General features: G+C 39.9%; 3 protein-coding genes across 4 annotated transcripts; all 3 read left to right on the top strand.

The window, feature by feature from the left end:
* The first annotated feature begins 23,603 nt into the window (after window positions 1-23,603).
* adrb3a (adrenoceptor beta 3a) lies at window positions 23,604-34,351 on the top strand. The gene is made up of 2 exons (XM_006784012.2): window positions 23,604-25,484; window positions 33,289-34,351. The coding sequence occupies exons 1-2, from the start codon at window positions 24,190-24,192 to the stop codon at window positions 33,314-33,316; spliced, it is 1,323 nt and encodes a 440-aa protein (XP_006784075.1). The 5' UTR covers window positions 23,604-24,189; the 3' UTR covers window positions 33,317-34,351.
* Window positions 34,352-36,961: 2,610 nt separating this feature from the next.
* On the top strand, window positions 36,962-45,966 carry got1l1 (glutamic-oxaloacetic transaminase 1 like 1). Of its 2 annotated transcripts, XM_087849038.1 has the most exons (9): window positions 36,962-37,279; window positions 38,634-38,815; window positions 39,027-39,150; window positions 42,477-42,521; window positions 42,624-42,694; window positions 42,810-42,960; window positions 44,134-44,299; window positions 44,483-44,625; window positions 45,125-45,966. In XM_087849038.1, the coding sequence occupies exons 1-9, from the start codon at window positions 37,105-37,107 to the stop codon at window positions 45,262-45,264; spliced, it is 1,197 nt and encodes a 398-aa protein (XP_087705164.1). In that variant the 5' UTR covers window positions 36,962-37,104; the 3' UTR covers window positions 45,265-45,966. The 2 variants fall into 2 exon arrangements, with proteins under 2 accessions (XP_087705164.1, XP_087705163.1); XM_087849037.1 differs by having other exon boundaries at window positions 42,477-42,694.
* Window positions 45,967-58,348: 12,382 nt separating this feature from the next.
* On the top strand, window positions 58,349-62,848 carry prlhr2a (prolactin releasing hormone receptor 2a). Its single transcript, XM_087848691.1, has 3 exons — window positions 58,349-58,429; window positions 60,011-60,491; window positions 62,212-62,848. Exons 2-3 carry the CDS (start codon window positions 60,031-60,033, stop codon window positions 62,846-62,848), a joined length of 1,098 nt encoding a protein of 365 aa, XP_087704817.1. The 5' UTR covers window positions 58,349-58,429; window positions 60,011-60,030.
* The last annotated feature ends 2,250 nt before the right edge of the window (window positions 62,849-65,098 follow it).

Below are 65,098 nucleotides of genomic sequence, written 5' to 3'. Positions count from 1 at the left end.
AGTAGGCTAACCACGTTATTAAATTAATGCATGTAAGGTGAACTAGCAAACATCGTCGTAGTTACATGCGGCTGTCTTCTTGTTTGATGGCAGATACTCCCTTCACCCTTGCCAAAAAGGCTAAAATGACCAAAGAAAAAGTGGGAAACAGCTAAACATCAGAGGTTTTTAGACAAAGTTTGTGTTTTTTTCCCCTCATTGATTAAGCACTGCTTCCAGCCAAGAGTGATGCCATCAATCCCCTATAGCTGCAGAAAAGGCTAACATTGTTTTCGTTTTACAAAAAAACAGCTAAACATGAGAGGTTTTTGGACAAAGTTTGTGTTATTCATTCTTTAGGCACCAGTTCGAGCACCGTTTAAGCACCAGCACCGTTTCAAAAGTACCGGTTTGGTACTGGTATTGGATAAAACCTAAACGATACCCATCCCTAGGTGACAGTCAGCCTACCTCTCAAGGAGCAAATAGTCTTTGGCCTAAGCTTGGTCCTGTCCCCCTGGCATCAGGGATCCATCACAGTGGAGGAGGACAGGGGAATGCTGGAGTCAACCAACCAGGCAGCAACCCAGGAAGCTCTAACTCAAGAAGGAAGCATGATTTTACTGTCAGATAAATGAGGAATTCAATTAGAAGACATCTGTGAGGCATCAGAAAATAGTAAGGAAGAAAAAAAAACAGTAGAGAGAGACAGATGAAGAAAGACATGAAATAGTGGACATTTGCTATGTCAACTCTACCTTTATATACAGTATAAAACTGTCAACACACACAAACTACTCTGACTACAATATGGCTATAAACTAACAGTTAAACTGCTGATTCAACATTGTGACAGTCGAAAATAGACCAACACTAATCCAATCCACTCCAATCCAGACACTGTGCTGCATCAAAGACCAACTGTCTTGGTTTCCCATGGCTCGCTGTAGGTAACAGCATTAACTCTTTCCATGCTACAGGAAAAGTAGGCGTTCGAAAAAACGCATGAGAAATCACTGAAGCATATTTAATTGACTTTTTATTTGTGGCGTTAACTCCAACTGAACTCATCTTTTCCAGTGCAGTCCTATGAAAACATTAGTGCGCACAGACTTCATCATTCCTTCTATTAAGGCTAAGTGGGTCATGACAATAGACAGGATAATCAGATCACTTTATTTGATTTTAACCACTACATACTCTTGGCAGTATAGCACGTCTCTCTCTTGGTGGGAAGGGCCTCTGTTTAAAATCACACACAATCTCGAGATTAGTCAGTGAGCTTAACCTCCTGTGTGTCCACGTTTCTGGTTCCTCACTGGAAAACTGGCCATCATTTCAACATAGCATGGAAAAATAGTCTATGAACAAATATTTGTTTTCACTTTAGCGGCTTGCATCCTTCATTTTGCTGCCCCCGCAGACATGTCTCACTTGGCACACTGTTGGGGTGGTGGTGGTGCGTGTGCGTTGGGATGTGGGGGGAGGCCAATCATTACAAAATGGTTTATGCAGTTGGCTTTTTGAACATTAGACACGTACACACACTTAGAATTTGAGGCACACACACACAGAGCGCATGAAGTAATGGACAAAACTTCTGTGCATGGATGCGGATGGAATCATGGTCCACTGTTCAGCTTAATATTTGACCAGAAAGTGTCTGCTCAAGACTTAGAGTCAGGAAAAAAAAGAGCAAGAACAACAGTAAAACTGCCCACGTTAATTCGTTATTATCACACCGTGTAACACGTTACTGTAATCACATTACATAAAGCAATAATGTATTGCATTGATGTACTAAATTCAGTAGCACAATCACAGTTACAATTTTGTCATTACTTGTAAGGTTTAGTTATTTGCACAATGGGCAGATAGACGAGTTTTTGAAGTGCAGAGACTTTCAGTGCACTTGAGCAACAATCAGCTGATTTAAGTTTATGTGCAAAGAGGAGGAAAATGATATCCGGTCGTTAAGTGATGACATGACGAATCCTACTTCCGGGCCTAAAGTAGTCTGCGTTTAATATGGCTTTTGTGTTGTTAACATGTTTAATGTTATGTATTTTCTTCTATTTAATCTCAAAAAGCTCCTGAAACAGTCAGTGATCACTGTTGACCTCCCTCGGCTTTTATTACCGCTAATCATTTATTTAAGCTCAGTTTTTAAAATCTTAGAATGTAACTACAGCCCAGCCCATGCAGCAGTATATGAATGACTAACCTCGTATTGTGGATGGATTATCTCAGTTGTTCTCCTGGCTGAAGTTTGGTCCTTTTACAGCATCCTGCCATGCGATTACATTTGTTCCTGACCACCGAGAACACTCACGTTAACTTTTATCGAGTGGAAAAAAGTTAGCTTGTTTATATTATGCTAACATAGCTGTGTCGCTAGCGGTCACGTAGCACATCATTATATACCAACTAGCCAAACTTCAGTAACCCTACAAACGTCACTGCTGTTTAGTTTTCTGTCTTCATTTATGTTGGAAGTGATAACAGAGCTGTACGTTTTAATTTGTTTCCAAAACCCCGCAGTCAGGACATGCTATATTGTATTTAGATAGAAGCTAGCGAGCTAACTTCCTGCTAACTTCTAACTCCGTTAAATGTCATAAATTCCGTTTTCATGGATGCCTGGATGTTAAACTCAATTGTTACACCTGGTAGAGCAGAACGCTGATCATTTTATTAAAGATGAAATACTTCAGACAGTTTTTCAACTCTCAGTAATGCCATAGTGATCGTTTGATATATGGACCTGCAGCGGAGTTTAGGCCCAGACACAGCTAGTGACGTCAGACTTAACGACCGGATAACTTGTGAGGACTGGATATACAGATATTATTTTTATTTTTACTACACAAAAGAACAACAGTGCAATGGTAAAGCTCCAATACATAAACACAGGTTCTGTTAAGGTCTTGGATCTGATCTTTGAAAGATTCTTCAGAGATGATTCAAATATGATACCACTAACAGACATCATACATGGGGTGGCTGTGGCTTATGTGCTGGGTCACCTACTCACCAGAAGTTGGTGGTTCGATCCTCCTCTGCTTCAGGCTACAAGCCAAATATCCTTGGGCAAGATACTAACCCCTTGTTGCTTTCTTGTGATTCTCGTGAATCACAAGAAAGCAGGAACATCTTTATTTACAAAACTGGCACTCGATTTTCCTCTCTTGCTTGAAAGTGCTTCAGCAGTGTGGACCAGTGCTGCATCTCCTCCAAGCTTACAACAGTAGAGCGGGCCAGGCCACAGAAGGGGGAGTAATTGCATTCATAACACATTTATAGATCTGTGCATACTAACAAAGGAAAAGTCATAACTAAAATGTATGTCACGAACGCAAATGCTTATAAATGTGATTTTGCTGAACAGAATTTAATTTTCAAGTTGAAGTAAAGTTTATAAGAACACAGTTCTTCTAGAAAATCATGCTTTAATCTACCAGCATGCTTTAGAAAACAGAGTTACAGTCAGAGAAACACAACCACGAAGCCACTGAAGGCTGTGTTCTCTATCACAACACAAACCTCAAAATTCAAATTTCAACATCACTGTTTCAACATCTAACTTGAATATCATGAATATCAGACTTTGGCAACCTCGCACACTCATTGCTTTTAAGTCAGCTGGAAAACAGCCATAAGTTATAAGTCATCGTATCTTTAAAATGAATATATTTACCATATAAATAAAATGACTATGTGTGTATGTAAACCAACATAAACTGACTTGGTTCTATGTTTCTGTCTATGCTAATTTTATCTTTTTGGGCCAAAACTGCCCCACCTACAGTGGGGCAAAAAAGTATTTAGTCAGCCACCGATTGTGCAAGTTCCCCCACTTAAAATGATGACAGAGGTCAGTAATTTGCACCAGAGGTACACTTCAACTGTGAGAGACAGAATGTGAAAAAAAAATCCATGAATTCACATGGTAGGATTTGTAAAGAATTTATTCGTAAATCAGGGTGGAAAATAAGTATTTGGTCACCTCAAACAAGGAAAATCCCTGGCTCTCACAGACCTGTAACGTCTTCTGTAAGAAGCTTTTCTGTCCCCCACTCGTTACCTGTATGAATGGCACCTGTTTGACCTCATCATCTGTATAAAAGACACCTGTCCACAGCCTCAACCAGTCAGACTCCAAACTCCGCCATGGCCAAGACCAAAGAGCTTTCGAAGGACACCAGGAAAAGAATTGTAGACCTGCACCAGACTGGGAAGAGTGAATCTACAATAGGCAAGCAGCTTGGTGTGAAAAAATCAACTGTGGGAGCAATCATCAGAAAATGGAAGACATACAAGACCACTGATAATCTCCCTCGATCTGGGGCTCCACGCAAGATCTCATCCCGTGGGGTCAAAATGATCATGAGAACGGTGAGCAAAGATCCCAGAACCACACGGGGGGACCTGGTGAATGACCTGCAGAGAGCTGGGACCAAAGTAACAAAGGTCACCATCAGTAACACACTACAACGGCAGGGAATCAAATCCCGCAGTGCCAGACGTGTTCCGCTGCTGAAGCCAGTGCATGTCCAGGCGCGTCTGAAGTTTGCCAGAGAGCACATGGATGATACAGCAGAGGATTGGGAGAATGTCATGTGGTCAGATGAAACCAAAGTAGAACTTTTTGGTATAAACTCAACTCGTCGTGTTTGGAGGAAGAAGAATACGGAGTTGCATCCCAAGAACACCATACCTACTGTGAAGCATGGGGGTGGAAACATCATGCTATGGGGCTGTTTTTCTGCCAAGGGGACAGGACGACTGATCCGTGTTAAGGACAGAATGAATGGGGCCAAGTATCGTGAGATTTTGAGCCAAAACCTCCTTCCATCAGTGAGAACTTTGAAGATGAAACGAGGCTGGGTCTTCCAACATGACAATGATCCAAAACACACCGCCTGGGCAACAAAGGAGTGGCTCCGTAAGAAGCATTTGAAAGTCCTGGAGTGGCCTAGCCAGTCTCCAGACCTCAACCCCATAGAAAATCTGTGGCGGGAGTTGAAAGTCCGTGTTGCTCGGCGACAGCCCCAAAACATCACTGCTCTTGAGAAGATCTGCATGGAGGAATGGGCCAAAATACCAGCTACTGTGTGTGCAAACCTGGTAAAGACCTATAGTAAACGTTTGACCTCTGTTATTGCCAACAAAGGTTATGTTACAAAGTATTGAGTTGTATTTTTGTTATTGACCAAATACTTATTTTCCACCCTGATTTACGAATAAATTCTTTACAAATCCTACCATGTGAATTCATGGATTTTTTTTTCACATTCTGTCTCTCACAGTTGAAGTGTACCTCTGGTGCAAATTACTGACCTCTGTCATCATTTTAAGTGGGGGAACTTGCACAATCGGTGGCTGACTAAATACTTTTTTGCCCCACTGTATCATAAAAGCACAGCTCATGAGACGAGAAAGGGACATTTTGTAGCGGTATTTATTTTTATTTAAAGTGACTGTAGGATAAGTTATTTGGTGCCAACTGAATCAGGGATGCAATAAAGAGTGAATCTGTGATTTAAATCCATTAGGTAGGAGGAAAATATGCTCCAGTGAAAGCTGATGTTGATATCTGACAATTTGGAGGGATCATATTTCTCTCTCTGGCCCACCCAGTCTCATCAATTAATATCTGATCCGTTCCTAATGACCTACGTAGAAACACTGTGGGCAGAGTGGTAGTCCTTCCCACCTGATTGCATTCTCATTTATCTGTGGCTGACAAGCTGTAATTATAGGAGCAATAAAAGTCTCAGTATCATGTAATTCCATTAGAAATCTGTCTTGCTGCCGTAAGCTGTTATCAGCACCGTGTAATTTTGGTTTTCTTTCCCACTTCTCTACCCTTTGGCTGACCTCACTGACACTGCTTGAAACCCATCTTGACAAACTGGAAATAAGATAAGAAAATGAGCTGCACAAACACTTATACATCTTTGCAAGAGATTTATAAGAGAAGGTGGACAACAATATAGCCTGCCTGACATTCAATTCATGGTTTTATTGTGGTGTCTAATGCATCGTCTGCTGGTCCGTGTAGTTTAGAAAGCAAAGGTTGAGCATTTTATGCCTGTTTGTCTGTAAAAGGCAGCATTTGCTGCCTATTATTCTGGTTTGGCAGTAAGGCACTACCTCTAATGACTTCGGGATAACAAGGAATGTTTCTCAAACTATGTTGGTTTTTTTAACCCCACATAATGAGGATTAGTTTCCCCTGAGCAATGAGATGTCCTGTTTGCATTTTTGGGCTGGTACTAAGCTGCCCTTGCCGCAAAGGAAGAACCAAAAACAGGGGCTGGCTGTTCTATTTAAAAGTCAGAGGAACAGGTTTAAGCTTGTCGAGCGCCTACATATACCATTAGCTATTTGAGTAATGTTCCAAAGCAAAAGGAAGCTGGCTGAAGAGATGCTATCGCTGGGCACACAGTCATGTTTTCATGCCATTCATGTCCCTCAGCTGTCTCAATCTGAAGCCTTAAACCTCTCCTACCTATCTTCTACTTCATGCTTATCCCTCCTCCACCCACACATTCTGACATTCACATCTATCATTTTGCTCGCTCTCTGTCGCTCTGTCTCCCCGGTACAATTCAAGCGTAAACTGGCTGGTCGAGATTCTTGCAAATGTATGGGTAAGCTGGCACTGTTGTTGCACTAGAAAGCAATGTTGAGGTGTGCCTTTCAAAATCTTAATCTAACTGGCAGTGAGGAGGTGAGCATGTCAAGGGATTTGCGTGCAGCACAGGAATTTCAGAACAAAGGAAGGCAGATGCCGCCTTCCCCTGCTGCTCGCTTGTCAGTTCATCTCTAAAGTCCCTTGGGATCACCACCAGAGCAATCAGAGAATGAAGCTTAGGTAATATCACAGTCTGCGAGTTTATTTCGTGAAGCATAATTCAAAAAAAAGACTTATAATGCTCTAGCTCGTTGTACTTTTCAATGAGGGATCACTCAGTAGTAGATTACACAACCCAGTTCCCCTTCCTCTACATTTCCTTTTCTCAGCTTTATCTTCAATCAGCACATTAAGCCTTATTACAATATGCTTTACATGGCGCCAGGGGCTGAGCCCTCTGACAAAGTCTCAAAGGTGCACTTATGCTGGGAACCAATGAATATTCACTTCACTCATTACCTTAACATTTAAATGAAATATGCTGCAAAACCTGCAAAGTATTTTTCTTCCACTCTGTTCTGGCAGAGCTCATGTGAGTATCTTTAAATTTACAAAGCCAGTCACTGACGACGGTGACACAACGACACAACAGCCTCCTAAGAAAAAATGAAATGCCATAAGCATGATTGTTTTGCTCGCATCAGCAAACTATGAGATGCTATATGCCAGATAGATACACAGAAATGGCTGTTACACATTATTTAACTTACAGGAATTTTTGTTTTTGGCCTCTTGTTGGAAGCTGAGACGTTCTGTAAACACAACAGTGACAAATAATCTGCTTAATGGAGAAATATCCCGTATTTATCATGCAAGCACATTATTAAGTGAGCTTATGGTGATTGTAATTACAGCATTAATCTTTTCAAACAACTTGTTAGAATATGATTCAGCAGCATCTACTGTGCTTGTCAGACATGAGCTGAAGTGCTGAGTGCAGAAGCACTAATGATGCAAGCTAGAAAAAACAAATAATGAACTAAAAGACATTTCTCTGTTCTCTCTGGGTACATTACTACAACTTGTCCGGTTCACTGCCTCGTACAAAATGGGTTTGTTGTTTTCAGTGATATTTAAAAATAGCAAAGTGGACATAACCTGCTGTGGTCACCCTTTGAGTTACAGCATTAAAGCAGAAACAAGGGACCCTAATGCAAAGGGCAAGTCTCATCTAGGGCTTTTAAAACAGGTCAACCATTGATTATGTTTTTTTTTCTATTTTGTGTTTTATAGACGAACTTTGTGGTGGGAAAAGGCAAAATCTTATTTAAAAAAATTAAGAATTTTACAATAAACAGGAAAGCGCAGCGTTCCCACTTTCAGCTTCCTTTGTCTCCTGCACAAAATACTCTTGGACCTGATTGTGCATGCCAGTGGGTTCTCAGCGTTGCTGATAAATATCACGCTTTTGCAGTATTCTTATGTTGTTTGATGGGGTGGTGATAGGCATAGGGTAAGAGAGGTTAAGAGTTCAGTTAAGAGTTAAAGAAAAAAAATGCCTTAAAAGGAAATGTAGTTCTTTATAATTATATTTTAAAAAGTGAGGAAATAAACAAAAATGGCTCCAGGTGAAAGGCTAAACAAATTTATCGTATTGATTCATTTCTGTGAGAATACCAAAAGAAACAAATCCTGAATCTACATGTTATTACACTCTCCGTTTGCCACGAGTCAAATGACTGTAACTACTCTGTTGCCTGTGTATAATGTATAACTACTGTTTGCAAGGATATCCACACTTTAGGTGTCACTGTATTGTGACCAAAACAGAAATTTTCAATGCTGATAAAATTGGAGTCCAACAGTCCTGAAAAATTAGCCGTTACATGATATGAGATAAGAGCCCTGAGAGCCACAGTCATTCCGGCAGGGACTCACAAAAATATGCTCACCAGCTTGGGCACAGTTGCACTCTGGGGCATTTTGGAGAGCTCGTACTTCATCACAGCCAATTCCCTGTGTCGAGTGATACAGGACCAAAACGTAATAGGTTCATCCTTTGCCAATGTTTCACCACTCCAGGAAGTTTCATGCAATTGGACTTTTCGTGCTCTATAATGTCTGTGAAGGTTCTCAGTTCCTGCTTACAAATTGAATCCTCAAATTACAGTCTGAATAATAATGACAAATAGAGATAGACCAAAGGAGGAGGCCACTTACAAAATCTTCACCTCAACTCTTGCTGTGGTGTTGCAGTAAAATTAAAACAGAAGCTGAGAGATAAGTGTTCAAAGGTACAATGGAAATATGAGATTTACACTCTTAAAGTATCATCATACAGTGTAGTAATACACATGTGTGACATGTAATAAGATGCTGTGTAAGTGATGCTGTGCATGCAACCTCTGCCTGAATATTAATTAAAACAAAACAATGTTATAATTGTAGAATTATAAAAAAGAAAAAAGTCACATGTAAAAAACTGTGTGCACGAAAAATTGCAGGAATGTCAGCTTTGGTTTTATTCATGCTGTTGATGTGTGAACACCGAGTAAAACACTTCCATCTCCACGCTGAGTGGTGGTGACTGCCTGATGAATACACCGACTATGCCTTCACAGCGGCGAGGATGATGGCAGAAAAAGGAGAGTTTGTCAAAAGAAGGTTCTATTATTGTAGAGAAGCAACAGCAAAATAAAAATGATTAAATGATGTCCCAAAATATCCTCTTTTTGTACTTTTAGTAGTCAATGTCATGACAAATGTCATTTAGCTACAAAAAACGCAAACCAGTGAATGGCTCACAGACACGTAACGGGTATGGCAGTCCATTCTCCCTGCAGCACGGACTACACTACCCATGAGGCTACATTCTTTAGGGCGATGCCTGTAACACTCTGCCTATTGCCTTCATATTAAATCATTTTTAAAAAAATTTCTTCACAGCATTATGAGACGCGAGATCGAGACACAGGCATTTGAGGTCTTAATGCATTTTGTTTGGGTTTCCACCGGCGTGGAATTACCAAAAATAGAGAGGGCATAGCCAAACATATGAAACAGGAAAATACAGCTCAGCAATTCACTGAGTAACATAACGGAATACGTTACAAAATACATTTTGGGACATGTAATCTGTAATCTGTAGTGGAATACATTTTAAAAGTAACCTTCCCAACACTGAATGTGAATTACCAGAGTCCTACTGCAAACTAGTTAAAGTACTCCCAAACAGCTCCCAAGCAGGTTTCATTTAGGAGAAGAATAAAAAAATGTTTTCATGTGCTGGATTACATGAAGGACACTCAGCTGTCTTGTGCAGAAACAGTTATTACAGCGAGCGCTGAGGAGAACAGAGAGCAGCAGCAGTACAGGTTAACACATGTACATCCTACATCCACTCTGATAACAGCGTGTCCTGTGAATTCCTCCCCATACGTCACTCACCGCAAACAAGACATTACATATGTAGCAGGCCTTAAAAGAGGAAAAGGCATGTTAACTATGTAAGGTCTTTCTCTTGAAGGAGCAAAGAGAAACTCTGTAGGCCCTTCTTGTGTCTCAGAAAGACGCCAAGTCTTTACATTCTTAGACGATGCTACGATACGAAGCTAACAGTGAGCAGCTCTAGTAAGTGACCTCTAAGCAGTGTTGGTCAAGTTACTTGAAAAAAGTAATCAGTAATTAATTACTGATTACTTCCCCAAAAAAGTAATCCCGTTACTTTACTGATTACTTATTTTCAAAAGTAATTAATTACTTAGTTACTTAGTTACTTTTTAAAAACATGATTTACAACCTGAATAGGTGATAAAGCGATAGATCTTTCAGCCCAATTCTACTTTTTCTACATAATCCATCATACAAAATGTAATCAAATGGAAAAGTCTCTTTTTAAAACTTGTTTTGTTAGTTTTAATCTTTTAACTTTATGCATGAAGCAAAATTTTAATTATATGCACCATTCTCTGACTGGAAGAAATTTGTTTAACATTTAAACCTATTTTCTGCACATTCCAGCACGTAATATATATATATATATATATATATATTTATTTATTTATTTATTTTTGTGTTTACACTCACTCTTTCAGATGCAAGTAAAACACAGCAGAAAATAAATAAAGTCAAAGACTAGCGGTCCTTTTGCTCTATTTTCACCTGTAAAGCAGGAGTAGAGTAGGCGAGGTTTATCCTGGTGCAGGTGTGCCGCAGCGGTCAGTGGAAGGATACGGCAGTTTCTCTGTGAGTTTCTCATTACGTCATAGCTACTCGGTGCTTGCTCGGAAGTTTAGGGGTTTTTTTCGCTGTAAAAAGAAGTTTTCTTCCCACGCACAGCGGACACTAATGTTTTTGTCACTTTTTATGGAATCAAACTCAAAATAAGGTCAGTACTTCCACGCTTTAAACGCTGCACGCTCATACTCTCTCCCGCACTCGATATATGATCCATTGTTGATCTGCACACAGCTGTTGTCACAAACGTCGCACTCGCTTACATCACTGTCATGAGACATTCTCGCAAGAAAATCACGGTTTTAGTAACGCAGTAACGCAGCGTTCCTACGGGAAAGTAACGGTAATCTAATTACCGTTTTTGCAATAGTAATCCCTTACTTTACTCGTTACTTGAAAAAAGTAATCGGATTACAGTAACGCGTTACAAGTAACGCGTTACTGCCCATCTCTGCCTCTAAGTGACCGCACCTAAGGAAACACTTCACTGCATTGGACATGTATACCAGGCATTGGTATTACTGAATATTTTTTGGTATGCAAACACTTTTACTTTAATTTCTGTGCAGGTTTATGTTACCTAGCTATCAAAATAGTGACAACAATGTCTGACACTGCTTTTTGTAGGACCCACCAAGCAATTGCAGTGTGAATTTAAGCCCCAAACAGAGACTGGACTGTTTCCTACCACACAAAAAAAACATATTTGTTTATTCTTTTCTTACATTCATTCATTGTGAAACAGAAGGTGGAGAAATAAATCCAAAATGAGAATAAAATGATAAAAGCTCAAAAGTCTCTCCTTTTAACCAAAAGAGAAAGCATGAAGTGTTCCCCCCAAACTCCCATAATCATTTTCTCACAGCCCCTTACAAAACACACATGAGCTATTCATCTACTATTCAATATTTTTTTTTACTACTTTCCAGCTTTTATTCTGCATGATAGCTCAGCTGGATCTATATAAGCAACACAATGTACCGAACATTTCAAAATGTTTTACAGAGACAGAGCAGGAGTGGAGAACATTTGTAAGCTTTTTCCATCTGTGTGCAGCATTGGAGCTGAATTTAACCTCACCCTGTTTGGACTGGAGTCCAGCCTACTTATTCCCAAAGATCAAAGAGTTCTTTGGGGTTTATATTCTTTAAAGAGATTTCATATATGTTTTCGGCAGAAATTGTTGAGCCGTGCTTCGAAATTTATTCTGGACCAAGGAGCCAGTGAAGATGCTGGAAGACAGAACTAATTGAGTGTTCAGAAATAAAACACTGTTTTAAATTGTTTAAACAGACAAGAAGCATCAAGAAGCATCATCTTACAGGAACATTTTATTATTATGTTAATCATAACCAGGAGAAAGGTTGCACTTTAGTTTTTCCAGTAGTCAATGTGAAAATGATTCAAACCAGACTGACTGCAGAAAGTTTCCGTGGCAAAATGTAATAACAATAAACACAAACAACACAAAAACATTTCCTAACAGTATGCACATTCACAGTTTTAAAGCTAGAAAAAACGCTTAAACAATAAATACCTTCTTTCAAACAAAATGCCTGGTAGTTGATATTTTTTCTCTGAACAGAATTTGTACTGTTTGAAAATTACTCTAGATATTTCAAGCTAAAAAGAATAATTAATTTTTATGATCCTTCTACTACCTGCACTGTGAATGATGCAATTATAAGTGACTGTAATGTATTTTTATAGTTATTGCCTCAGACATCTGCATATAAACTTAAGGTAATAAGGTAAATAAATAAGGTAAAAGTAGAGAATGATTAAAGTAAATAAGTTCTTTGGTAATCTTAATTCACATATGATAACAGCCTACAGTGAGAACGTTTGGGGCATCCTTGCCTTGGTTTTTAATTCATAAAAAAAATCATATATGATAATAATTTCACAACAGAGGTTACATTTGCCAATAAAACCTTGTGCTAAGAGCAATTAGTTTTTATTTGAATTGATTGACATGTCTTGCATGTCTACAATATTTGGAACACAGGCGGCAGAAAATGTTCGTCAAAGTTTGCTGTGTTCTTCTTAGTTTCTCCACTTGGGTTAAAAAAAAAAGCCTTTGGCACAACTCTTATGACTTTATCAGTCTAGTAGCTATATTTGCAAAACAATCAGCATGGCACAGTGTTGTATGACTGCCAAAACCACTTCTGTTGGCTTGTTTTCTCAATCGCTATCTTGATTTTAAATATATATATATATATATATATATATATATATATTTTTTTTTTTTTTTTCTTATGTCAACGTAACTGATCACATTGTTGGTGTGTATGAAGACAAGGCTGGTAGTGTAGTTCAAACTGAACTTGGCACATTTACACTGGCATCAAGGCGAGTTGGCAGTAGTGTGCATACACTGCTCAGCTGAACCTGTCAAAGTCTTTGCACAGCATTGTTTGTTATACCCCAGTACGCTGTCACCTGTAAGCTGTTAAAAATGTGATGTGACGGCTTGCAGACTTCATATTTTTGGTTTACTCAGTTTTAATTATCCAACCTCCCAAGACCCAAACTCTTCCACGTCATGCATTTTTAATTTCTCTTTTATATTTGGTCACATTGGGGCCTGATGAAAGTAAAAACAAAGAATTACCAGATTTTGTTTTTAACCTTATTTTTGTTTTTAAGAAAAACGAGAGCCACATATGAGGATATTCGTTTAAAATTTTGATAGAACAGTAGCAGTATAATGTCCTTGTAAGTGGATATCAGGCCCATGTTGATCAAAACGGAGTATTTTGGTCTAAATAACCCAAAATGTGAGGTCCACATATGTGGATGCCAGGTTATCGAGCACATCTAGGACTCTATTTACAAAACACCCTTTGACTGGAAGGAATATGACTTGCTTGAGCTTAGTGTTTTGGTCCTGAAAATGAAAGTACACTTTCTAAAATAGAGTCTCGATAAACCTTCAGGAACTGGGGCTGAATGAGCCAACAACTCTCCTTTACTTGGACACTTTGCATTGTGAAATATCGTTTCACCTCCGCTCCCTTATCGCTGCTATTTGACTTTAGATTTATTGTTCCTATAGGCATAATGGAGTTAGATAAGACGTCGAGTTTCTCATTTGAACATTAGGAAGCTTGTCTCTAAAGCACTTGGCTTATAGCAAGTATGTTAGTGTATGTGTATGTATATGTTAGTGTTCGTAATTATCAAAAAAATGACAACATGATCATTTTTCATTATGAAGTTATGTGTAAGGTGTGGTGGCCATTTACGTATGTCTCTAAAAACATGTTGTGTTTAAGTGCTATTTTCATTCATTTGTTTAAACAGGAAAACGCACTTAGGACAAACTGTACTCACAATGACATGTAGACTGTATGTTAAAAAAAAAAAAACGGTAAATGGACTTCACTCTTCTTTTCAAAGTGCTTTCTTACTACAAGCCTCCTCCACACAAGTGCTTTGTTCTGTGCCTGGACACTTTGCCTAACATTGACGCTCCAGTGGATGCATCAAGGGCAACTCGCGGTTCAGCATCTCGCACGAGGATGATTTAATAAGAAGTACTGGATGATTAATTTGTAACGATAGCAGGGTAATTACGATAAAAGACATTTTTAAATGTGACCTTATAAAATAAAGTATTCATTAAAAGCATCACATATCTTCTGTTCAGTGGCAGTAAAACCGTTATTTAGTATGTGATAATAATTTATAATTTCTTGCATCTATACACAGTTTTGCATTTACACCCAGATAAACAGAGACGCAGAAAGACAGCAAATAATATAAAGACGAGCAATTTCCTGGATGTATTTAAATATAAATAAACAAGTAACTGCGATCAACAAATAAATGCTGACTGAGTGCACAAAGTAGGATATTACTAATTTGCCTTGAGTAAGTTCAACAGTAAAAGCTGGATTGTTCCTTCCTCCAGTGGCAGAAATTAATTCAGGTAGTAAAAACCTCAAAAAAACAACAACATTTTATTGAATTAAATCTGGAAAAGTCTTTCATAATGTCAGACTTGTTCTCGTTCTGCATAATTTACATCCAAATAAATTCATTTGTATTGTTGCACAGTGCATGACCTACATGTTTTCTGTAATCACGCGTCAGCTAGTGTCCACCTTTGAACCAAGCCTTTGTTTTGATGTCAAATACACACGGACAGTTTTCTGACAGCATCCTCCATGGCTGTGATGCTATCACGCTGACAAGTTCTGCAGGCAGGCAGAAAGACACCTATCAGCTGGCTCTGAACTGACCCTTTGTTGTGGAGTAGGTGTCTACAGGTTTGAGTCACACAATGACAGCAAATACCTGGCAGTGATGAATTCATGTTTTATTTCTGTGCAAACTGTAGCTTGTTTCAGTCAGACACGTTTCACAGTATGATGAGCTATCACAGTAAAACGCTGGATACATTTAAAGACCAAAATATTTGTGCAGGTTTGTCCTTAGTACCCGCTCTCTGCACACGCCGGACATTATCTTCTGCCATCTTTGTGTCGAGGTTTCTAAGATTCTCAGTCGCCCAGCACGCATGCTGGGAGTAATGTTTACTCGATACACATAGTTTTTGTGTGGATGTACTAAAGTACATGTTTGTGGGATTTTAAAAAAAATGGAGGAATGCAGCACATAGGGGTTTGTTCTGGAGCAAGTATTAAGTGCAGTCGGTTCATACTAAGGTTTCATAGACCGAGATTATAGGATGAATAGGAGTCAGTGTAATGTCCCCACGATTTTACCAGAACAAGGAAGTATGTGTAATATGGCAGCATGGGTGTGTTTGTTTCATCTTTTTTATCAGGTGACTCTACGTACAAACTGTAAAAAAAAAAAAAAAAGATTTGATCACAGCGCAAATGATTTGCGGTCTCACCAAGTGCACCACAGCAAGACTGCAAACAGCAGAAGAAGTGATGAGGGAGCTTTTTTTGACTCTCACAGTACAATAAACAACTTTGTCTGTATTAAGAACATTGCATGTGGGCGGTGTCGTGCAATTCAGCATACAATGACTCGCCTTGATCTGCTGCGGCTAGAGCACTTTTCTCGCATGTGTACATGACAAGTTGGTGGAAACATTTACTTTATTTGTATGTATTTACTGTATAGTACCACTCCAGAGGATGCAGGCTGGTGAAAAGGGGCTCTGTGGGCCCAAATAAGGACTGTTTATTTCTCCCCCAAAAAAAGGCTGATTGACGGGATGCTCATATCTTAAGCATTACACACTGGGCTTCATGCAGCCACAGAAAATGGGTGGTGCACCTTGTTTATAAGTAAGGCCCAAAGTGCTCACTCAGACTGGGCAGGGCTTTGACATTAGCTGTGGCTGTACCTATTGCACACTGGAGCAGGTCAAAACATCAGTGGAGTTGACATCTGCGATGTCTAATTTTTCATTAACGTGTAGAGAACTGGAGCCAGGCAGAGAGACACAAAAGCTTTGGCTTGTAACTAAACACTAGACACGAATGTGCCATAAATAGAACCAACCGAGCAAATCTAGGTTTACGAGGGGTGCAGCAACATGAAGTCTCTCGCCTCTCAAGATGATTTGGTGGATAAGGACGACTGACTGACAAGTCGATTCCGAGAACCACTCGTATCTTACAATCTGGAACACATTCATGAACTGCAATCTGTTGAAACCTGTCTCGTTTTTGTTGTTGTTGTTTTTTTGCAAACACGTCCCAAGTGATAAATAACAAAAAGAAGAGTTCTGTCGTCAAACCTCAAAGGTCACACACACACTGTGATCGTGCCAATGTAGGACTCAAGTGAAGAAAATGAAGGCTCAATTCTATGTCTATGTTCTCATCTTATTATCTGTGTAAAAAAATAACTGTGGAGAGTTTTCCAAGGTGATTGGAAAGCTTGCTCAGTTTACATCGAATAAAGGTTTTGCTCAAATCTTCAAATCATCTTACTTAAATGAACGCATATCAAATTTACAAAAAATTGCTACGCAATTACATGTATGCAGGCTGACATAATGCACTTTGTGTGTCCTCTTTATTCCTCATGTATGCTCCCACATATATCTGCACTTCTATTCTTGTGCCCCTATTTCACTTTTTTATGCTCAATTACCTGTCTGTTGTTTTGGCTCACATTCTTCTTTTGTACTGACAAGACTGTCATCGCACAAGACATCAAATTTCCAAAGTGGATAATTTGCATCTGACATATTTACCTAAAAGATTTCACCCAGCGGAGGATCTCACCTGGACCTCCATCACTAATCACAGTGAGATCACAGGCATGAATGGGATTTTATGGTGATTAATGTCAACTAAACTGAAGCTCGGTGCACGGGGTTAACATGCTGCTGACACTGGCTGCAGTCGCTGATCCCCACAGGCTCAGATGATAGCTGAAACAGAGCTCTTCCCTTTCTGTGTCTGCGTGTCTTTATCTGTGGCGCCAGCACCCTGCACTCCTGCCTTCCCCACTCTGACACTGATTCAGATGATGATCAGAAGCAAACCACTCCTTTTATTAAGATGCAGAGCTGCTGTCAACCTTGGCCTCTAATTTATTGTTTGCCTTTAAGCAGTAATGGCAGACCTTGTAGCTGTATTTTTTTTTACAGCATGTTGTAATGGCCATCGCCAACAGTCTTTGCAGATTTACAACCTCGTATTGACCCGCTCCTGCTGACAAAGGTTTCGGCGGTTTGATCACAAGCAGCAGAACAAAGGAGGTCACATTTATTTTTGCTTCAGTGTTTACTAAATGGAAACACCGGCATGGTTTTTACTCATAATGTGTCGTGACAGTGCCTTGCTTTCAAAACTAGCCAAACAAGACACTCAATTATGCAGCCTGTTGTCTGCAGCCTGTATCCTGTTTTGTACTTCGAAGCGGTGTCCTGTATGGGTACTCTCAAAGAAAACAAGCAAAGCTTCCTCCATGTTGACGAACAAATGATAAAGTAGTGACAGGCTGCTTACAGGAGGGTTTCTGTTGGTGGACGAGTGAGCGACAGCGAGTAATTAATCTCCGCACACACGCAAGACAAAACCTATAAAACACAACAGAAAAACCAAAGGGTAAATTAACTAAGCAACCGCTGTGGCCAAGTAAAGTAAATAAACCACACATCAGCAAGATCACTTCTCTGGGATCCCCTACAACCCTCAGCAGGAAGAGTGGTTTAAAAAACAAACAGATGGACATGCTTCATGGAGCCTGGATTGTGCCACTGGAAAAAAAACATACTCCACTTAAAAAAAATTCTGGATTACAGACGCTTATGTGGGTTATATTTCTTCTCACATTTCATGCTTGGAAGGCATTAACAATTGCAGTCTAGATTTTGTGGTGTCTTTAAAATAAACAAGCAGATTTCTTTTATTATGTTAATATATGTAAGCAGTGAGTCATAGCCAATCAGGGCTTTTAATTAAACACAGGAAGCATTTAGAGTTAACCCAGTCGTACACGGGGGCTGTGCAGGTTTGTAGTACAGGATCTAAAGAGTGAAAGAAACTGATAGGGCAATTGTACAAGCCTAAGACAAATACTGGGAGGTAGATCGTGCAATCATGTTTTTTTGTTGTTGTATGAACATAAGCTTGAGATTGAAAGCATCTGTCTGCATTCGGGGGGTGACCAGAACAAAAAAGCTGCACACTCAAAAAATAGCCTGACATTGTTCTTGGATGTCCCAGTGCTTTGTATGAGAGGACAGAGGTCTCGAGCCCTCAGTATTCCCTGTATGCATCCCCCAGAAAACCTCAGCATGTGGTTCCGCTCAGAATTTAATGAGCGTGATTTAAACATACCATGATAGTTACAGAAGGCTGTACAAGGCGGTCTCTAAGCCGCTCTCCCTTCACCTCAACACATGGTTTCACACTATATATCTGCTGGCAGAGGAACTGCTCTGGGGCTTTGTACCCCACAGGATGCAAACACAAGGAACAAATGTTCCTGGTTACATATCTGTCATTCACTTGCCTCTAATTCCTGGTGTATGATATGTTTTATGGACATTAATATAAACTACAGCACACCAGGTTCTTTTGTGCTTTTTTTTTTTTTTAAATCAAGATACAGCCGACCCATCATTAGTTCCCCGAGTTGTGTTTTGCTCTCGGTGCCACTCCTTCTAGCCTTGATTAGCTTCTCAAGCTAATGGAGAGTTTCCTGTGCTTCCACACACACATGCATGGACGCACACACACAGACACAAACCAAACAAACTCGCAGGAAGCCTTCAGCAATCTAAATATCTGATTTAAAGAAAAGTCACAACAATCCAAAGCACTGTGGAGCTGTGGTGTGAAAATAAAAAACTGAAACCATTACCCGATACAAAACTCCTCATCGCAGTCCATGAATTTGTAGGATGACAAGTGTGACAGGGATTAATAATCAAATGAAAAGTGAAGGTAAATGTACCCTTATGTGAACTCCCTCGTACTGCTGGCTCCTCTTCCCCTTTTGTTTGACAAGATGTAACCATTACACTTCTCTTTTGTCTACTTATGGAAAAGCAATGGGCGACACTTCCAGCACATCCAAACAACTTGAAGAGTCACATCTCGTATTGAGCAAATGATCAACAAATGAGCCCGACTGAACGTGAGCGAGCTCTGACGTCGATAACTTGGGGATTGTGCAATTAAAAGTGAGCAGGAGAGCGACTGCACGGATGTTTCCAAGAATGGCAGCGTTGGCAAAGAGAAGATGGATGGTACTGCGGATTGAAATGTGAGTTTGTAAAGTCCAGGTTGCTGCCACAGATCAGGCCTGCTGTGCTACATGCTGCAAGCTTTAACAAAGCAGTGTTTTGAATGTAAGAGGACTGAAGCATATCGCTTTTGAGGTTTCCATGGTGAGGAGAGAAACATTCCCAGGATATAGTATATATGGGGTGTGAGTGTGTTATAAACAGGCTTCCTAAAGCTTTATGAGAGTTCTGATGATTTACACACTGCCACTGTGAGCTGAGCAAATCCTTGACTGCTACGCTCACTGTAAATTATTTTCTCTCTAGGAAGTGTGTTAGATTTAACTCCAGAGCAGACAACAGGTGAAAGTGTTTCATTTTAGTGGCATATTTTTCTCCTTAAGTGTTCCATGCTGTACAATGTCAAACCACTGCATACATATCGCTGTCATCTCAGAAACCGTATTAACCTTGTCAGTTGTGTGAAGTGAATGAAAATGCAATTTTTTTGCTTGCAAGTGATTAATTATGCAGTATAAGTGACTGTGTGCAGAGCATCCTAATGCTTCAACTACAGGCCTGTCTGTATAAATGGTGAGAAAGCTGTCACGGCTGAATCCACTATCAACAACTGAGCTCGTGCCAGCCGCTGTGCTTGACTACACTAGGACCAGCTCCAGATCGACCAATGGCATCTTCTCACGCAAAGACAAATGAGCAGCTGTCAAGCTGTCAGCTCCACAGTGATGACCTTCATCTGCAGAAATGCTGTCAGATGGGGCCTCTTGGTCATCAAGTTTAGAAAGGCACCAGTGTTTTGCTTTTGCCCGCTGTTTCCTTTTGTGAATGCAACTCCTTAGCTTCCTGTCAGATGAGTGACAAAGTGACCCAGCCTATCTAAACCTAAATTGGGCAGCAAAGCAGGCGTGTATATGACCGAATAACAAAGCACGCCCCTCTTATATCCCTCTTATAACAACTTGTTTTAAATGACACTGCTATATTTATAATAAACCCTTAAAGGAACAGTCTGACAATTTGGAAAATGTGTGGTGGTTTTTTTTTCCTTTGTTTGCATTTTGCCAAAAGTGCTGCTGCAGAGACTTTATTATCACTGGCCATTTCATTAGGTACACTTATATTACTGCTTATTTAATACAATAGCACTAATCCAGCACATTTAGGCATGTAGAAAAGGTCAAGATGACCTGCTGAAGTTCAAAATGGGGAAAAGAGGTGATTTAATTGATTTTGAAAGCGGCACGGTTGTTGGTGCCAGACAGGCTGGTCTGAGTACTGCAGAAACTGCTGTTCTACTGGGACTTTCCCACACAACCATCTCTAGAGTCTACAGAGAACAGCCCAAACAAAGAGAAAACATCCAGCGAGTGGCAGTCTTCTGTGAGAAAATGCATCGGAGGAGATTGGCCAGACCTCTTTGAACTAACACGAAGGCAATATAAACTCAAATAACCATTTGTTGCAATTAAGGTATGCAGAAGAGCATCTCTGAACACGTTAAACCTTAAAGGATGGGGTACAGCAGCAGAAGATCACATTGGATGTCCTTTCCTTTATTCTATTTATCTATTCAAACTTTTTTTAAGCAGGAAGTCTCTTGATATCTCTTTCTAAAATGCCCAAGAAGGTACAACAATACAGAGTTACGAGTCAAAAAATTAATAAAACATCGAAACAAAATAAAAAAGTCACAGTAAAAAATAATACAAATACAAGGTCCATCTTATGAATAGCAGTTACATTCTTCAGTTGCGTAAGTCTCCATGTGAGTTCTCCCAGAAGCATTTAACTTGCTCTGAAGAGTAGTCCATGACCAAGTTGCAAAATAAGAAAAAATCCTGAGGTTGCCAATCATAGTAACTGTTTGCAGGTATTAAGAGTTTACGCAGCTAAAGATGGCTTTACACATAAATATATATCTGTGCGGTTGTCACCTTAAACTTATTGAAGGCCAAGAAATCACATTATGAAGTACACTCGGATGTGTGCTGGACAACAGATTCGATATGAAATGTAATGAGCTGCAATACACAGATTCTACACAACAAAGTACACAGGACTCACCATATATAAAAATAATGTTCTTGTCATGCCTTGGACTCCTTATTAGCAAATGAGCATTGTTTAAATGCCACACCCTAGCTGAGTACTGTTGCTGACTATTTCAAGTGTCTGAGGAATGTTTCCAGCACCTCACTGAATCTATGCCACAAAAAAATGTAAGTAGTTCAACCAGTAAACAGTGCCTAATAGTGGATAAAAAGTGTATGATGGTAACCAAAAAAGTAGCCAGGTAAGTTGATCTGGCAAGCTCAGGTTTAATATGAAGACTGGAAAGATGGGAACCAGCTTGCTTGGCTCTGTCATTAAGAAATAGAATTCAGTTTTAATATTATGCTCCATTTCTTTAATGTGCACAAAATACAAAGACAAACAAGCTTACAGCAATGAGAATAAACTAAAACAGGGAACTGTTGTGAGCTAGCTAAAAAACGAGCTTTTCAGTGTGCATTCAGTTTAATACAGCTGTTGTTAGAAAAATAATAAATATTAACATCTTTGAAGAAGGAACTGCAAAATATGAATGAATCAAAACTCTCTGGAATTGCCAAAGTGCTAAAAAAGTGTCAGTTTGAATGTGAGTACTTTCCTGTTTATCCTCATTAAGCAGAAGTAAAACACAAGGCGAGGAATAATCAGAGAACAATCACAGTTGCACCCGAAGCGTCAATCAGACCAAAGAAGGAGCTGCTCGGCGACAAGACACTGCAGTAGAGCGCTGGATATCTGAAGTGAATCGCATGAAAGGCATTTGCCTGATTGTTCTTCTTCAGTGCACCGGCTTGAGCAACAGCGAGATAGCAATCTATTATTTTCTTTACTGCTCCGAGTCAAAGAGAGGGCACTTGTTTCCTGTTCTCTGCAGCTGGTAATTTCTCGTGCCTTGTGGTCTGAGAAGCTGACCACAAACTGCATTACAAATAAATCTTTGGAGCCCATTAGAGCCGTACTGTTAAAACTGAGATAATGAGGGGACGATCGTAATTAGAAAGCGGCTAAACTTGTGAGCTACATATATTTTGATGTTTAGTGCAAAGCTGGTGTTCGACTGCCCGGAGGTGTGTGTTTGACATAACCCAGCATGTGACAATCAGAACAGGAGCCAGCGGCAGCTGTTACGTTGTTGACACAGTCAGGTGACAGATATGGTTAATGTGTTAACTAGCTTAGCATAGCTGTTGCATTCAACACAACAAAAGTGGCATTAAAGAGCCATTCGTCATCGTTCACCTTTAACCCTACAACTTTGTAGCATTAACCTGATGTGTTGTTACACATTTTACCTGCTGTCACACAGGAGTACTCTGTTGCTCCGGCTTATACAGATGCATGACACATAAAAGGAAAACCTGAACCTTTGACCGCCTAAGTGAGAGGATCTGGTGGCTCTCTGAGTAGTTTGGTCCTACTCTCGTCTAGGTTACATTGACAAACCAAAAAAGTTGTTCAGAGTTGTTCTTTATCCTGTGATGAAACACTTCTATCCTCAAGTTAGTTATGTCATCTCTTTTAGCATGACGATCCCGTAATTCACAGGGCACCAAGGCTCACTGAGTAGCATAAGCTAAAACTAAGTGAACATTTAACAAGTTAGAAAGCTCTTTCCAAAACCTACCATCAAAATACCAAATGAGGGGAAATATCTTTATGTGAATGGAGTGCATCTCTCCAGCAGAGCTTCAGATATTTGGACAATCGGTTCCAAGAAGTATTTAAGCTGCATGAGGTTGGCCTCAACACCTTAAGATGCTCTATGCTGGTTTTTCCTTTAATTTGTCACTCCTGTTTTTATGTCTGCGTGTGTGATTGTTCACATGTGTGTGGCTCTATCAGGGTACAGATCCCTGTATGGCTTTGACACACAGGCACACTTTTTAACTCCTCCCCTCTGCCTTCAGCCAGAGTGTGATTACAGCCAATACAATCTTGGGCAACCTGCACTGAGAGAGCGAGAGAGAGAGAGAGAGAGAGAGAGAGAGAGCAAAAGAAAGATCGGCCAGCTGCTCTGGTGCACTCTGGTGGTTCTTGTAACAGCGTCACTGTTTGCTTGATCTCCAAACAGTCCAAGTGTGGCACTGAGGCTCATGCATGATCCTGCGACAAAACTAATTCCAGTGGACGTATTTAAATGGAAAAGGCTGGCTTTTCTTCTCCCAAACTTTTTATTTATTTATTTTTTTACTTGATATTTTGACATTTTCCTTGGATTCATGAAAGGGCTGAAACTGTGTGAACCAGTATTGTTTTGGCTTTGCGGACAGTTTGGATTCATCTTTTCTCTGGGGAACGTGTTTTTGTTGCCTGCACAAACTTCCAGAAACAACAAGATCTTCGGAGGTGATGACGAGCCACTGCTACTCCCTTCTGAGCACTGCCAAACAAGACTCGCAAGGTGTGAAATGTGATCACTAACTGCACCGAAAAGACACTGTTCAGTGAGACAAACTACCTCAGATTTTTGTAAAATCGTATGTATGATGCTTGCAAGAGGCTCCTACAGTCCCTCAGTTGTGCTGACTTTGATGTGAAAATCTAACACTTTCCACCTCTTGTGACTAAGTTCCCTGACTAAGCAAAGATGAACAATTTGAACACATCATCCTCACTGAACACGACAGGCGCCATATATGCACCCATGGGAAAAGAGATCATCGTTATTCTGGTCTTCATCATACTCATCATAGTGGTGGGAAACCTGCTGGTCATCATTGCAATAGCACGAACTCCGCAGCTTCAAACGACAACGAACATCTTCATTATGTCCCTAGCATGTGCGGACCTCATCATGGGGGTCCTCGTCGTGCCTCCTGGGGCCACTGTTGTGGTGACAGATAAGTGGCAACTTACTGAAACATTATGTGACCTTTGGACTTCTATTGATGTCCTCTGTGTGACGGCGAGCTGTGAGACACTTTGTGTCATAGCAGTGGATCGGTATATAGCCATTACCAGACCACTACGGCACAAAGTTCTGCTCAGTAAGTGGCGTGCCAGAATAATAGTTTGTATAGTGTGGGTTGTGTCAGCCCTGATTTCCTTTGTACCAATAATGACTTTGTTATGGAGAGACGAAAATGATGATTTGGCGAGGGAGTGCTATGAAGATCCCGCTTGCTGTGACTTTGTGACCAACAAGACCTATGCTATAATATCCTCTATAATATCTTTTTACATTCCACTGCTCATAATGATATTTGTTTACGCAAAAGTCTATTTAATAGCATCCCGGCAGGTCCAGCAAATAGATAAGCGTCGGATGCGCTTCCAAAATGAATATCCAACATCACAGACACAAGTTGGCCCCCAGCTCAACAATACGCCGTCATCGTCCAGCAACTGCAACAGTGCAGCGAGGAGCAAGAGTACCAAACGCAGGCCGTCACGGCTAATACTTGTCAAAGAGCACAAGGCCCTCAAGACTTTGGGCATCATCATGGGGGTCTTCACTGTTTGCTGGCTGCCTTTCTTTGTCGCCAATATCATTAATTCTTTTAACAAAGAAGTTCCTGATAAAAAACTCTTTCGACTATTAAACTGGCTTGGTTATATCAACTCTGGCCTCAATCCCATCATCTACTGCAGGACTCCAGAGTTTCGCACTGCGTTCAAGAACCTGATGGGCTGCCCATGGATGTCCACTCTGTGGATCAATTCTTTTTATAAAGAACTGCGGACTCGCTGCCCCTGCTTTCTATGGGAAGCTGAGTCAGGCACAGCAAGCCCTTTTCAGAAGACTTCAACCAGTAGGACTGAGGGTAGTGACAGCCTGGCCAGTACACAGGCAAGCAGCAGAAGTGAAGAGACTTCCCCCGGTCCTCCACAGTCCAACGGCTGCACACAGTACAGTGACTGTTCGGAGCCAGAAACCACGTTGTAAGTTCATTTATCTTTTTATGATTTCACAAAGCAGTCATTTCTTAAAACAATGGTAAAAGCTCACATATGTGAACTTAAAGGCATATAGTTTACTACTAATACTTATATTATAATACTTAAATATAATACTAAGTAATAAGTATATACTAATACTTATAGAATTCCACCTCTCCAAGTCAGAGTTAAAGAACAATAACACCTAGTAATATTTAATGCTGTCATGTACAGGGGCAATCACCTCAATATAGAATTAGGTTCTCTTATTCATAAAACTCCAGTTTAGTTTATGTGAGGACACTTATGGTACTCTGTTGCATTTAAAGGACAGTGAGGTAAACCAGAGATTCAATTAATATATATTTGAAAGTCAAAATCATAGTAATTTGAATGAAAAGGCAAAATTTATCTCTAGCAATTGGGAACTGTGACAGTTACTTACATTAAAAACAGTGTTATAATTAATGAAATATGACATTTTAAAAATATACCTTAATGTTTGAAACACTCATCACTTGCTACCAAACTCCCCTGTAGGCTGTGTTTCATGACATTAATTACAATATTGTAATTAAAAATCATTTCTCGCTTTTTTTCTTTTTGTATTATGGTTGATACGCCCAGTTTAAAGCCATTTAAAATAATCCCAGGACCACAAACAAAATGCTTTTTGATTTTTTTCTTTGCAGTTTGACAATGAAAGAAATGTAATAAAAGCAGAAATCCATATTTAGACATGTTCTACTACACCGTTGTGCTATAGTCCAGAAGTAAAATATATTGAGAATAACAGTGCAGAATAATAAACAATTTCAGAAGTATTGGCAGCTGTTAGGCTCTTAAAGTGTTACTGTAAGAGTTCAAACATTCAAGTGAAACTTTATATTTGTTTTTCATGCATGATTAAATAAACCTTTGAGGACTGTACCTGTATTGCTTATTGCGCCACGCTACCTATAATCAATCTTTCAACTCAGCTGATGTCAGTGTGGCAAAAATAACTAACAGATGTGCACAGCACAGTTCCTGGTAGTATGCGCGTGTGGCTACTAGGTTTGTAGGTCATAGAGATTAAAAAACAATGCAATTATTGAATTAATTAAAATAGTATTTTCTAGAAAGTGTCATAATTGTACATTTTTATTTTATAAAATGTCAACTAAAAATACTTTGGTAACGCCAAAAATGTGTGTAAAGAGGCTTTGGAAACTCAGTGGGCGTTGTGCAAAAGTCTGATTCGGGGAACTGCATGGTACATTTGAGAACATTTCCACACATTAGTGTGTGTGCCTGTCAGTGGGCCTCAGTGTGCCCAGCCCAACAACCCCTGCAGCAGATAAATCTTTATCACTTATGCACAAGACTTCCCTCAAAACTCGAGAGACTGTTTACAAGAGTGACAGCCAATGAGAACGCTCTCCTTAACACACTCTAACTGTAGGCGGACAGCCCAATATTCAATTCATTACTACCCTAATGCACAACCCCGAGATGAAACCAGGTCTTTCACAGATAAAAATTGTAGGCGGAATTATAAGTTATGGCATCATCTATGTAGTGTTTATGCAAGAATTATACCTCTCACATAATTTAATTACATTTTTTAAACAATTTGAATTATGAAATAACTGATCAATTATCATTTTAACAAAAGAATTTAAAAAAAACTTGAATATTCAGAATATTTCTTAGTGAATTTACAGCTGAAATAAAGTTATTTTCAGTGCCGTACCGTCTTAAAGGCAGACAAGACAAAGGCCGTAACTCACTTACAATTACACCTGCACTGCAATGATCGTTAAATATCTCATCACTGTGTTTAGTTGCTGTCGCCAATATTTATGATTACTAAATTTTATTGCGAGCTCTTGCATGAATGGAATTAAGTTTTGCATGTACATTTATTTTTACAAAGGCAGTGTTTCAGGTTACAGTGCATTTATATGACTTCAAATTGGATCAAACAGTGAAAAAAAATGTCTTTATGTTGATACATTTTATTTAGTAAGTTGCACAACTCTATGCCGCATATGAATTCCCATGACTGATCCACTTTTATGGAAGGGCCGTGCTTCTGATTTTAAATATTTACCCTGAACACTATAAATTATTTTTCTCTTCCCCTTTAATGGCATCCCCTCAGTGGAATTTTACAGACATAATCAATGGGGCTACAAAACAGGAGACATTTAGCAGCATATAAAAGCCATCCATAAAAGGAGCCTGGTGTGTTCTGTAGTAAATCACCCCAAGGGGAAGGCTCAGCAGACTCACCGCTTGCTTTCAGCAGGATTACAAATGTAAGTGAGACCAGCCGTTCAAGAATGACTTCGACAGGTCCAAGGCTCAAAGACCGCTTTAATGAAGGAATATGACAAGCCGTTCTAGATACAGTCTGTTCACTGCCGAATTTGTTGCTTCAGTCGCCACCATAAGCGACTGTGGACCTCCGCACAGTAATCCCTGTCAGTTTCTCCATCTATTTCAAAGAATACAAAAGAGCAGTAGAGCAGCATGTTTCCTTTTCACCCTGGGACAACAAAGTTAGTTAAGTCAGGAGCTGATGTAACCCAGAGCGGAAAAAAAGCAAAGCCCAACCACTGACATGAATGGTTACTAGGCTGTACTTCACAGAACAGAGATTATCAATAGTTACTTTGTTTTCATAGAAATACATGCTGGCATATCAGCGATGCCCTCATCAACATCCAGGCCAACCATCAGCTTCTGTCACGTAATGCTGTGGCGTAAGACAAGACCACTTCTGCAAGGATTCTCTTCAAAACATCTCTCCTTACTCTCAGAGAAGCGCTTTCACCCTCTTTCTTTTGCTACATGACTAAGGGTTAAGGGTTTAGTTTTTCTGTGTCTTTGTTTTTATCTGCCTTGTTTCTCTTAACATTAGCCCTAATATGCATACGAGAGGTGAGTCTTCGTGTATCTGAAAGGCAATGCTGTGTATTACAAGCAGAGCGAGTTTGTTAGCACAGTTTATCCATCACTGAGAACATTAAAATTAAGTTAACAGAGAGTGGAACATTTGATTTCAAAGAGCAGCAGCCAACTAGGTTGTGGACTAAAATACTTTACGTATGTGGAGCAGAAATTACGGCGTCTGTTAGATGACGGATAGACTGATTCAGAAACGTAGAGCTCTGCTGTCCAGGTCTAATATACCTGAGGTTTACGAAAGCCACACAACCATGTGCTGCCATCTCAAAAAGTCCACGCTGCTTGGGCAACACAGATGAAGTTTCAAGAGATGTACTAAAGGAGGGATGTGGAACTCATTTTACACTGTGGGGCACATGCAGCCCACTTTGACCTTAACTGGGCGGAACAAGTAAAATAATGTAACTACACATTGCATCATTAAGATGTCTTGGCATAAGAAAAAATCAAGTGTATTTAAACAGCACGTTTCACTTTTAACTTGCATGATAAATACTGTCGTTGTCAATAGAAATAATCTGTCAGCATGATTCTTTGGATTTAAGGTGTAAGAAATAAATGTGCAAAATAACAGAAAAGATTCTGGGGGCTCACTCTCGAGACTCTTCTGTGATAATAAAACAAATATTTTCCCCATTTTTTAAATCTTATTTATTTAGCTTTTTACTGTTTACCCACCAGAACATAAATAGTCATTTCTGTTGTAGATGGTAAAAAAACCCCTGAAACATTGTGTTATTTAAACGTTTATAAACACACCCTTTACTTTTTTGTAGTATGAATTACAATGTCAGGAGCAAAAGCTGTAAAACTTCTGAAAATACAGTTAAAGTCCAAAATCGATGTCTTCCTTCACATTTTTAAAAAAGGTGTCCTGTGGGCTAGATCGGAGCATTCGGTGGGCCGATTCTGGCCCCCCAGGCCATATATTTGACACCACTTTATTAAAGACTCAAATGTATTGGATTTAATAAAACTGCATCAGGTTAAATATGAAATAAAGTGATGCAAGAAAAGTAAAATGAATACACAAATTTCATAACATTAAAAATATAGTACACTTAAAATGTAGGAAACTCAAAAAGTGTTCAAACTCATTTCTGTAGGAATAAGTAAACTTAATCACAAGTTAGGATAATATTACAAGTGTCAACACTTAAATCAAGTAGTACACCTGATGTAACACCTGATCTTATGTAAACAGATATGCCACATGAACTTATTTAGTATAGCAGAGAAAGCTGATTGTATATAATTTCATTTTTTGTCACATTTAAAAATCCATATTCTCCGCAGAGGTAGTGGAGTGTTGCTTTGATAGTAACTGCCCCTCAACATGAACGCCGAGTGGAAGTCATTAATCACTAAGAGTCTAGGTCACGACGGCCCGTCTCCTAGCTAAAGCTTAACAATGTTCTGAGTGGGTATGCAAACATCAGAAACCACATCAAACATACACAGCAATCAAAGTCCTAACACTGCTGAGTGATGTGAAATTAAAGATTAACAGTCCCACAAGCCTTTGCACTAAACTGAGAGGAACTATCCACAATCAGCAAACTCAAGTGCATATTAAACGAAACAAGCATGCAGGCAACATGGGGAGTAGAGCAAGTCAACTAAAAAGATGACTGTACTGAGTTTAATGGCAGTAGTTAAGTACCGGCAGTGCTTACACCAATGCTGTGCATATTTGAATATATGTTCATATTTTTAACTTGTGAACCTTCAAAAGAACAACAATGATGAACATAGATGACGAATTCCATTTCCAGTACTAACGCCAACTTACTGAAGTCCATACAAGAAGCTCCACAGGATCTTGTAAATATCTCTGACATATAAAAGTTAACAACTTAGAGTTTAGCAAATCTAAAAGGACATTTTGTATATACGTCTGACATTTCAGGTTCCTACTATAAGTGACTGAGTGTGTCTTACTAGAACAAACTGTATCGTTATGCCAGCTAAAAATGTACATATAATTACCCACACATGTATGCTGTATTCTCCAAGAGCGCCCGATTTTTATTAATGGACGTGTTGTTAGTGTAAAATATAGTGAGCGGTAATTGTAGACAATTTAAAAACTGTGTAAACACATATTTTGGCTGTGTTGTGTTAAGTAGTTAAGTGTGTCAAAGTGTGAGGTTTAATGCAACATACTCTACTTTTTACCTCTCTGAGCAGCCAATGTGTGCTCACTCAAGTGTCATGTGACATTACAACGGCCTAAAAATGGTGTTGCACATTGACAGACTGCAGTGGAACGTGTTGAAGCCACTTAGGGTTTTGAAGGTGCTTCGGGAGCAACATGCACAAATGCTTGGGTTTTTTTTCGGTGCCGTGAACCCTGTAATGCAAAGCCCTCCCTGCGCTTTGCTAATTGGGTCTGTTCCATAATATGCACTTAGATAGCTTAGAGCAAGCTCAGGCCTACGAGAGCATGAAGCATGGAGCAGGGAAACACAAAACATGGTGGTATTGACCTGTGGGAAACCTCCAATACTCCCTTTTAACCCTGGCTGATATCACAAACAATAACACTGCTACATGATCTTTAAATGGAGGCATCTGGGATACTTGACAACATATATATATATATATATATATATATATATACGTCCGATGACGTGGAATTAGTGAGGTTAACTGGTGATTGCAAATCGGCAGTGTTGGGGAGTAACGGAATACATGTACCGCCGTTACGTATTTAAAATACAAAATATGAGTAACTGTATTCCTTTACAGTTACCGTTTAAAAAGGTGGTATTTAGAATACAGTTACTTTGTTGAAATAAATGGATTACACAGCAGTACTTCCCTGTTTCATATTGTCGTGGGTCAGGACTGTTTGGGTTTTGTTTGACAGCTACTGTACGTTCTGTTGTTCCAGGTGGCAGCATTACGGTTGCCATGGTTACATGGTGACGCTCTCTCTCTGCGTGTTTCCTGGGTGAGAGAGGACTTTTTGTTGTTGTTGTGCTAAGCTAATAGGCAGAATGCTACAGGTATAGCTCTAAAGAATGTAGCATCATAGGCAGTGTAGTCCGTGCTGCAGGGAGAATGGACTGCCCTACACGTTATGTGTCTGTGAGCGAGGGAGGGAGAAAAAGGAAAAGTACAAGCTGTCATCGAGCAAAAACGGGAGCTGGAAGCATGTAAATATAATAATAACCACTGCAGCCAAGAAGAGTGCCTGACGAGCCCAGTTGTAAGTAAGCTATTAAGACTCGACTGTACACCGTGTTCGTGTTTTCCTCCAAAAACAATAAGTTCCGTTGGAGCAGCCTTTCAACGCCTCTCTCTGTCTCTCGCTAGCAAAGTTGACCCAGACAACAAAGTAAAGCTAGTTTTCGGCTACGAGCCCGACACAGAACCCACCATATTAGCCAGAGGTCCCTTTACTACGGTTTGGCTGCTTTGAAAAATATTTTAACAAGACAAAATAGTCTATAACAAAACTGTCATTGTTACATTTAGTAGAAACTGAAAGTCATAAACTGCACAACTAACTAAGGACTTTCTATTTGCATTTAACAGTGAATCGCATCCTGCGAACAGATTCGGCAAACGCACACGTCAGATATGATGAATGGATTTTTCCTAACTAATGATGAGCAGAGGCTACTTTAGCTTTAATGGAGGCTACACAATATCTGCACACATATCTGTGGTGTTGTAATTCAAAATAACTGACTTAAGTATAGCTCTTTGGCTCTATTATTCTTGGAGTTTTTTCCCATTAACTCCTTTTGACCCCAGAGTCCCCTGTACCAGGTTCCAGGTGGAAAGATGCATAAAGACCAAAAAAATAAAAAGCTTAAAAACCATGAAGGTTTCTCAAGTTCACTCTGGACTGGTGATAAGGAAAAGGGAGACCTATTGCATTCAAAATTCTTCGCGTCTCTTATCCATAAAGCGCAAGACTGCTTATCTTGGCTTTACGGTTTTGCAGCTGTTGCCGACTACAGTGCAGATGTTTTTTAAATGTAGAAGTGTCAAATAATCAACTGAGGCTCAAGGGGTTAAACCATCCAAATACCGCACACTGAAGCCACAAGACACAAAGTAGACAACAGTGATTTCACTTTCCAGCAGTACATAATGTAAGAAAGGAGTTCTGATGAAACCACATTGTAAACTGTATGGTAGCTGTTTTCTTCCCTGTAAGCATTCGTATTTCTGTGCAGCTTCCAGTGGAAGGTAGATCATGTCTTCCTGTGGAGACATGTACAGCAGAAGTGATAGCATCAGAATTCCTGTCTTATTTAAGGGAAAAGAAGTTTCACAAAGGACAGAATGATGAGGGCAACTATGCAGTAACTTTCTGTAATTAGGAAGAAAAAATAAATAAAAGGGAAGAGGTGCAGCGATGATATCAATGAACACGAAAACACCGAGATACTTACAAATAACCTGTAAGACAACAAACAGCTGCTGCTGTCTCCGAGTCCTTCTTTATCTGATCAAAACTAAAATGGTGTGCAGGGCGAGACCAACACAAACCAACAAGTCATACAGAAACACACAGAGAAAAGCTCAGTTTGCACGGTCACATAACACATGGCTGCACACCAAGTCAAAAATATGAGGCGATTCACGACACGATGGTAATCTGGTCTCGAATATCAGGTACTTTTCAATACAGATAAGGCTTCTATTTAAAGCAAACAAAATGAAAATCAAAAATATGCAAGTGACATAATCCCAGGTGTGGCATATTTAGACATTTTGTTCTCATTACTAAGAGACAGCCTAAAACAACAAAATGCCATGCGATGCTATTTTACCAATAGGTACGGATTTTGTCACGGAAACGCTGGATGCTAATATATCCATCTGTTTTCAGATTCACGTTGCAGGAACAGGACAGATGAAGAGTGAAATGTCAACCTACTGAAGCGAACTGCGTTTCCAGCTGTTACTGTGATTTCTGCAAAGTCTGAGACCAAACAGCAAAGAAAAGCTACAGAAAAGTTCAATCCAGAACCCTGAAAAGCATAGCAGAATGAAGCTAGCTCCAAAGACATGACTGGATTGACTGTGGAGAAACAGATGATTCGGTCTGAATGGGAACACTGTGACTGTTTTTTTTTTTGTTGTTGTTGTTGTTGTTTGTTTGTTGGCGTACAGCCGAGATTAGGTGGCATCACAGATGAACCTCCCAGAGTCCTCTACGTGTTGTTTGGAAAAAGGCTCTCTGCTCCAGACTGACAGTGTTTGACATCAACACTGAAATGCATTCCAGTACATGGACACAGTGTCACGTGGCTTGTGGTTTCAAAAATGTCAGTATAAACTAATTTTTGTAGAGTATATTATCTGGTAAGTTATGTAATGACGATACACTGAATCTGTAGCAAACTCGACTAAGCGATCATTCTGGCAAGCCTGTCTCCACTGTAGGAACATTTTCTTCACAAAAACCTTTCAGTTTAATATCAGCTTAACCAAAGAACTATGAATAGAAATACTCCATTTTTGTGTCGGTTTAAAGTCTTAAAGTTTCTGTTTTGAGTCGGTATGCACACAACAGTGAAACTGGGATTTAAAAGCCCATGTCTATGTTAAGTTGTGCCATGGCTACGAATAATGGGTGACAGAACCTTACGTCTGGATGCCTCAAACATCACGCCGTCTAGAATCTTTTTGTGGGTATGTCCTTGTACAAGGTACAGTATTACGAACTGCAGGTAAACACAGCAGCATTCGCAACATGCCGTGCTGCTAGTTTATTTTCTTTGGCTTGTGGCCACAGTATAAGCCCAACACCGTCCCCTTAATTGTCCACACGCACAGAAAACCTTCTGCCCACATTATGTATTACTTCCTTGTCATAAGGCACCTTGTGGTGTGATTTTACATAACATCATCTGTTGCATTGAAAAATAAAGTATTTTAAAACTGTGTAACATTGGTCATGCGTGCTCTGTGTGCAGACTCACCATTCCAGAAGCAAACAACAAATGACTGTAACAATATAATAATAATAATTATTATTAACTTTTGCTGTAGGTAACCATCACAGACAATGACTTAAGAGGGATTTAATTCTTTTTGTCCTTCATAGGTGGCTTCATTTGAAGTGAGGTTTTTTTTGGGATGCTGTAGATGCGAAAGTGTAGTACTTTAAGTACTTTCACAAGAAAAAAAAGGAAAAAAAGTCAGGAAAAATAAACAGTTTTGTGAACAGGAATATTTGTTCCCCTTTTCCTAACCCTTTGATCTACTTATGGCCCCTCGGATTTATCTTGGGAGGCCCTGAGGGTCCCGACCTTCACTCTATGAGTCCATGTTCCACAACACTGAGCAAGTAAAACTACTGTTGATATGAGCTCAAGACACAAATCTAAACAATGCATTATTGAAATGTTATTTTAAGTAATCCTCCCACTATCTAAACCACTGTCATCTCTGGCTTTGGCTACTGTTTGAGCGGGCAACATCTCCGTGTTATGAGAGGAATTTACAAGATTTGGGACTTTAAAAATAAACCAAGAGCAGAATGTAAGACATTTGAAAATAAGCCGAAACTGACATTAGCACTGCCAGACGGGCAGTGTGACTACCAAAAATATCATTCGAAGAGAGAAAAAAAAAAGCCACACAACAACTCAGAATGGAAATAATGGCCCTGTCTGAAGCCACATTCCTATCAGCTGATTCCTGTTCCAATGTTTTCCATGAGTGGTATCAGACCAAAATCAATCCTAAAGTTTTCAGGAAAAAGCCACCACTTAAAGTACGACTGGGAGGGTTTGATAAGATACAAGTACAGGAAACAAAAAAAGACTATAAAAACAGAGGCGGAACATCTGATTAGGAAAATATTCTACATAAGAAAATGAATTCAGTAAAATTCTCTTTTTTCTTCTGCTTTTACTATTAAATGTGATTGAGGCACTCTTGGATCTGCTTGGAAGTTTAAATGACTTTCACTCTCAATTACACATGCAAGTCCACAGCCAGTGTCTGAGACGTGTAGCTCAGTTTTCTTCAGGGTATTTTTAGAACCTGCTTCAGATAAATGAAAAAAACAAAACAAAATAAAAACCTTTGACACTAAACTTGGACATCAACAGTCACCAGATAAGGTTTCTTAAATCTAATTGTGTCAGCTGCATCTTTAATTTAATAAACTATCGTGAACTCTTCCTGACAACGTGGGAGCGTGACCAAGGCACAAACCGAGCTTCTTCTAACGTGTCGTTGCCTTTCTCTCTAACAGCCTCTTGACGGGAGTAGATTTAAGAATCCAGGTATTTTTCCCAGAGTCAACAGTGTTGTCGGGGTTTTCTTTCTTTCTAAATGTCTTTCTCTGTCACATTTTCTTTCTTTTATCTGTGTGTTCGTTTTTGCTTCAAAGGTCAACTCGGCATTCAGAAACAATTTGACTTCACAGAAATATTCCAACTTCAACAATAACACCCGGAGGCTCAAATATCCAGCAAATGACAAAGTCAAAGGTAGAATTTTTGTTGTCATTCCCTGGGATAAAACGACTGTACCGATGTGTTTTGTGTGAGAACCACACAAAGATAAATTAGTTTTTAAAAAACGGGGGGCAAGGGTAAAAATATTTAACAGCCGCGTGAAAAGACCAGAATCCAATTCCCCACCTAAAGCTTACATTTTTGGAATCTTTTTCTATTTCTTTCCTGGAAAAAAACAAAAGTTGTTGTCATGTAATCTATAAGAACCAGGACTGGACAGGCTGGACAAGAGCATCTCTAACTCCAAGTCAACCAGTTGACAAGAGTTGATGGCTGATTTGGCCATCTACTGCCATCTAGTGCAGTTATCTGTGATTTCCAGCTTCATAAAGTGAACTACAAAGCCAGGCTCACTTATCACCTCCATCAGATGTTTACTTTCATTCTGCAATTTCATTTAATGCAATATTCGCTGCTACCTCTTTATCCCCTGGAAATGGCTTTCTTTCCTTAGTTCGCTGCCTGGAAGGAAACCACTATTTCCCAGCAGTATTATGCAGGTGCACAGTAATAGCCTGAAGAGCTTTACACTGCACGCTGGATTTCAGTTGGTTTCCAAGGAGGAAAATTGTACATGGAACTTTAATTTCTCATGAATTCAGATTATACATGAACTCCACCATTAAGACTAGTCTGATCTGTGAAAATGATAGTGGGATAAATGTCATCAAATGAATGCATTTGAGTAAACATATAAGAAATGGATGAGTGGAAGCCATGGATGCAGGAAATAGCCTCATCTGCAGATATATATGACCGACACAGAACACTCTTGTACAATTAATGAGCAAGCCTCTTGTTTTCTTCTTCGGGTTTTTTTGTTGTGTGTATTGCAATAGGGCTAATTTATGGCGGCTACGGGCCAAGCTCCCAAACAAGCCTTAATAAGGACACAAAGCTGAGCTTTACACTAGCGTGTTGTCGGTGTTAGAGGCTAAAGATGCATCTGGGTCTTCACTGATAATAGCTCATCCTTTCTTTTTCCAGTGGCTTTGATGGCTTACCGTCAGGGCAAAAGTAAACTCACCGGAGCCACACATTAGGGAGCGACAAAACTCATCCATCCCCGTTGCCTGGGCCACAGAATCCAAATATGTGCTGTAGCTTGGCAACAGTGCCCAAACAAAAGGTTCGCAGCTCCCGCCGGTCTGATTTGTCTGACCGCCTCCGAGATGAGCCGACCCGGCAGCAGCCCTGATGAAAAAGGGGTCAGCCAAAATGGAGACCCAGGAGGTCATCGCCCAGTGTTTACCAATACGCTCAACGCACCAGTGAGTCCCGAAACAAGGTTGTTATCCGCCTTCGCCAGAGATACACGGGCCACGAAGGTTGATCTGGCAGGCAGAGGTGAGTATTATCACGTTGTGGCTAATAGATAGATAGATAGATAGATAGATAGATAGATAGATAGATAGATAGATATGATATAACTCAAACAGAAACAATGTTGTGCAACTTCAAATTGAATTTTAATTTAATTTAAAAAAAATGCTTATGTTATCTCTATGTAGTTAGCAATCCCCCCCGAAAAATACCGCAGGTTTTTTTTAAACCACTATTCTAGTGGTAACTACATTAACTACAAACGTACACTTTACCCAAATGCACTGATGATCTCATGAGTCAGATCCAAACTTACCAAACTTACATTAATATAGACAACAGCTATTGACAGATGTGAAGATCAAAGATGCAGACATTGTATGACATATTTACTTACTTATTTACTTATACTTACTTTTTAATAAAATAAACTTAGATATATAACTTTTATCCACAAAGTGCAGTTTGATTTTTAAATGTGAATTTAGTGAAATACATCTGTTATAATTTAACACAGACAACATATGCTAATATAGGTGCTTTTAAGATTATTATTATTATTGTTGTTGTTTTTGTTTTGTTTTTTGTTACAGGCTTGCTTTATTGTAAATATAATGTAATGTGCCTCTATAGGTCTGCAATGTAGCTGGAAATACGTGAGCCGCATTATGGCAGGCAATATGTGAGCAGAAAGAAAAAGACTGCTATATACAGTGTGTACCCTCCTCAGATTCTAATCTGAGCAGAGGACTAGTTCGCCGGTCACCAGTCAGTATCTTATTCAATGTAATAAGATACACCGAAGAAGATATTCAGTGCATCAGACACTGTATACTCACGTCTTTATAGAAAGCCCGGTGAGCACTGCATTAAGATTTTCAGTAAAATCATTAATTGCCAGTCATGGCCTTCAACATTTATATTTTGTGTCCATGCTAAAAACAGGAAGCATTCATGAGATTGTACCAGTGGGTGTTTGAAGGGGCTTTTTAAAGCCTGGAGGTTGCATTTACTCCCACTTTAATCAGCTACTTTGAGCCTAATAGAGAGCAGCTGAAGCTCTGCGTGAGCCTTCTTGAAATAGCTGCTAGAAACTCACTCCTTGCCTCGCTTTGTACCTGATTTTCTCAGCCTTTGCTGACACATTCAGTACAATAGCTGCTAAGGCCACAATTACGTGAGCATGTTGCAAGTAAATGATCTGTACCTTAAGATACTACTGCACTTGTTTAAACATTTTTACTCTTTGTTGCCACTTGTTAGAAGGCAACACAATTATTAAAGGGATTTTAATTTCAGTTTTTTGGCTCTGAGGGTGCGTTGTATTTTTGTGTCAGATTAAATATATTCTGTTCTTTGCAATACATTGTTTTTGCAGAGTATTACAGCGAGGAGGGAAAACCCTTTGAATTGCGTCTGGTTGGAAAAATAAAGCAGCAGTTGAGCACTGATCCCACTCTTCATCCTGAGTATCCCTCTTCTCTTGGACTGAGAGAATTCACCAGGAAAGCCACAGAAGTTGCCCTTGGGAAGCATTCTAGGGCTATAGTGGAGAACCAGGTAATGTCACCTACACACAGACAGCTCAACTCATTTGAACCTCATTTTGTACAAAACAAAAACTAGGACTGATCATGCAGTCAGTCAGTACCGGAAAGACGTTATTTGCAGTTACTATAAGTAACTGCAGAATAAATCAATAGAAGATCAGCAAGCAAACATCATTTATATCAAAAACTCTGCTGTTGGTGTTTCCTGGCTTTCGCTGCAGGTGTTAGGTGTCCAAACTCCTGGTTTTACTGCTGCTGTTCGTCTTGGAGCTGAACTCTTGAGGTGCTGGTACGATCTCAGTGCTGACTGGTGTGGCCCGGTTTACCTCTCTTCCCCCTGTGATGGTAAATAAAAAACAGCTTCTACTGAACAACATTTAAAGTGGAACAATTATGCCCATTTCCAGTTACATAATTGTATTTTTTGGCTCTTCTAAAGTTGCCTTGCATAATACACAGTTCAAAACAAATCTTATGTATCTTCTTCTGGGCCGGGGTGTAGGGCTTTATTATATATATATATATATATATATATATATATATGTCAATATAAAATTGTACTTATTAGTCAGCATAAGCTTTTAATGATATAAGTTTGCATATGATAGAATACTGCATGATGACCTTTTTATGACTTAGACTGTTGTCCACTACAAGACTGTTTTATAAATTCTTTCTCACAGCGATAATAGCTGAACAAGCTGTTATTATTTCACTCCTGCCAGGAAGAGGAGAGCTGGACACTTATCTGCGCTCCCTAACAAGAAGAGGGGCCGCGTCCTTCTGAATCTCATAACACACACACATACACCTGAGCCACTCTTATCTTCACTCCCTACACACTAACATTCCTCTGCCTATGAATAGACGTATTCACTGTTGTCTTACCTTTGTATATAAATAAAGACAAGTGCAAGAACAGAGCGCACATCACAGGGCCCCCACTCTGGTGTGAGCGTTCTGTGATCATGCCCTTGCAAGTAAATGCTGCAGCGTCTGTGTGTTTCTACCTTTAGATTCTTAGCTGAAGAAGTGTCTTTAGAATAAATCTCTTGACATATATATATATATATATATATATATATATATATATATATATATATATGTATGTGTGTGTGTGTGTGTATACAGTGGGGCAAAAAAGTATTTAGTCAGCCACCGATTGTGCAAGTTCCCCCACTTAAAATGATGACAGAGGTCAGTAATTTGCACCAGAGGTACACTTCAACTGTGAGAGACAGAATGTGAAAAAAAAATCCATGAATTCACATGGTAGGATTTGTAAAGAATTTATTCGTAAATCAGGGTGGAAAATAAGTATTTGGTCACCTCAAACAAGGAAAATCCCTGGCTCTCACAGACCTGTAACGTCTTCTGTAAGAAGCTTTTCTGTCCCCCACTCGTTACCTGTATGAATGGCACCTGTTTGACCTCATCATCTGTATAAAAGACACCTGTCCACAGCCTCAACCAGTCAGACTCCAAACTCCGCCATGGCCAAGACCAAAGAGCTTTCGAAGGACACCAGGAAAAGAATTGTAGACCTGCACCAGACTGGGAAGAGTGAATCTACAATAGGCAAGCAGCTTGGTGTGAAAAAATCAACTGTGGGAGCAATCATCAGAAAATGGAAGACATACAAGACCACTGATAATCTCCCTCGATCTGGGGCTCCACGCAAGATCTCATCCCGTGGGGTCAAAATGATCATGAGAACGGTGAGCAAAGATCCCAGAACCACACGGGGGGACCTGGTGAATGACCTGCAGAGAGCTGGGACCAAAGTAACAAAGGTCACCATCAGTAACACACTACAACGGCAGGGAATCAAATCCCGCAGTGCCAGACGTGTTCCGCTGCTGAAGCCAGTGCATGTCCAGGCCCGTCTGAAGTTTGCCAGAGAGCACATGGATGATACAGCAGAGGATTGGGAGAATGTCATGTGGTCAGATGAAACCAAAGTAGAACTTTTTGGTATAAACTCAACTCGTCGTGTTTGGAGGAAGAAGAATACTGAGTTGCATCCCAAGAACACCATACCTACTGTGAAGCATGGGGGTGGAAACATCATGCTATGGGGCTGTTTTTCTGCCAAGGGGACAGGACGACTGATCCGTGTTAAGGACAGAATGAATGGGGCCAAGTATCGTGAGATTTTGAGCCAAAACCTCCTTCCATCAGTGAGGACTTTGAAGATGAAACGAGGCTGGGTCTTCCAACATGACAATGATCCAAAACACACCACCCAGGCAACAAAGGAGTGGCTCCGTAAGAAGCATTTGAAAGTCCTGGAGTGGCCTAGCCAGTCTCCAGACCTCAACATCAAAATCTGTGGCGGGAGTTGAAAGTCCGTGTTGCTCGGCGACAGCCCCAAAACATCACTGCTCTTGAGAAGATCTGCATGGAGGAATGGGCCAAAATACCAGCTACTGTGTGTGCAAACCTGGTAAAGACCTATAGTAAACGTTTGACCTCTGTTATTGCCAACAAAGGTTATGTTACAAAGTATTGAGTTGTATTTTTGTTATTGACCAAATACTTATTTTCCACCCTGATTTACGAATAAATTCTTTACAAATCCTACCATGTGAATTCATGGATTTTTTTTTCACATTCTGTCTCTCACAGTTGAAGTGTACCTCTGGTGCAAATTACTGACCTCTGTCATCATTTTAAGTGGGGGAACTTGCACAATCGGTGGCTGACTAAATACTTTTTTGCCCCACTGTATATATATATATGCACACCCCCATAATTACAAAGAGTATGACTTGTAAACAATCAGCGCTGTGTCCATAGCAACACAAGATTTTGAAAATGAATACATAAAAGAGACAAAATGTCAAGGATTCCACATCATTAGATAAATATCTGTCACAGAATATGCCCGCATGGAGCTCTGTGACTTATATCTTTTTTTAATTGTGAAAAATAAGACAAATAGTGAATAATAATGGTGGTAACATAAAACCACAGTCATCTAAGATGATCCACAACACTTGTGACAATGTTCAATGGACAGATGAGCCAAAATATGCTGTCTTTGGAGGAACACTCCAACACCAAAACCTCATCCCAGCCATTAAGCATAGACTCATAAAACACTTCTTCCCAAAATGCTGACTTTAAGTTATTTGATTATTTTTCATGTCATTTTGTTACAGAAGTAGAATTGAAAATGTAAGCTTTAATGGAATCTAGTCAAATTTTACAGGAGAATGATTGAAAGCAGACACATAAATAAAGGACATAAAATTCATTCAACTTAATGGCTGTGTCATGGCCTGAAACCTTTTTGTAAGGATAATTGGTTCCAAATTCCTCTACAGCAATCCCCCGACTTTTGCTGCCATAAGAGAGTCTACGAGTTACTGAACTGAGCCTTACTTTTTTCAGTCTGAGCTGTGAGTGATTACTCATTGTGTTTAATAAAGATATAAACTACTTGCCTTGTATTACACTGATTAAGTTAGGCTCCATCGGTCACTAGTTTTTACTTAGATGAAGATCAGACCACATTTTTTGAGTAATTAATTCATAAATCCTGGTTCACATACTTTTCTTGTGAGTGTACATGCTGCGGACAAAAGTGTAATTGATCTTTAGGGGTTGGTACTGCTTTAATATATCTAATAAGCCAATATAATGTTTTGTCTTGATCCTCCCTGCAGACTCATTGGCTGGTATCTTCCAGGCAGCAGGGATCCAAGAGATCCGTGAGTATTATTACTGGGATGACAAGCAGCGGGGCATTTGTTTGGAGAGGCTTCTGGAGGATTTGGAGAGTGCTCCTGAGCATAGTGTTGTTGTTCTGTCAGCGTCTGCCCACTACCCGACCGGAGCAGACCTCTCTCAGAGTCAATGGGCTGTGATTACACGGCTCATTACGGTAACTAACTTGTGCATTTATGCTCTCCGACAGAAGCTGAAATTATTTTTATCAGACAAGCAGCTTTTCACTCATACTTAATTTAATTTGCTCTCCTGGCACTGTTTTTCAACAGAGGCGTAGACTTTTCCCCTTCCTCTTGCTGCCTACACAGGCACTCTGCTGTGGAGACATGGAGCGTGATGCTTGGCCTGTGCAGCACTGTGCATCGCTGGGAATGGAGCTTCTCTGCGCTCAGTCATTTTCCCATTGCTTTGGACTATATGGTGAGAACGTATGTGCACTGAAGGGGCCGCACCTATCAAAATGTGCTTGTTGCACAAACGAACACTGCACTCTGCGGTGAGAAAACAACTGCGCTGCCTGGAGCTGATACAAGTCAGTTTGAACTCTTTCTTTTCTGAATGAACCGACTCAAGGTAATTGACAAGAGCAGCTCTTTACTTATCTTTGAACCATAATCGTCATCAGAAAAAGGCAGACTTCAGTAGCCATAGAGGGGAAAAATATTTAAAGGCCAAGCTTTACTATGCTGAGTGCATGAGATCAAATTTATCCAGTGTGCTCCAGGGACTGTGGATTGCTGCTGCATTCCCTGACTTTTTCTTCACCTAACCTGTCAGAAGAGCACCCTCTCTGTGTTGTGTGAGTTGAAGAAGCGAGTAAGAATATGAATAAATAAGAAACAAAAAAAGGGAAAAAAATTGCTGTTGTTGCACTTGCAGCCTTCGCACTTGGAGAGAGTTGGTGCTTGTTTGCAACTTTATTTCTGGTTTTAATGTAATTTGACTAAAACATAAAAATGCAGCTCTGTGTTTCAGAGGTTAACACATTCGCTTACATTTGAAGGAGGGAGGAGAAAAACAAAACAGCCTCAGGGGGTCACAAGCTAGTGTACTCCTTGTGCCGGTCCCACGCTCAGATAAATGGGAGGGTTGCATCCGGTTTCAAATCTGTGCTAAATCAAACTTGCGGATCCATCCGCTGCGGCGACCCCTTGGGAAAGAAGGGAGCAGCTGAAAGTACCTGTGAAAAATAAAAATGCATATGTCCTCATTAGAGTCTTTTGCAAATCTTGTTTCCAGGGGAGCTCATGTTTTTAGAAAGGGCTCCTCTGATCTTTGTAATTGGCTCTGGGATGAAATGTTGAAAATGAAATGTGCTGTTTTTCTACGCTCATCTTTTAACCACAAGTTAGAAAGAATCAAAAAAGTGGCAACTAAACCTGCTTCATGTGCATCTAAAAGCATCTTTGCAATCTTTCATTTGTGACCCAGTGAATATTTACCAGAAAAAATGGAAAAACCTGACAGGCTTGCAGTGTATACTGATGCAAAGCATTTGTTTTCAGCAGAGTATAACGTTACTTTGCTGCTGCTGGGACATTCTGTAGATTTCTTCAAGCTGTTTGTTTCTTCAAATATTGTTTCCTTCACCAGGTGAAGCTGTTGGACACCTCCTGTGCGTCTTAAAGCAGAACTCCGTCCTGCTGCCCGTGCGGTCTCAGGCTGACAAAATAGTGAGATCACTGTGGGCCAGGCCATCCGTAGGAGGAGCGCATGTTGTCACCACAGTGCTCAGTAACTCAGCCCATCTTGTTGAGTGGTGAGACATGCTGCAAATGATCTGGCATTTGAAGAATTTGGCCCGGACATTAGCTGTTGCTGTTTTATCAGTACATGTGTTGTATGTCTCTTGATGTTATGGATACACGCCCCTTTCCACCCTCATTTTTCATAGTGTGCAGATATTGAATTATATATATATTTTTCTCACTGTGTTCCCCAGGCAGGGAGAGGTTAAGCACATTGTTGAAAGGTGTATGCTGATCAGAGCCATTTTAAGAGAAAAGCTGAGGCTTTTGGGAACTCCTGGTCGCTGGGACCATCTGACTCAACAAGGTGGACTCTTTTGCTGCACAGGGTTAAATGGTAAGAACTGAAAAGCACTGTTTCAGCCCCCCCTCTCTCTTTTTTTTAGAATTATGTTTCTCACAATCTAGAAGGACAAATGATTCACTGCATCAGCCTCGAACAAGGACAACATAAATGCTGTCTGATGTTCATAATTTGTTTTCTCAGCTCTTGCTTTGCCGCGATTCTCTGGAAGATCCTTTGAAACAGCTAATTGGCATTTGCAACACAATTTTTTAATGTATTCATCAGTGTCTGATGCGCTTATTCAATCGCACATATTGCACACATATGGCTTATACGAAGGCCATAACCCTGATCAGTCTACATTGAATTGCTGTTTGTGATTTTAGTTTGGTTCAAAAAGTATAACTTGAAAACTTAACTGCTGAAGATATATTTTATGTAGCATTCATGTTTTAAAGAGAGCTTTTCTTCACATGACAATAACATAGGTTGATACGCTGATGAGCTGTCATGATTTTGCTTTTTTGTGACTGTTTTTTGGCCTTTTCAGGTGAGCAAGTAGAATTTCTGTCAAACAGGAGACGGGTGTACCTGCTTCCCGGCGGATGTCTAAACGTGAGCGCAATCAACTGCCGCAACCTGGACTATATAGCCGAGTCCATCCATTTGGCTCTGACCTCTTCACTCTGACCACGCAGCTTTTATCGGCATCCAAAATCTATGGGCTTCACAATGAGTTTGGACCTTTCAAGTGTTTCATTAAAATGTTCCTTTTTAAGTTAAGTGCAATTATGATGTTACTTAAAAAAGGGATGTTTATGTTTCCAGTGCTCTGTTGGGTCAGCCATATCAGGAGATCTGCTGGAAGCTGTGGAGTGATTTTCCTGTTCAGTCTGTTTTACATTAAGAGTTGATTGAGGTGTATATTTACATATTCTCATATCATATGTGAAATGTGAACAGAAGGTAGTGTAGAAAACAAATTACCTTTTTTCCTTTTTATGGAAGATGTTTGCAGAAATTGTTTCTACACCTCAGTAAAAAATAGATTCGTAAACAAATAAAAAAGAGTTAGTCACCGGGAGCTGCTAGACAGACTTTGTGTGTTTTGGACTTCTAGGGTAGCTTGTTGCCTTTAGTTCAATCATAATTACTGGCTGACAGCTGGCAGCAGTTCATTTTTAATGAAAAAATATTAGATTTATAGCCTTCTCAACTGAACGTGATTATGAAAGTGTCTGGATATGAAGTGTTTACCTAATGTTATTGATAAATACATTTTTTGTTAACCCTCAAAGTCAATGTACTGCTAACCTCGGACCCTAATGGTGCCCCATCATAATTTGTGATTTTTGGCTTTTAAAAAATGTTCTCACACATATTAGGAGCTCAAGCTCATACAGTTTGGCTAATATTACCTTACTTACTTACTTACTTAACAGTGGTAATATGAAATATATCGATTTACTTTTGATAAAATGCACTCTTTGATAAATTAAGTCACTCAGAAATTCATCATCACCATTTGAGGCATACATATCACATGTGGCAAAGAGGTAAAATTTACACAACCCCATTATACACTGTAGGTATCGTTAGTTTGAGCAGGTTTTGTATGTTTCTGTGCTTGAATGGGTGAATCCACAGAATAGATCACACAAAATCTGGTGATCATTTTTGTCATCATTATGATTTTTTTCGTTTAGTAGTGGCTCCATAGTGTAGCGTCAATGTCAGTGTCACTTTTATTTATGTACGTTTAAGTTTTTTACATGCACACTTATGAAGTGACTCTGGTATTCTGAAAAAGTTCAAACTTGCTTGTTTTATTAGATTGAAAAGGACCCGAGCTGTCCTCCCCATCATGGTTTCCGTGCTAATGTACTAAAGAAGTTGTTAGTTGTTGTTGGCCAAGGTGGTTAGCAAGAGCTAACGATGCTGAATCACTGAAGATGTTTTACTTGCTAATGCTAGCTGTGTTTCTGTATGAAGCGCAGACTGTAACTAATCACAGAGCAGTGAAAGCAGACCGGCAGCAGCTTGCCTCACATGCTGCTCTCCCATTAGTTTACATTCATACCTGCAGTTTAGGCACACTTTTCTCCCCCCCTTGTGTTTAGATGTTGTGCCGTCACCTGACGTGATTTAGACGCTTTGGGGGTTGTTAAGTTGTTTACATATCAATTATATTTTCACTAGTTGCTTTTGCTGTTGAAATTTTTAATTATAATTTTTGTATTAGGGTTTCTCAACAGTAGGGGAGACCGGGGATAGTTGTAACGTGGGTCAGTTGTAACACTTCTAATTTCTCCAATCAGGGCTAAGTTTCAAATCATGTGATTCACTCTGTACATGCGCAATTCAGTTCTTCTATCACTGGTGAAAAATCAACACCATTCAACAAACACAGACAATTTTAGAAGAAAAAAACACATTTCTAAGCCAAAAAGTAAGTTTTTTGACTTTATTTCATTTTCTAATAGCACTAACTGCTTTGCAGTTAAACTCATCAAACTTAAATTATGTTATTTGTATGTCTGTGGGGATATATTCTGTGCATGTCTTTAGTGCTAATGTTTTAGCCGTTGGCTGTAATGCGAGCTAGATGGTGGCTATAGGAGTCTGGGTCAGTTGTAACAGCAACAGCCTGGGTTAGTTGTAACAACCATGCAAATGTTACAACTTACCCCACTATTACTTTAACTCATATTTTTTTGTTTTCTTTGAATTACAGTATGCCTAGGTCATGGAAAAGACAGACTGACCGAGGGGTGCCTCTCAGTATTTTGGAGAGAGCATCAAATGATGTTAGAAATCAGGGAAAGTCCACCAGATCTGTGGCAAAATTGTATGGCATTTGCCATGTCACTTTGCACCGCTTTTGTAAAGAGAGGAAGAAGCTGGAAGAGCAGGGATCAATGGAACTCCCACTTGCAGGATACCATAGTGGAAAGAAGGTCTTCACTGATAAACAAGAGAAGGAATTAACAGAATACCTGATGAGAGCTGCAGATGCATTTTATGGACTATGTCCACGTGAGCAATAAAGGATAAGACAAGGGAAAGTTAGAAATTTGTAATGGTAGCAATTTAAAATATAGTATATCAGAAATACTAACATATTTCGTGATTAAAATTACAGGTAAAAGAACTGGCATATCAGCTTGCAGTGAAACATGGATGCAAATATCCAAAGTCATGGGACACATTCTCAAGGGCTGGACCAGACTGGTTCTCAGCCTACATGAAACGAAACCCAACTTTGTCCGTTAGAAGTGCTGAGGCTACAAATCTGGCACGGGCCACCAGTTTTAATCAACACAATGTAGCAATGTTTTTCAAAAAATTTGATGAAGTGCTAAAGAGACACACCTTAACAGCAAATGACATATGGAATATTGATGAGACTGGCATAACAACTGTGCAAACCCCGGACAGAGTGATTGCAAAACGTGGCACTAAACAAGTTGGAGCAATGACATCAGCAGAGAGAGGTTCACTGGTCACCCTTGCATGTGCAGTTAATGCCATTGGCAACACAATTCCTCCAATGTTTGTGTTCCCACGCATACGTTATGCAGACCACTTTGTCAGAGATGGGCCAGTTGGAAGTATTGGCAGTGGAAATAAGTCAGGATGGATGCAAGAAACAGAATTCCTCATCTTTCTAAAGCACTTTGCAAACCACACCAAGGTCAGCAATGAAAAAAAGTGATTCTTCTCATGGATAACCACAGTTCACACCTGTCAATTGCAGCCATTGACTTCTGCAAGAGCAATGGAATTGTGATGCTCACATTTCCCCCTCACCGCAGTCACAAACTCCAACCACTTGACAGGAGTGTTTATGGCCCACTGAAAAAGATGGTGAACAGTGCAAGTGATTCCTGGATGAGAATGAATCCAGGAAAGACCATGACAATATATGAAATACCAGGTCTTGTCAGGACGGCACTTCCAGCAGCAGCTACACCAAAGAATATACAGGCTGGATTCCAGTGCTGTGGAATTTGGCCATACAATCCAAACATATTTGAGGACAGTGACTATGCTCCATCACAGGTCACAGATCGTCCTTCTCCAGCAGTCCATATGGACATTTCTCCAGCTGACCAACAGTCCACTCCTCATGCTGCTCATCTCACCAGTCCTACAGCTGACGACATGACCACTCCTCCAGATGCTCACATCTCCAGTCTCCCAACTGACCTCCAAGCTGCTCCCTCATCAGGCTGTAATGAAAACCCACAGACCTCCTTGGGCTTTAACCCAGAAGATGTGCGACCCTTACCAAAAGCTGGACCTAGAAAAACCCCTTCAACGGGAAGAAAAAGGAAACAAACAGCAATACTCACTGATACACCAGTTAAGATGGCCCTTGAAGCAGACCAGAGAAGCAGGAAAATAAGTTTTCCAAAGAAGAGGCTGTGCCAGAAACAAGGCAAATCCACTCCCACAAACCTAAAACAATCCAAGCTTTCCACATCACGAAAGAAAAATCTGAAAATGAATAACACTGAACAGGACAACACAGATTCCTCAGATGCTGATGAGAATTTCTGTATTGTGTGCATGGAAAACTTCAATAACTCAAAGCCAAAAGAAGCTTGGGTTAAGTGCCTGACCTGTGCATTGTGGGCTCATGAGGCCTGCACTCCAGGACAGCCATACATCTGTCACCACTGTGATTCTGATGGTGATTAAAAACTTGACAAAAACACATACAGTTCATTTGATGAAGCTGGTGCACAGCTAAATTTTTTCAGGTTAATTATTATGTTCAAATGTGGCAAGAGTTGTCGGTGATAATCCCCACCTAGCCAATGAAGACTCAATGAAGGTCAACCAAAATTATTGAAAAAAAAAGTTGTCTTTTTTTGTTACAATATGTTCAAAATCTATATTTCTGCACTCTGTCACACACTCCTACACACACTCACAAACACATAAATAGCTACATAAATGTTTATAAGTGCATTCAGGTGTTGAATAAAAAAGATTACATCTTAAGATTTTGTCAGTACCCTTATTTCATTGTGTTACATCTCACCCCAGGGTATGTTACAACTAACCCAGACTATGGGGTTAATTGTAACATTTCACTCTTTGTGTTTGAGAGCATACCATGCAATGGGTAATTGTGCTGCAGAGAAAATAGCTGCACTATTTAATAGCCAAGACATGTAAATACTTTGCATTACATTTTGAATCCACTACCTTAAAAGAGCTCCAAGCTACAGACAGAAATGTCAAAAATGTTACAACTATCCCCGGTCTCCCCTACTTGTTTGTTTTAATTAGTTTACTTTTTTTTTTTTTTAAAAGATTTTTCTAAAAAATAAATAAATAAAAAATTGATAACGCATCCAACTTATTTATTGAAAGTGTCGGTATCAGCGATACTGACCCGTATTTACTTGGTATCGGATCGATACCAAAATATGCAGTATCGCACACCACTAGTTAACAGGACATGGCCACGCCCTCAAAATAACTGCAGTTTTCTGTGAGATTGAAACAAGCACAGCTTTCAGCGACAGCATGGCCACAAGATGGCAATAATCTGAAGGATGGATACATATATTCATTGCAGACCAGAAGCTGTGCTGTCTAAGGACAGGATTACTTTGCTTGTTGACTTTATTAATTTGCCAAACAAAATGCCAGGTTTCCTGCCTTATTCACTGTTTTTAGATGAAGGAATAGTAAGTATGAACAAATTTACTTTTGCAGACTTTTTGGACTATGTCCTTGTCTCTGTTCAGTTCTAAAAGGCTTCTAGATATCCATCAGTCAATCAATGCTGCTTATTAATTTGTGAACAGGGGTTTTGATCATCAGAGGAAAATATTAACTGCGTATCATCTGCATAAAAAGGTAGGATATTTTACAAATATTTATCATACTGCAACATGGAAGCTGGAGCTAGGGTTTAAAAATCAAAAATCATAAAGTGAAAGATCTCAAGTTGAAGCCTTGGGTGACACATAAATCCCTTCAGGTCTGTGTCAGGAAGAGCATCTGATATAAAGTAAATCTGCCAAATCAAACATGCAACAACCTGCAGGCTTGACCCCTTGTGAATAATTAAGTCAGCTTGAAACTTTCCTGACACCCCCCCTCCCTGTTTTACCAACTTTGTTTTTTCCTTTTTTCTTCTCCCCCAGGGCATTTTTTATTTACAAATAACTGGAGATTGTACTTTTATCTGTCCAGGATCCCAAATTCCAATGTAGACTTAGTCCATAGACAATAAAATCTAGATGGTCTGGCAACATTCGCTACATTATAGTTGTCAGTATCAACAGTGGTACTAAACATAATGGTAATTATGAATATTTATCTATTTATGAACTTCAAGCATGTGTAGTGGTGCGTGTCTATATCCCACTAAATCCCCGAACTGTCATAATGTCACATCTTTAGACCTAAATTTTCAAGATGGGCATTCATTATGTTATCATATCCTTAAAAATGAAATTATTATTGTGTTAGCACAAAAGTGTTTTCCCCATAACATTAAAGTGCCTCTATAATTCTAATAAATTAAGTAATTCTTATGCTGTAAGACCATAATTTTGGTATCATATGTGACTTACAGTTGAATTGTTGTAACACTTTTTTTTCACCCAAACATACATTTGTGGTTACTTTTTTTCATCAAGGACAATTAAGATCTCTTTTAAGGTCTTTTAACTTATCTATAAACTCTAGTTTTTATAACATACATGGTACAAATTTTTACTGTGGCTTAATTTATGCTGTAAGTAACAACATTATGTTTTATAATATGATCACCAGTCACTCAGCAGGGCTTAATTGAGAGCTTGTGGATTAACGGTTAACCTTTCATATTTACTGAAAGCACTCCTGCTTTGTGAATTCACTGCAGCTACTGTGAACATCATTCAGACAAAATACTCTGAATTGTGCTGATGAACATGCTGTAGACTCAGCAGATTTCAGCTGCCTTTATTATTCACCAAAGGCTGAACAACCCTGACTGCTGTGACAAGCATCTGCACTTCACTCAGTAGGTTCTGATGTACCATTGTGCACCATATTTCCATAAACAACCTTGAAGGATGTTTGGCCACTGCTCTCAGGACACGACTGCACGATCAAGAACTGAATTCATATCCGACTGCCAACAAGAAAGATAAGATTAGACAAATGAGGAGCTTTTATCCAACTAACATCGTGTTCTGAGAAGCGCTGTTGTCATTTGTGAAATTGAAATGTAAAATATCAAACTACTTTTCTCAATACTACAGGTAAGAGAATTTTTCTGTATTGTGTCTGTGTTTATGTTGGATCATTTGGGTCCTCTACCTGGCATGGTTTGATTTTTTTTTAAGCATCTCCTTTTTCTTCAATTAAGAAACATTTCCACTCAGAAATTAGTGTTATTTTCTTCTTTGGTTATGAAAAACATGTCTTTTTCTTTCTTTCTTTTCTCTTTTTTTTAGGAAAACACATGGCTTTTATCCAACTAACTTTATATCCTCAGGGGCCCTATTTTCATTTGTGAGATATGCCATTATTGTGCGTGTTGTTCAGTTCTGAGTAACAGGTTACAACAAGGTATTTAATGGAGGCAGTGTGCTAGCTCCTTTCATTTCGGTGACCCTGAGAGAACAGCGAGGATAATCAACATGCACCACCATCGCAGAGTCTGAGCCATTAAATCCTATCTAGACCTCTTCGATTTGTATCTGACCATTTTTTCATGTACACAGTGTTGCAGATATTTACTCCTATCAGGGGTTTCAGGTTTTTGTCAGTAATAGGTTACAGGCATCGTTATAGTATGCTTGCAGTTATCCAGACAATCATGAATAAAGAGCATTACTGTAAATCTGACAGTTGCACAGAGTAAACAGAAGAAAGTATTTTTTCCTTCCATCTAATTTTTAATAGAAATCACTCAGGTTTATAACAGGTGGAACTTCAGGATTTATTAATTGTTTGTTCTAAAACTGATCAAAGTCTGGACAGCCGTGCCTTTTGTCTAAGAGAGTAAAAACATTAATTGGTGCTTCTTTATAGAAAGACAACCTTTATGAAAGGTTTGCAAAGTGATTTATGAATGCAGATTCATCCAACCATCCATCTTTTCCTTATCCAATTCAGAGTCACAGTGGAGATTTATATATAAAAATTCATCTGTAAATCCCTCTTACACTGTTTGTGCTTTGTTTTATAGACGCGTGCAGTTCATTTGTATCACACAAGGAACTCATGATGGGCCTGATATGTATTATCAAACAATATTGTTGCACCAGGATAAGCCTGATTACTGAGCTGTCCACGCTGGTTATTATCCTTGTGGGTTTCTCTGGGTGAGACATAAAACAGAGAAAATTGCCATTATCTAGTGAAGATACTCATGTCAAATAGAAAAGTCTTGGACTTTTGTATTAGTAGTAACTTTAAGTCATCACTGAGACCCAGGAGAGTCTTTCATGACCTCCAGGTTAAATAATTTCAGGTGTTTAGCTGACCTGGTCTTCAGGTCCACTTGAATGTGTACGTATGGATGATCACTGATCAGTTATGACCCATGAACACTGAACAAATATGAACAAAATCAAACAAAACCAGAGCAAAACACAATTGAAACATAAATGCCTGACAGTTACTGTCAAACTGTCAGGCAGTAATAATAAGAATTTCAAGTGGAGAATGAATCACACAGAAATTATGTGAAATGTGTGATTGTCCCTGACAGTAAAAATTGTGAATACAGCCATGAACTGCAGATTGTGAGCATTTAAAATCTTGGCATTAGACATCATTTTTTAAAGGTAATGATGGGGGTATGGCCTGTTTAAAGACAGGTGACTCCAAAGAGTCAAAAAAGTTGGTGATAAAAACAAAGATCACAGACCAGTCTCCTGAGTTGTTTGAAACTCAATTGCTGTGCATACTAATGCATATTAGTGCATAACTACTAATACAGCCTCATCGTTTATCTGAAAAAGCATTTGTTAACACCTCCAGTGTCCAAATAATAGTACTTAACCGAGGACTTTGGTCATGGTCCTGTTGTTGTGCTCGTTTTGTTGTGTTCTTAGTGTTTTCAGCATCTTCATTTTCTTGTGCCTTCTGTGCTCGTGTTCCTCTGTCTCTGCTTTCATGTACGGGTAGTTATATTTTGCTACTTTGTTGTTGTTTTTTTAAAGTTTAGTTTTGTCATGCATCTTGTTCTAGTTTTCCTTCCTGCTCTTTTTGCTTCTTTTCAATTTTGGTATTGTTCAGTTCATTATATATTTATTATTATCTAATTTGGGTGCTTTTTAAAATCAGGAAATGTCAGACTATTATATTTGTAAAGGTGAACTGGAGGTTTTTAGCATGTTATCAGAAATATTTTAACAGTGTCGCTCTAAAGCATTCAATGGGCTGGAGTAAATTAAAAAAACATCATCACTGAGCACCGATTCATGTGTTACTGTTTAGTTGTGACCTGATGTGTAAAAGCCTCATTGTGTCTGCATCAGTGAGTCTATCAGTAAAAAACACTCATCATGCAGCCTGCTTGCATAAGACAACTGAAACTCAATGAGGTCAGATCACCTTAATTCACAGACAAAAACCACCGCCTATGAGCTAGATTCATCTAAGATGAAAGCTGCCAGGTGCCAGATGCTATCATTTTCTTTCAAAGTTTATTATTAATTAAGTTTCAAGCTGGTATTTGTGAAATTGTATTGTTTAATATAAGCCTTTAAGCATAGTCCACAAATTCTCAAAAGGGTTGAGCTATTCCAGAAACGTTATTTTTGTGCGTGCTTTATCTCACTTCACTGTGGACAGTGACATCGGTGTCCAAGCAGTTTCCGGTTAGTGGCTGGTTTGCGCCTTGGTGGTTCCCGGGTGTTCCTGAACATCCTAACCAATTTCTTCTAATTTCAAGGTGACAATTTGTTTTGTTTTTTCCAAACTTCGGCCAAATGATGTCAAATCTGAATAAACTGCAGTTAAGTGCAATTGTTTGAACCGAGGATCTGGGAAGCTGCAGTTGTTTATAAAGCCTATTAAGACCATTTAGTGTCTGGAATTGCCTCTCCAAAGCCCCAACCTCAACTCTACCGAAGATTTGTGGACTATACTTAAAAGCCAGATCTGTGCCAGGAAACCAGCCAGTTTACATGGACTCTATTAATTCTGCCAACAAGCCAGAATTATACTAGAATTTTGTTGACTTCCAAAAATGCCTGGGCGAGGTGCAACTTGCCAAAAGACATGTAACTACATGTTAGTGGGGATGTCTGTATAAATTTGAGCCTGTATGTAAACTTTTGACCCGCAAGGTTCAAAAGTAAAAATCCAAAATAAATAAATTAAATATGTCTACTGAACAATCATTCCAACCTGGAAGATGAACAGAAATCTGTAAAAGCCCCAAATTACCATCACATTTGTGCCCATGATGAGTGCATGCTAACTGCATTTGCATTTCAAATGTCCTAGCAATAGTTCAAAGAACTTGAAGGTTGAAGTAATTTGGTAGTTCTGCAGGTAGATGAAACACCACAGTGACTCATCATACCTTCTTCTTATTCATTGCTCAAGGTCTGAAGTTTTGTTTTCTTCACACCGGCGGTGGCCGTGGAGACAAGTAGTCTAAAAATTACACAGTCCCCATGAAGCTCAGAACACAGTGACAGATTCTAATGTCGCTCATTCCTGCTAGTGCAAAAAAGGTCACATGGTTGTCACTCATCAGCAAGTTTTAGTATGTGACCAAAAAAAATTAAAGAAAGAAAAAAATTCATGCATGTTAAGTTGTTCTTCTCTCACAAGAAACAATCTTCTGGGATGGTGCACTCTATAGCGCTTGACTAAACAGCATCTGTTCATTATTGATTAAATGAAAAGACACAGTAAAGCCTTTTAATAAATCCAGGCAAGTGTTAGAATCTGACATGATCAAACTAAAGCAGTGTTCAGTCTGAACAGCTCTGAAAATCTCAGTTATTGTTAAACGATGGCAAAGATGGCTGCAATATTCTCCTTTAGCTTATAGTATTTTCCTATCCCGAACCAAAAAAAAAAAAAAAAAAAGCTGCCCTATAGTTTCCTAAAGAGGTAGGGGAGACCGGGGATAGTTGTAACGTGGGTCAGTTGTAACACTTCCAATTTCTCCAATCAGGGCTAAGTTTCAAATCATGTGATTCATCCTGTGCATGCCCAATTCAGTTCTGCTATCACATGTGAAAAATCAGCACATTTTGTCAAACACAGACAATTTAACATGAAAAAAAGTAATTTGTATGCCAAAAAGTAAGTTTTTCTACTTTATTTCAATTTCTAATAGCATTATCTGCTTTGCAGTTAAACTCATCAAACTTAAATTATGTTATTTGTATGCCTATGCTAATGTTTTAGCCGTTGGCTGTAATGTTAGCTAGTTCATGGCTATAGGAGTCTGGGTCAGTTGTAACAGCAACAGTCTGGGTTAGTTGTAACAATAATGCAGATGTTGCAACTTACCACACTATTACTTTAACTTATATTAAACAAGTTGGGGATATGACATCAGCAGAGAGGGGTTCACTGGTCACCTTTGTATGCGGTTAATGCCATTGGCAACACAATTCCTCCACTGTTTGTGTTCCCACACATACATTATGCAGACCACTGTGTCAGAGATGGACCAGTAGGAAGTATTGGTAGTGGAAATAAATCAGGATGGGTGCAAGAAACAGATTTCCTCATCTTTCTGAAGCACTTTGCAAACCACACCAAGGTAAGCCATGATAAAAAGTATTGGAATTGCGATGCTGGTGCACAACTACATTTTTTCAGCTTCATTGTTGAGTTCAAAATTGGTGCAAAAGTTGTAGATTATAATGCCCACTGAGCCAATGAGGACAAACTCAAGGAAGACCAACGAAAATGAATGAAATATTCAGTTGCAGAAAATTCCATAATTTGTCTTTTTTGGGGGGTTGGAATATGTTCAAAAGTTAGATTTCTGCATTCTCTCTCTCTCTCTGTCACACACACACACACCCACCCACACACACACACACACACACACACACACACACAGCTACATAAATGGCTTTAAGTGCATTCATGTGTTGAATAAAAAAGATTACATGTTAATGTTTTGTCAGTACCCTTATTTCATTGTGTTACATTTCACCCCAGGATATGTTACAACTAACCCAGACTATGGGGTTAATTGTAACATTTCACTCTTTGTGTTTGAGACCATACCATGCAATGGGTAATTGTGCTGCAGAGAAAAAAGCTGTGCTATTTAATAGCCGAGACATGTAAATACTTTGCATTACATTTTGAATCCACTACCTTAAAAGAGCTCCAAGCTACAGACAGAAATGTCAAAAATGTTACAACTATCCCCGGTCCCCCCTATTTAGTTTTAAAGGCCAAAAAACAACTTGTTATTTTCCTGCAGTGGTGCTTTGCCAGTTAATGACTTCAACAACAGTTCAGGCTGCTGCTTTCTTGGCACACTTTGGGCCCCTTTTGTAGCAAATGAGGATTGTTTAAATGCCACAGTCTGTCTGAGTGCTGATGCTGACTATTTCAAATCTGTGAAGAATGTTTCCAGCATCTTGTTAAATCCATGCCACCAAGAATTGAAGCAGTGCTGAAGCCAAAACTGAAGTTGCTGATAATTCCACTTTAGTTCCACAATTCCTCTGATACCGGTGCTCAGTGCTGTGTTTTGACTACTTTGAGGACCCTCAAGGATAAATCCTAGCTTAACGCTGACTTTGCAGATACTACTCACTGGTGGCTGAGTGGGAACTGCATGGTGATTTTTCCATGCAGAATGAAAAGTGAGGAGAGTTAACCTGAATTGATCGCACTCACTCGAAACTCTCTAGCTTTAAATGGACGGTTTGAAACCCCAGACACACTGAGCACAGCATCTGCCGTGGACGTCACACCAGGATCCCCCTGATCAGCTGGCTTCAGGTTGTTGATTCCCAATCAATTTGCTCATGACAACAAAAAAGCTCGGATCGTTTCGCCCCTGCCCCTCAGAGTGAGTTTGCACAAATCAAACCTTGTGCTTGCAGAACCTCCACCTCTGACTGTTCTCCACACAAGGGCCACGGAAAACTGAGACATCACATTACGTCACCTCTTTATCAGTCTGCCCCTCTGTTCCTTTTACAAATATTTATAACAAAGGAGGATAGTTCAAGCACAAGCGCCATTATAGCAGTAACCTTCTCTTATTCCACAGAATATTGAGCCATCTTGGCGTGGGCATAAATCATTCTTGACTGAATGCTACAGATTGTATGGAAATAAAACCGTTATTCATTTTTTAAAATTATCCATTAATAGAAATGATCAACAAATACCGTGGAGAATGTTTGCTACAGAATCTGCCACAGCAACTTGAAACTACAGGAGGAGGAGAACATGCAGGAATGGAGCTGCAAAGTCTCTTTAACCACCTACTCTGTCCATGCTTTTGAAATCAGGTGTACAGTCTGCAGGGTTTTATTCGGGCTTTTCAGGCCACACCATCTTCCAAGGAGACGCGTCGGAAACGCCGTCCAGTCATCACGGCTGTCACTCAAGTTTGGGGCAGATATATAAGCGAGACTTCCTCCCCCAGTCAGCCGGACTGCACCTGCTGATCGCCACACACACCCACACTCACACACACACTTGATTAATTAAAACAACTGAAGTTGTTACAGTGCACGTTAATGAAGGGTTCGGAATGCATGGCTGTGTTTGGTGTCCGTAAACCTATAAGCGTGATTTTGTGTGAGAAGCGCGCATCTCTCCACAGACGCACAGAAGCTCCGAGCTGGATATTCCGTGCGCTGGAACACTGAGACATCTGTAGACGGTAGGTGTGCTGCTTTGGCTTGTAATGTTGTGCAAATTTAAATTGACAAAGTCTAACTGCACCTAAAGTCAGCACGTCGAGTGTGAAAAGAGCGGAAATGATGCAGGCAGGATGCAACGTGCTTTTTCTCCTTGGAGACATTCGAAAGTTATTTAGAGGATTTTTAATTACTTGCGTTTTGTCATCGGTATGTCCGACAGTTTTATAGCTGTCAGTCCACTCGCTTTATCTGCGTCGAGGTATTCCAGAGCTGACCGTGTCCGCGAGTCTCCACTGTAAATATTTCCAATGCCTTTAAATGGTGATATGTTCTTTAAAATGTATGAGATCACGCTACTGGTACCAGCGTGCGTTATTATTATTTTCTCTCCTTTTTTTTCTTGGCATAAGGAATACGGGAGTGTTAAAACAAAAACTATTAAAAAAGAAATATCGGGTCTTTTTGGCGCAGGAAATGAGCTGTGTGCCAAAAATCTCTGACCTATTTTTCCTGTAACATTTTTCCTGTGGACAAACGTGTTACATTCATTTACTCTCACTCTCGTCCATTGATAAACAGCGTGATTCACTGTTCGACTCATATGTGAGTTTTCTCTGCCCACTGTTCACAGTGTGGCGTGACTTCAGCACATAAATTGCTGCAATCTACGGTGTTCAGATATATAAACAATTAACTAAGGATCACAAAAGCAAGCACAAAGGCAAAAATATCGGGTAAATTCTCTAAAATCGAGAAAAACCAACCCAAATTTTTAATCTTTCTTAGAGACACAACAGTGTGGGGTTGTTTACTGGTTACTTGAGATATTGTGATTGACTGCCGTCCTTACACTGCACCTTCTGGCCATTTTTCCCCTGTAATATTTCCTGGCAGTTCAAATATTCAGCCTCAACTGCTGGTTTTTTCTTCATCAACATAAAATTCGTACACAGTCTTGGCCAAATGTGTCCTTGCTGGGTGAGTTTACTATAGTGCATATATTATCCTGCGTTTTTTTTTTTTTTTTTTTTTGGCATGAATCATTTAAATTCCCTCACTTGAGTAATATATATGGTGAACTGATTTAACAGGGACCAACACCTCCTGTGCTGACCACATAAACACTGCACATACATGGTGCATGGGGCGATAATGGCATGAGTCATCCGGCAGCATTTGCTTTGATATTGAGTGTTTGCATGGAAGTTTTGTGGAAATGACTGAAAGGCATGTGGCTCCACGAGAGCCTACTCGTCTGAGTTACACTGAAGTAATAACCCCAGTTCATTTTGGTTTCTGCATGTAGTTAGTCAGTGAATTGTCACCGTAGTCTAATAAAAGGAATTCGCTTTCAGCATAGTGGGGTTTTTGTTTTTTGTAGCTACACAGGAGGAAAAAAATCATTTACTTCAAGGACAAGATAAATAATTTGACAAAGGCTCATGAAGCTGTTCAGCCTGTCTGCAGGCCTGTAATAAAAGGAAAAGCGTTCTCAATCACTTTGCCTGTTCTTGTTTGCACATGTCTCCCTTGGCCAAATTTTACATTTCACTGTGCATGTTGAACTGTACTTGACTCTGTTTATGATGTCATCTCTGTAGGTTCACACCATCCTTTGAAGATGGATGTTTCGGGCAGTGGGTGGGCAGCTGAGTTCACCCCTCCGTGTGTGACACAAGCTGCAAATGGAAACGACTCTGGTCAGGTGTTTGAGGTGGCGCTGCAGAACAGCTCCTCCAAGCGCAGCCCCCAGTTTGCGGGCGTGGAGCTGCTGCAGTCCTTCAAGCTGCTAATCATTCCCTGCTACACCCTCGTGGCTCTGGTGGGCGTCTTTGGCAACTACCTGCTCCTCTACGTCATCTGCCGCACTCGCAAGATGCACAACGTCACCAACTTTTTCATTGGAAACCTGGCTTTCTCTGACATGCTGATGTGTGCTACGTGTGTCCCCTTCACGCTGGCCTACGCCTTCAACCCACACGGTTGGGTGTTTGGTCGCTTCATGTGCTACCTGGTGTACCTCATACAGCCAGTGACGGTGTACGTGTCAGTGTTCACCCTCACTGCCATTGGTGTAGACAGGTAAGTCACAATGAGTCAGAACGCAGTGGGAAAAACTGTAAGTAAACCTCCAGCATCTTGCTGACATGCAGCATGCTGTGTCTGTGAGAAACAATGAACAAACAAGGACAAAAAACTTTTCATCATGAGGCGTTTGTAAACCAGCTCTAGTTATCCCTCAAAAACAAAGCTAAATATAGCATTCATTTTGCACACAACACCTAACAATGACTCACTAACTCAAAGAAAATAGACACTTTCAGCAGCCGCTGTTTTGACATGCAGTGGCAGGATAAACGGTAATTGTAATTACCATTTTGATGGTCCAGGACCCCCTGCTGCTTGCTTGCTTGCTTGCTTGAATGACTGTGAAACACTAAATAGCATGGCACCCTAACTGATTGTTATCAATAACACCTGTGTCTACCTTGCCATGCTACACCACGCATCAGTCTAGCTGCTGTATGAAGGACCTAGTGAACAAGTTTCCGGCTTCAGATGCAAATTCACCTTGATGTGGTGAGTTTTTATGTCATCTGTAAAACCAACAAAGATTGTTTTTCTTCTTAAATGCAAACATGACATGAATGTGCACAATGGCTCAAAAGACAGAGGACCAGAAACACCAGAAAAGGGTGAAAGTCCAAAACCTGAGACTTTAAATCAAGCAGGTGGTCACTGCGGCAAAAAGGCAGACCCCCAAATCTAAAACAGGTGAAGGTCATTCATGACAAGAACTTACAAAGAACACAGTGGTATCTCCCTAAATGCAATACAGTATTAAATTATTTGGTTTTAGCTAAAGTGCGCATCACCTACTATTGATGTACAACTTCACTGCTTTGTAAAGTAGACCTATCGTGCTCTAAAGCAGCTCTGCATGATTCACAGCTCAAAATAATCCCTAATTACCCTATACCACACCTTGTTTTAACCTGTATTCATTTGGAGTCATCTCCCCTCAAAACTGGGTCGTATTCACAATCAAGGAGAAAAACAATCTTTATTGATTTTACAGCTAACACAAAAAACGACTACATTGAGGTGCAACTGTGGAACTTCTGATCTGGCTCTCAAACACCAGATTTGAAAAGCAGGTGGGCGGGGCTTCGGTGCTCACAGACAGAGCTGTCTGCCTACGATGACTGTACTTTCACTAAGGTCTTACAGAGCAAGAGTAGAAAAATTGAATATAACTCTGTGTAAAAGTGAGGGATCCAAAGCTTGAGCTTTGAGCTTGTTTATTTATTATCAACATCTGCTGTTGTTGCACATATGACAGAAAATAAGGAAAGACATTTGAAGCTACTCTACTAGTCTAAATTTTCTGCACTAATTCAATCAGTTTAGTGCTATCTAAATGTGCGTCTGTCTGAATGAGGACATTATGGTTAAGTGAAGCTCTGTCGGACTGGTGTATCTGTTTCAGTAACCCAGCACACATCTAGTCTTATCCATTCACCTTGGTTGCAGTGGCAGAGCTGAATTAGATTTATTATTTGTGAAGCTTAAAACATGATGTTACTTTTCTGGTAACAGACAATTTAGTATTGATGTTGTGCTGCTGCCATTTTTCAGCCTGTATTATCCGTTGTCCTTAACAGCATACGGTAATTTGTGCGCTGATTGCTGTCGCTCATATTCACTGGTAAATGTTGTTCGTCTTTGCCCCAGCCAATTACTGATTCCATCATTTTCTATCCATCTTTCCTTTGCTCCTTTTTACTCATGGACTCCGCAGATACTATGCCACGGTGCACCCTTTAAAAAAGCGGATCTCGGTCTTGGCGTGCACCTACCTCCTGTCTGGGATCTGGCTGTTGTCCTGTTGTCTGGTGGCCCCGGCTGTGGCTCACACCTACCACGTGGAATTTAAAAACGAAGGCTTCACCATCTGCGAGGAGTTCTGGATGGGCCAGGAGAGGGAGCGGTTGGCCTACGCCTACAGCACTCTCTTCATCACCTATGTCCTGCCTCTGTCGGCCCTCTGCATCTCTTACCTGTGCATCTCCGTCAAACTGCGGAACTGCGTCATACCCGGCCACCACACAGAGAGCCAGGCAGAGGCTCAGCGCGTTCGCAAACGCAAGACCTTCCGTCTGGTGTCCCTGGTGGTGGCGGCATTTGGCATCTGCTGGATGCCCATCAGCGTGTTCAATGTCCTGCGTGACATTGACATCGATCTGATCGACAAGCAGTACTTTCTACTCATTCAGCTGCTTTGCCATCTGTGCGCAATGAGCTCATCCTGCTGTAACCCTTTCCTCTACGCCTGGCTGCACGACCGCTTTCGAGCTGAGCTTCGCAAAATGTTCACGTGCCGCCGTCGCATTGGCATCTCAGCCAACAACTGCGCCACAGCCAGCGTGGTATTGTGAAGCTTTTGTGTTTTAAGCTGAAACTGGGTACCCTCACTCATCTCATTTTGGTAAAGCAGTGATAACATTTAAGGCAGTCAGAATTAGAGCAGCCTAGGCATAGATGGGATAGGGTAGGAGTCTAATGTATGATGATCCAGCACTTACCCGGCATCCATATGATATACAAACTAAATTAGTAGGATACTGTCAAACATGTCCCTGTGTTGTTGATCAGACAGAGATATAGCATTACAATCCAGAGATATGCTCCATCACTCCTCTTTTCAAACTCTCCAGGATTGTTTAACACAATACGATGCTTTAGGAACAGGAAATAAGTTTACTGGTACTGATTTTCAAGAACAAGGGTGATGTGCAGAGCTGTAGAGCAATAAAGCTCATGAGGCACACCATGAAGAGATGGGAAAGACTGGTTGAAGCTAGGCTGAGAAAAAAGGTGATGATAAGCAAGCAGCAACATGACTTCATGTAGAGAAAGAGCACTACAGATGTGATGTTTGCTTTGTGTTGTTGGAGAAGTGTAGAGAGGGTCAGATAGAGTTGCACTGTGTCTTTGTGGATCTAGAGAAAGCATATGAAAAGGTGTCAAGAGAGGCGGTGTGGTACTGCATGATGGAATGAGGAGTGGCAGAGAAGCATGTGAGGGTGGTGCAGGACATGTAAAAGAACAGCAAGACAGTGGTGAGGTGTGAGATAGGAGTAATGGTTCCAAGTTTGGGGGTGAGATTACATAAGGGATCAAGTGTGAGCCCCTTCTTATTTGTACTGGTGATGGGCAGTCTGGCAGAGGAGGTCAGGTCAGAGGAGTCTCTGTGGTGTCTGTGATGCTTGCAGATGATATTGTGATATGTAGTGAGAGTAGGGAGCAGGTGGAAGATTCGTGACAGAAGGATAACAGCAAGAGTGAAAAGGAAAGTTTGCAAGATGGCAGTGAGACCTGCTATAATGTGTGGTTTGAAGACGTGCTGGTGACAGGAGGCTGAGCTGGTGGTAGAATTGAAGATGCTAAGAAAGGAATTACCAGGAGGGACAGGATTGGAAATGAGCATGCTAGAGGGACAGCTCAGGTTGAGCAGTTTGGAGACAGGGTTAGAGAGAGACAAGCTCGAGAGGGCTTGAGAGGGTTTGACATGTGCAAAAAAGGGATGGTGGATATATTGGACAAAGGATATTAAAGATGGAGCTGTAAGACAGGAGGAAAGAGACAAGAGAAAGGTAGTGTGACAGAGGATGCTGGGGATGAGATGGAGGGAGATCTGCTGTGGCGACCCTTAAAGGGAGCATCCAAAAGAAGAAGAGAAAGATTTACTTTTAGCATCTTTTTAAAATCTAGGATTTTATGAAAATAATATAAAAATAGAATCCCAAACATGTCCTCTTCACAAAAATACAGTAAAATGCAAATATTATAGATTTGAATTTTAAGGAGCTCGGTCCCAACTCATTTATTTATCATCCATGGAAGAGAAGAGGCTGTAAGCATAAGATCATTGTTGTTCAGCATCATATGTAAATAAAATAAAATAAATTATGACACCTGGAAAGTATGAAACGTAAAGTTACTAGACTTGGTACTGGGTGAGGAACATCTACAGTCTTTAATGAAATAATGTCAAATAGATCACGTATTTTCCGTATAATAAGTTATGAAGGATTTGAAACACATTTAGGAGCGCTTGATTGAGCGCTTAATGTTTAATAAGAGTGCTTCACCTCTAGAGGGCGCCACATATGTGAAAAGTTCAATTGGCTGCCGTTTGTGTGAACTAGGGTCATAACAGTCAGTTCCTAAAAAGTGAGTATGATTGCTTGCAATGGCATGCAAATACATTTGAAGATATTTCATATATATATATATATATATTGCGCGTGATGGCTTTGCCCTCAGCTTTCGTGGCATCCCAGCTTTCTCCACCGTCTCAGTTTTGAATCCCCACGTGCCCAACTCTTACTTGGCATATTCACAGCAATTCATACGTGTTCAAGCGCTTATTATTTATCAACAGCTGCTGATTGTTTGAGTGCTACCATATGCCTGAACTCTGATCGCTACAGCTTGAGGTGATTTTCTGCCATTTAAACTGTAAAGCCTCGAAATATATGTACACTTCCTTTCCCGATCAGCTTTGCAGCGCAGCTATGGCTGCAGACCCATTTACATTTACAATGCTTTAACTGCCGAGAACAACGCAAAAGACTGAGAATATTGTGAAAAAGTAAACACGCTCAAATGCAATGTTATTGTTC

The sequence above is a fragment of the Neolamprologus brichardi genome, chromosome 12 (genome assembly GCF_056152115.1).
Source record: "Neolamprologus brichardi isolate AB-2024 chromosome 12, ASM5615211v1, whole genome shotgun sequence".
Taxonomy (NCBI): Eukaryota; Metazoa; Chordata; class Actinopteri; order Cichliformes; family Cichlidae; genus Neolamprologus; species Neolamprologus brichardi.
Note: the sequence above shows the minus strand (reverse complement) of the source record. Positions and strands in the feature narration are given on the sequence as shown.

What these genes read in the sequence shown, in the direction of transcription:
- adrb3a (XM_006784012.2), top strand. Translation starts at nt 24,190, where the DNA reads ATGAACAATTTGAACACATCATCCTCACTGAACACGACAGGCGCCATA. An exon ending in TCGGAGCCAGAAACCACGTT is followed by an intron (nt 25,485 to 33,288) that starts GTAAGTTCATTT and finishes ATCTGTTTTCAG; the next exon opens with ATTCACGTTGCAGGAACAGG.
- got1l1 (XM_087849037.1), top strand. Translation starts at nt 37,105, where the DNA reads ATGAGCCGACCCGGCAGCAGCCCTGATGAAAAAGGGGTCAGCCAAAAT. An exon ending in TGATTACACGGCTCATTACG is followed by an intron (nt 42,695 to 42,809) that starts GTAACTAACTTG and finishes GTTTTTCAACAG; the next exon opens with AGGCGTAGACTTTTCCCCTT. An exon ending in TCAGCCCATCTTGTTGAGTG is followed by an intron (nt 44,300 to 44,482) that starts GTGAGACATGCT and finishes TGTGTTCCCCAG; the next exon opens with GCAGGGAGAGGTTAAGCACA.
- prlhr2a (XM_087848691.1), top strand. Translation starts at nt 60,031, where the DNA reads ATGGATGTTTCGGGCAGTGGGTGGGCAGCTGAGTTCACCCCTCCGTGT. An exon ending in ACTGCCATTGGTGTAGACAG is followed by an intron (nt 60,492 to 62,211) that starts GTAAGTCACAAT and finishes TGGACTCCGCAG; the next exon opens with ATACTATGCCACGGTGCACC.